The sequence below is a fragment of the Lycorma delicatula genome, chromosome 5, assembly GCF_047948215.1.
Source record: "Lycorma delicatula isolate Av1 chromosome 5, ASM4794821v1, whole genome shotgun sequence".
Classification (NCBI taxonomy): domain Eukaryota; kingdom Metazoa; phylum Arthropoda; class Insecta; order Hemiptera; family Fulgoridae; genus Lycorma; species Lycorma delicatula.
The window spans coordinates 72517205-72589293 of record NC_134459.1 but is presented as its reverse complement, the minus strand read 5'-3'; the positions used below and the strand labels follow the sequence as shown (position 1 = coordinate 72589293).

The 72089-nt window shown below is 28.5% G+C and overlaps 1 protein-coding gene across 2 annotated transcripts; it reads right to left on the bottom strand.

Annotated features, from left to right (window-relative positions):
- Positions 1–24212: 24212 nt before the first annotated feature.
- On the bottom strand, positions 24213–45669 carry LOC142324452 (uncharacterized). 2 transcript variants are annotated; one of them, XM_075365282.1, is made up of 5 exons: positions 45493–45669; positions 36470–36612; positions 33292–33441; positions 28107–28169; positions 24213–24560 (listed from the first exon to the last, which is right to left on the bottom strand). In XM_075365282.1, exons 2-5 carry the CDS (start codon positions 36581–36583, stop codon positions 24435–24437), a joined length of 453 nt encoding a protein of 150 aa, XP_075221397.1. In that variant the 5' UTR covers positions 36584–36612; positions 45493–45669; the 3' UTR covers positions 24213–24434. The 2 variants fall into 2 exon arrangements, with proteins under 2 accessions (XP_075221397.1, XP_075221398.1); XM_075365283.1 differs by lacking the exon at positions 36470–36612.
- Positions 45670–72089: the final 26420 nt, after the last annotated feature.

The window sequence follows — 72089 nt, the reverse complement described above, 5'->3', positions numbered from 1 at the left end:
GTAAGGGGTAATTATTAAAATAATTTCCTGTTATCTAGAACCTTTAAGTTTAATCTAATAACAATAATTTGTTTCAGCCGATTTCCTGTTGATTACAGTTTTCGGTCTTGTAACTTTCGTATTTACGACGAGTATGCTTTCCTAATACGAGAAAGTTAATCCATGAATTCTATCGAAGGTCTATTTTTGTATCGTATACTACATATGTAATGACCAACAGCAATTAACACATTAGTAATCATATAATTATCTAGGCATATATTAAATAAAGATTAACGTATCTTTTTTCGGGATTTCTCGTTTGAAAATAATAATCATAAAATTTCTATAAACTTATCTATTATATTAATAAAATTTATTATAAAATCATTGAAAAGCTAGTATATATATATATATATATATATATATATTAGTTTATGATGGTACAGATAAAAAATTGTTTGGAATATAAGCGACTGAGAATTAGAAAACTTGCATTTCAAATCATGTTCGTTAAGGATCTTTAAAAAAATTATACTTTTTGGAAAGTAATATTTGTAGTTTTTAATTACCACTAATTCATCCAGGTCACTAAAAATAATTTTTTTACTTGATCCGGAACAAACTATGGTCTTAACCGAACTAGGTCTTAACCTTTAATTTGATAAAAATATTTTTGGTTCTATTTTATTTTTGTTTGTTTTTTTTAACTTCAATTATATCATAAATCGTTTCATGCTAGCACCTTTACTTCATATATTTTCATACTTCGTTATAATCGATTTTACTTTAACTAATAATTATTGTATTGAACACTTTCTAATTATAACTTTCATGCAATAAGTAATAATGGTTCTTCTTCTAAGAGATGTTCAGAAATAATCACGATATAGTTGTATGCCGATTATAGTTAAAATCATTTTGTATTGATTATAAGGGCGCCACTTTGAAATATTTTCTGTTTGAAAAATTGAACCAGTTTAGGCAACCTTGGATTGTTATACTTTCGAATTGAACGCTAGGTAAAAAATTACTTAATCTTAAGTCTTTTACTTTTTTTCCTCCACTAAAACTTGTTCTAATTTTCTTTACGTAAGTCTTTAAAAAAAAAAAATTAACTGAATTAATATAATACTAATAAATAATATTATTACGTGATTATCCGACCTCCATGGCTGAGCAGGTAGCGCTCGGTATTTCGTGCGGAAGTCATGGGTTCGAATTCTGGTTAGGCATATCATCTTCATACGCTACCAATTTCCAAAAAAATAATGACTATAGCTGTTGCTGCTCGTTCTTTTATTATAAAACAAAAATAATCTAATAACCATACAAATACAGGGGATAAAAGCAAACTCTTCGTTTAAATAAAACGGTTAATAATTTTTTATTAACTCACAATGTTATTACTTCCGTGAAAAGTGGTGGGAGAATAAGAGAATTTTACCTCTTTTAAATGCAAAGTTAAAATGTGCATTTAAAAAATCTGACAACAGAGTTGTAGGACTTTCCCGTTACGCGGCTTTTTTCTGATGCACGGCTTACATACACAACATAATTTAAAATATTTATGATTTTATTTAAATATAACATTTTGTTTAATTCAATGATTCTAACTAAAGCGCGCGCGCGCACATACCGTATTTTATTCGCGCGGGTGTGGCGGTACTAGCTGCCATTTTAAACACTTATAACCTTTAAATATTATTCATTTGTGTAATTCTACCGCTCACCTGTAACTTCCAACATAGCAGATGACACAGCAGCTGTAGGTCAGTGCTACACTAGCGCTCCTTGTGGTGAGAAGTGGTATTATTGTTGCAATACACCCACTTAGGTAGTAGTTCATTTAAAATATTTTTGGGGTGGGAGTGTGATTTTGTAAAATTTGTTTTTTACAAAATTTTTTAATTGTTAACAAATATTCCTAAGAAAAATAAGGCCTTAATTAGGCGAAATCTCGAGATACTGAGGGTAACCTTGCTCTACAGCCTCACCCCCTTGACCTTTTAAGTTAAAAATTTAATGGCATCAATTCCCCGTATATAGAAGTAATCTGACCAAGTTGGTCATAATCGGTCCGGTAGTTCAATAATACGTACAAGTAGTTTGTACGGTACTTAGAATTATCCAACAAACACCACGAGGAGGTGACCGTACGTTTTTTTTTTATATTTTTTTACTTTCCTATTTTTTTACGTTATTTGTTTAGTGAAGCAACGCAGGCAAGTGCAACAGAATCGCATATTACAGGCATGTAAAATTTAATTTTCCCTTATACCAACGACCATTACGTTTTAGGAGAAAATAATTGTGTTATTATAAGGCAAATAAATACTTGAATTTTATAACTTGTTTTGTTATTGATAACTAATAGTTATGCACAGGCTGATTTTTTATCGTTTTTATTTATTTGATTTTACTATTTTCACCAGTGTCTCTATTCTAAACTTCAATCTTTTAGTTGTAACATGTCCCTCCTCCGTTTACTATTTTATACATTGCTTCGTTTTGTTTTACGACTTTTAACCTATTTTCAGCGGGGCTCCGTAGCGCGAGTGGTAGCGTCTTGGCCTTTCATCAGGAGGTCCCGTGTTTGAATCCCGGTCAGGCATGGCATTTTCACACACGCTACAAATCATTCATCTCATCCGCTGAAGCAATACCTAACGGTGGACTCGAAGGTTAAACAAAAAAAAACCTTTATACGAGTACTTCCGTCCGTAATCAGATTAACTAAACTTAATACCGATTTACTACAGTAGATTATAGTATTTAACTTTTCCCATTCTACAAAATTCTGCCCCTAACTTATCTTTTAATCAGATTCGCACTCCTGGAAATCACCTAATTTTCAACATTTTTTTCTGTAAAACACATTCCAAAAGCCCCTATTCTTTAATAGATTTTTTGTTTTTTTTTTTGTGTACGTATATATATATATATATATATATATATATATATATATATATACATTGTTCATTATTCACTAGCATAACGCGAAAAAACTCGAAAATATATTTTGAAGAATTTTTTCATATTTTGAAATTTATCTTGTTTAGCAGCAAAGTTTTTCCGGAGTAAAATCTGTATTGATTTATGGGGTCTGCTTTTGACGTCTTCCTTATGTCGTCTATCCTTTATAATTTTCCAACTAAGCACCTAAATACTGCAACAACTGGTGTGTGTGTTCTTCTATCTTTACTGATTTACATTTATCTCACTACTTTCATTTCTGTTGCATTTCATTATCTTGTTTGTAAATTTACTCGTATTTATTTTCAAATTGATTTTCTCCCCCAGAGATGAATCCGTATCACACTTCATTCTATCTTTCCTTACTCCTTGTAACTCATTTCTACTTTCAGGTACGAGTAAAATAACAATATTATCGTGGAATAAAAATTTTTTTTTTGTTCTTGAACCGTTCTTCGATATTTCTTATCTATTTTTTTACGATTCTAATTTTAAGAAATTAGAAATTAATTTATGTAAATTTAAAAAAAAATTGATTTAACTTGCAGTTAATTTGATAAAACAGCTGTATTTTCTGTTGTATTAACCAGTTTTTTATTACATAACAATGAACCGGAAATTCTAAATATAATTATCCTCTTTGAAATCAAATAAAAAAGGGATTATTTAAAAAAAAAATGGAAACATTGTATACATATTTTAATATTAAATTAATAATTTTTTTGTGAAGTAATATATTTTTGGAAGTTACCAATTAAAATTAAAATCCTTTATTCCATTATTCTCATATTTAAATGAATAAAACTCTTAATCCTTTAATATTTTGTAAGAAATTTTGATTAACTAAAAAAAAAACTTGAGGGAAGTATGGTTTTTTGTGTGGAACAATTTTATAATTTAAAAAAAAAATTATTTTTTTAATATTCTTATTATTTTTTTTATTTTTTGAATTCTTAAATAGCTAAACATTTTAAAATTCCGAATGAGTTCATTCGTCCATTCCTTACTTCTTAATCGGTAACTCATTTAAAAATCAGTTCTTGACATTATTTTTGTGTACAGAAATAATTATAGAAATTTAGTATACCGTACGCAGTTAAATAAATAGAGAGTCTTTTGTTTTAAAATGCTTTCACATACTGGTATTTAGGATGACATGCGAATTCATTAGCACTTAATCACTGCCATATCATCTTTTCTCTCCCTAAAACTTCAGTCGACCCTTTAGCGCGTGTTCGTACACACATACATATTTACACGTAAACAAGTCCACACAAAGTTCAATTTCTCCGTCTCGTTCTGTCTAGACTTTAGATTTTAGGGATGGGTTCTATTATATTAAAATAAGACATCCTTTCTCGTGAAGATAAGTGGTAGGCTATTCTCACTTTTAGCGAAATTAAGCTTTTAAATATTAAGGACATTTAATATGTTTCAATTTTGATGATAACGATTAATTTACATAATTACATTTGTGGTTCTTCATTAATCTTTCGGAAATCACAGAAAGGATTTTTTTTACGTTTGTTACGAGAAAATTTCACAAAGGCCTGTTTTATGCATTTAGTAATTTAGTTTAACTGGATTTTATCGTACAGACATAGTCATTGTGTCAACAGAATTGTGTCTCTTATACAGAACAATAATTTTCGTGTTACTTTACATAAAAACATAATGGTTTTATAAACTGTACGATTAATACCATTATATAACGAAGAAAAGATCTCATGTACAAAACTAACCTATCGTTTAAAAATTCTGAAGTAATATTTTTTTATTTTCCTAGCATCATATTTATAGATCTGCGATGCAAGAAGGAAAGTATGGTAATCAGCCAAAATTTAGGGTGTGGGCTTTTTTCATTTCTCTACATTTCATAACCCAGAAACCCGAAAAAAATAAAAAAAGTGGGTGAGGTAATGTTCGTACGTACCTATGTATTTTTGTTAGCAAGTTTGAAGCTTAATTTAACTGGATGAACCGATTTTGATGAAATTAACATAGAAACCGTATATGTGTTTATTTTTAAAAGTTTGATTTTCAATATCTCCAGGGCGTAGGGTAGATAGTTTATTTGGGGTCAACTTTTTTTTTTTTTTTTATTATTATTATCTTATCACGTTAAACATATTTTGCTCACAAATTCCTCCCATTTCCCAAAAATTGAAAAACTCTCTTTATATTAATTATATATTTTTAACCGATTTTTTTTGTGTATTCCTAATTTTCGTCAGTATTTTCCTTATTCCTTTCACACTAGGGTAAAATTACTGAGCAGTACTTTTATTTATTTTTTCTTTAGCTTTGTCGAGGAAACATTTTGCATTAAAATCATGTTATTTAGATCAAATAATCTGATGCGGACACACATGACTTCTTTTTTCACCTATTAAATTACATATACCGGTACACATTTTTTAAAAGTAAAATGTACATAAAATGTTATTGCATTAATAAATTTTTTTTTTCTTTTATTAATTTTTTTTATATTGTTATTGAATTATTTTTTATCGTAAATTTTATAACAGTTAGTGGTTAATATTTATAATGAATCAGTATATTTAAATTTTAAAAAAAGTTAAAAAAACATGATGTCTGATTCGAACCGATGTGCCTTCTTCGGGTAAGATCCAAATATTTCATTAATTAACATTTTATTTGTCTATAACTCTGGAACCAATAAAATTAAGTACCACTTATGATATATCGTTGAAAAGCTCTCAAGGAAGGTTTATTACTTCAGTTAAGAAAAAGTCCAAAATCCAATTTTTTTTTTTTGGATTTTGTTCTCTAGTTTTTAAATTTTCTCTCTAGAGCGGGATAATTTGATGACTAGAAAACGTGTACACAAATTAAGATCAGAAGAATTATATCAAACCAAAGAGCGATTAAATGATTGGCAATAAAAACAAATAACGAAACGATGATCAACTCCGACTTAAAGAAAATATTGTCCGACAATATCAGAGGAGTAATGAACTAAAAGATAAGAATTTTTTGCAATTTATTAAAGATCGTGCATGGATACCACAGTGTATATAGTGTTCATGTGAGGGTCTACTTTTCAGTCTCTCTACAGTTAACTTTAATGTAGATAAAATTGAAGAGGAATTACAGCAGAACATCCAAAAATAATACGATTCTAAATTATAATTTTCATTTTAATTATCATAATTAGATGTTTCACCAAATATATTACATATATTCATATGTAATAATATATATTAAAAAACCTACACACATTTTTAAAAGTGCATAAAATTTTATTTCACTAGTAACTTCTGATTTTTTTCATTTTTATTATTGTTATTATTGAATAATTATTTATTGCATTTTTTTTTTTACAATTACGTGTTAATAATTATTAACAAATTGAGATCAATTGCAATCAAAAGGGGTGGTGCACAACCAGATCTTATAACAGTCCTAAATTCAAAATTTCAACATCTTTTGACTAATCGTTTTTGAGTTATGCAAGTACGTACGTACGTACAATAAATACGTACAGACGTTACGCCGAAACTAGTCAAAATGGATTCAGGGATGGTCAAAATGGATGTTCTCGGAGAAATCTAAAAACCGAAGTTTTTCTTTACTTCGTAAAAGGAAGTAAAATGAAAGTAGAAAGAAATAATTGAAAAAATTAGATCGTTATTCGATGCAATTTATAAAGCTTCAAATTCACTGGCAAAGAGATAACTTTTCTTGTAAAAACATCCGAAATCGACACAGTTTAGTCAACCATATCAGTAATAATTTCTTTTCAAGGTAATTTTATTAATAAAAATGCTTTATAAGAAATAAATATATCATTAAAATTTAAGATAGAAAATGTAAAAAATAAAAACAATTGCCTGTTATATAGGCCTCATAATTTTTAATCTGACTGTTTAAATGTTTATATACTTAAATTTAAGTACCCTTGTGTTTCTGAAATTGTAAAAAGAAAATAAATATTACTTTTAGAACTTTCCATTCACTAAGAGGATCCTTTTTTCTCTCCATTACATTCTCCTTTAAGAGAAGAAATTAACTTTTATGTTACATTCCACGTCTTTTTCTTTCGATATAACAATTTGCATTTTAAATGGTTAAAATTGAATATATTCTTACAACACTTTATCTTGTATTGTTTTAAGTAAATGTCGTTTGTCTTTTTATCTTTATTAAAGAAAGAAATTCACTGTTCTTTATTTTTCTTCATGTCACAAGATATTATAATAATTTTTCATCAAATTAAGTGGATCATTTTACTTCACTGTATTTTTATGTATAAGTAAAAAAAACGTTACAAGAAATTTAGTTATTTAACAAATAAAGTACATCTAGTGAACTTAATCCCGTTGAAATCGTTCATATAATTTCATGTAGAGAGTAGTTTGCGGTAGAAACGTTTGCATTACTTAAAAAGTTCTTTGAGTTAGTTATGAGTATATCTTATTTATTTATTTGTTAGCTTAATCTATTACTGGAATCTGGATGATTATTTTGTGCTTTCGTTTATGCCCCTCTTGTTGCAGTAGGGTTCAAACAGATCTCTCATTGAATACTGTCTCAGTCGAGATAATAAGGGTTGTTATTCCTCTACTTAGGTTCATCATTTTCATCAATTTCCCCTTTCGATTCTTCTGTATTTGAATTGAGATCACTCAAATGTAAATGATAGCTCTTGTCATGAAATCTCGATTGACAAGCTGTTCGATTTAATCTTCAAATTGTTGTCATCTACATCCATCTTCTAACAGTTTTTTTGATATTCATCGGATAATAGATTTTCGTTGGTTTTCTTCTAAACTCGTGTATTCTCTGATTTGCCTCTTTCCCATTTCTATTCATTTTTAGCAATTACTTTCGATAATGATGACTTAAAAATTGTTAAAACTGACAGAAACATTACGTAGATGAAATATGATTTTTCTGTTTATAATTAATGAATATTAAGAAAACATTTAGCAAATTTTTTATTGTGTTTACAAATTTAGAAATTGTTTAAATGTTTAAGTACATTAATTAAATTGCACGCGTAGGCAAATCTACAATGATATATTGAAATAAATTTAGTTTGTAAGTAGCAAGCTTGAAGTCTAATAGATAAATTACTGCCCTTAATAAATATTTACCTACTTTTGATTAATCTTCCTTTCAATTTTATTATTTAAAACCGTCTTTGACCTATTCTACATTATATACGTATTGTCGAGTTTTCGCGGCTCGATCAGTATATTGAGAGATTGACGATTGAAAATGTTTATATAATTAAAATTTATTCGTTTAAAAACATAAGTAAAAGAAGACAAATAAATAATAATAATACTAATGATAATGACAATAGTAATAATAATAAAAGAAATAATAATTATAATAATAATAATAAACAGTGGTTATATACAAAACAGAATATAAAGTAATCGTCAGGATTTATTCACAAGTAAATAAAAAGCAGAATTCAGTCCCACTGACAAAAGACATTAGCATGACCGCTAGTCTTAACACTTTGAACCACTAGTCTTGTATTAACAACAATAGTACAATAAACAAGACTAGTATAAAGTTCTTAAACTGCAAATACCTTATATCTCTTTCACTTGTAGTCTAACAGTAACTCACCGAACCATTTCTCATTTTCATGCACTGTCCATAATGGAATTACCTGTGACGTCACCTTAATCGCACCGAAAATGTTCGCCTAGAAACTCGCTTCTTCACTGACCTCCTCGTAGAATACTCTCGTAGACTATCATCATAACATCTTGCTTAGACTGATTTCAACTGGTCTTATCCGGAGTATTTACACTCCTATCTTCTTTATATGCCAGACCAGACCTAACTCGAAGCGTGAGAATGATCGTCCGCCCTCACACATTCACATGAAATTCCTGCCCTGGTCCGGTAACTCTTCTCATTGAATAACATTTGTTTAGGTGTGTCAGTAGGCAGTATTACAAAATACCATTGTTAAACGGACCTGTTACCTTTACTAAAAGGTTCCTTTTAATCAAATCAAATTGTTAAAGTAATTAAATCTTAACCCATTAGACAGAAACTTTCTCTTAACTGTGTTGCTATAATTTCCCACTTATTAGAGCAAATGACTGATTATTTCACTAATATAAAAATCTAATGTGGATAACACATGACTTCCTTGAATGCCTATTAGATTATATTTACAATTTTTTTTAAAACGAAAAGTACATAAAATTTTATTTCATTAAAAACTTCTGATATTCTTTCTTTTTTTGTTATTATTGAATTATAATTCATGTAATTTTTTTTTACTATGAGAGGTTAATAATTAATTATTAATAAATCAATATATTTAAATTAAAAAAAAGAATAGTTAAAAAGAGAGATGAAGACTGATTGAACAGATATATTTTCCCCTTGTAAAATCCAAATATTTTATTAATTAAACTTTTATTTGGCTATAACTCTGGAACCAATGAAAATAAGTACCACTTATGATATTTCGTTGAAAATAACTCAAAGAGGGCTTATTATTGCAGTTAAGAAAAAGTCCAAAATCCAAATTCTTTGGGATTTCGGGCTTTTTTGAACACTTTTGGTTCAGTCGATTGCAATCAAAAGGGGAGGTACACAACTAGATGTTACAGCAGTCCTAAATCCAAAATTCCAACATCCTACGACTAATCATTTTTGAGTTATGCAAGATACATACGTAAGTACGTAAGTAAGTATGTATACACTTACGTGTATACATACGTAAGTACATATACACGAACGTAAATATGTCACGCCGAAACTAGTCAAAATGAAATCAGGGATGGTCAAAATAGATGTTTCCGTAAAAAAAGTAATTCTTCGAAGTAAATTTTCTTTACTTCGTACAAGGAAGTAAAATTAAAAAAAAAAAAAACATAATAGATTACGTTTTTAATGTAGGAACAACCATAAGCCTGATAGAAACGGGATATGAACCGAGTATTCTATTAGATTATATATTAAATCTATTAACCGATGTCAATGAATGAAAAGAATCATCAGTGAGATATTTTCTTCATCTAGCCATGATCTTCTTGTATAATTTTTAAGACCTGAGTAATTGTAATTGTGACAATTTATTACAGTTGAAAAACTTTATGAAGAAAAGATAAATTATTTAAAGTACATAAATAGATGTACGACATGCTGACAATTATAACAATCATTGAATTAATATTAATTAATCTATTAACCTTCTTTGAATATTTTAATTACTCTAATTAATAATTGATGAATAAAATAATAACTTTTACTTATAAATATTTACACATTAATAAATGAATAAATATGTAAAAAGTAACTGGCAACATCGAGATGTGACTTTTTACCTGTTTTAATATAAAATTATTTTTATTTCACTGTACAGGTACAAAATTATATCTTAAATAGTCTAAAAATTTAATTATTAACTAAAATTTGTATGAAATTTTTTTTTAATAAATTAACTTGATAATAAATAAAAAACTAAAATAAAAATTTTGAAACATATTTGTTCAGTGAGAAATGAAAACTTGATCAACGGAATACTAAAATTTGTTACCGCAATAAATAGAACAATAAATATTAAATTATTTTTGCTATATCAGAAAAATAAAAAACACACAGATCTACTGGAGATTTTTAATCTTAGAAGATATGTAAAAATCTTTAGGAGATTTAAAGTGCTAATAAAGTAATAAAAAAAATTGTTCTAAATAGTGTAGCCCAGTGGCTGATCTAGTGGTAAACACGTCGACGCGAATCACTTGTTTAACAGCTGATTTTCGAAGTCGAAGGTTGTGAGTTTCAAATCCTAGTAAAAGTTAGTTACGTTTAAACAAATTTGAATACTATACAGCGGGAACCTGTGTTCTTTGGTGGTTGTGGTTCAGTTAACCACATAGCTCACGAATGGTCGACCTGAGTCTGTACAAGACTACACCTAATTTACATGTCATACATTTCATTCAAATCTCATTTGGGTGTGGTGGAGGGTTGCTTATTGTTCACTAGTTGAACATATTGCAACTTACATATTAGAAGTATATATTATTAGAAATATATTTTTACATAATTTTCTAAGCATTTGGGACCGTTGATATTATTATATTTTTTATAAAATAAAATTTCCTCTTACCAATAATTTTTAATTTAAGTAACAGAGCGCTTTCGGAGTCACTTCTCCATCATTAGGAACTATTTAACGTTATTAATTTATTATTCATGAATATAAATTTTTATGTATAATTTTAATTAAATTGAAGTTAAAATTGTTACGTTCATAATAGTCGTAAACATCTTCCGAACGTGAAAAAAAAATTTTTTATTAGCGTATAAATTATTTTATTAATTTACAATTGATTATTATAAACGTAACAATTTTAACTTCAGTTTAATTATAATTGTACATAAATAATTGCATACATGTATTAAATTAATAACTTAAAATATCCCGGATGATGGAGAAGAGACTCCGAAAGCGCTCGGATACTTACATTAAAAATTCTCGTAAGTGGAAATATTATTTTATACAACATATATATATATATATATATATATATATGTAGTATGATTTTTTTTGTGATAATTTATCTATTATTTGTAACATTTTTAACTCAACTACAGTATATTGTAGAATTCTGGGTTATGATGTATAAAAACTAAGATTTTAAAAACTACTAGCAATGTTTTTTTTTAAGAATTCCTTAGATCCCAATCATGTAACTAAAATAGAACTGTCCACTAAACTATCGTATAAAATATTACAGAAAAGAAACAACATTACTTAGCAGCAAAAATATTTTAACAGGTCTAGGTGAATCTGTTAAAATGAAAACAAACATAAATATATGGTCCGGTTTACATAACATACATATGTGAACCGGTAGACGGGTTGACTATGATCATTCAAAGCGATTCAGTGCTTTCTCCAATAGCGCAGAAACTTATTCTATTAACTGATTATTTTCTAATTTTTTAAAAAAAATACTAATAGATTTAACCTACAGCAATCCTCTATGCTACTCAGCGGACTGTATTTTATAAACTTTAATTTTTGAATTAGTTATTATGTCAAAACCTTTATTAACAGTAGTAACTCTTCCTTTTATAAGATCTTTTTATATAAACCCCATATTAATCATTTAAAAAATATAAACGTATGAAATAATATTAAGATAAATACAAAAAAATAAGGCATATGATTATGAAAATAAAAAAATAAGTTGCAATCCAGAAGGCATTATTGTACATTTTTTGAGCACAATAAACGGTATGCAAATGGAGAAAAATAGTTCTGTTGTCTATTTTGGAGAGGTAGTGAATATTGTTAATTTAAAAAAAAAAAAAAGTCTATTCTTTATAACAAAGATAGCATATTCATAAATAAAACTCAAAGAAATGTTAACTTTAATTTTTAATTTTCTAATTATTGTTTACATGACTCGTACTTTTTGACTCCAAAAAAATCATCTGACATTCCAGTTTTGTACCTTCAATAATTTCTCTGACATCTTGCGGGAGTCTCAGACGATGTTATAATTCGGGCTCAATTATACGTATAAATTACTCGTATAATAAATATTTAATAATGATGATAAATTTAGCGTTTTTATTAAAGTCCTTTAAAGCAAAACGTTGGTTTGTTGGTTTGTTGCAACAAAAAAATAATAATTTAGGTTTTTCGAAGAGAATTTGTCATCTTCATAAAAACCCAAGGATTCGCTTTGTAGGCAACGAAATACTATCTTTTTCATTAATGGGAATTTCATCTACGTGATCAGTGATATTTCGTCTACCTGATAAGTTTATGCAACGGCTTTATCCATGTTTAAAGCTGGTAGCTTAATCCAGCATGAAATTTTTTTTAAGTTACAAATTGTTTCATTGCCGTACTGAATGATACAAAATAAATTTATAGGACTAGTGTTTCTAACTAACTCTTGTATAACTTTTAATTTATTATTGTTTTATTTTTTGAAATCGAGTTGTTCAAAAATTAAACCACTATTCGTACTGACAAAACCGGTTCTCAGCAATTACAATTAGCGGATCACTATTATGTCTTAATAAAAACAAGAAAAAAATGAAGAAAAATATAAGACTATTGCCCATAAGATTTATATAAGACTGCATAGTTTATATAAAACTATTTAGTCAGTACGCTGACTAAATACAAACTGACTAAAAATACAAAAAATACAGAACTTGATTATTTAGTTTGTAGTTTAAGAAATAGACAAATATAACCCAAAACAAATATTATTCATCGTTTTTATTTTTTATTTTTTTTTTAAGAATTGAATCGATACAAGTACATAAAATATTTTAGATTGGTTAATAATAGCTGCTAAAATCACAAAGAAGAATTGTAGTATTTTATTAAATTTGTTTCATTTTTTTGTTGAAGTAAAGAAAGTATTGTGATCGCGAAAAATTTCGGTTTTCAGATTTCAACGGAAATATCCATTTTGACTTCTGTACGTGACTTCTGCGTGACTTCTGTACGTACGTATGCACGTATAAATATAGTTTTATGTAATTTCCAGTATTTTATTTTTATATTTTATGTAAGTGTATTTTATTCCAGTATTTTATATTTTATGTAAGTGTCCACATCAGATTTTTACGAATACTTATAAAAAGATCTTCAATGAGAACCTTAGAGTATATTTTTATATTTAGAATATCTTAAGAACTTCTAAAAATACCTATTATAGTCGTGTATGTTATTCTCCAACAATGGAGGCGATTAATCACCAAATTCACGGGTAATTATGGATAATCGCCTGAATAATCAAATTTACCGTAACATATATAATAGCTGTATATGTAAAACATATGGGTGACGGTTAATACACATGTACCAAAACATATTTTAAGGTATTCATTATTATTTTTTAATAATAACCAACAAAATATTTTTAATAAATAACCAAGGAACTAGTTGGAATCGAATTGATTTCTACAACAAATCAATAGCGATAACATGAGAGCAATAATTTAATAAATAAAGTCAGGTTCAAATAAAACTAGTATAAAAACCTACTAAAATCTCATTGGTTGTAACATTACGTCTGTATCTTTAATAACGCGATTATATTATATTGTAGCCAATTTTCCAATAAATGGCGGATTGACTAGTAGTAACAGACCAATATGTCCAATATGATCAATTAGAAATACATTATAAATGACATTATCGAGTAATAAGTTTACAGGCAAATTAATTGATTGTCTTAATTGATTTGGAATTTGTTACAACTTGGAAGACATTATTGTTAGTATGGATAAGCATTTTTAACCAAGGAAATTCTTTTTTTTTTCATCCGGAGGTCTCGGGTTCGAATCCCGGTAAAGAATGGCAATTTCACAAACGCTACAAATCATTCATTTCATCCTCTGAAGCAATACCTTACGGTGGTCCCGGATGTTAAACAAAAAAACACCAAGGAAATTAAGATGATGCTATATGCTTAGAATAATTATTACCTCTGATGCTACTGGAATAATTGATAACTGTCATGTTTTTTTTTAAGTATATAAAAATATTATTATACTTTCTGAATAAATTACAAAATGTTACAACTGGTAGAATAAATTAATATTTTTATAATTTATCTTAAAACATATAAAGTTTATTTTCTTTAATTATAAATTTAATTTTTATTCGTGTGATATGTATTTATTTTTATTTAAAAAAATATATTTTTTTATAAATTAAAGCTTGCACTTCGAATTCTTAAAAAATTAAAAATTTTAAAATTAACAGATCATATAAAACCTTTTACAGAAAAGTAAGTTTTCAAAAAATTAATTTCATTCCCTTTTTTTATTTATTAAATTTTTTTATTGTAAGAGAACGGGCATCAACATTAGTGTCATTAGCCTGGTGGAAATTGGTAAAGTAAGAAAAGATGGCATACTTGACCGGGATTAGAACCAGGAATCTCCACACGAAATGCCGAGACACTGCCTATCAGCCATGGAAGTCGGAAAAATAGACTATTAAGACTAAAAATACTATATTTATTTAAAAGTCAGAAATGCGTAAATTTTTCAATAATAAAATAATAATAATAAAAATTAATAGAGACCTCTTTCTCCTGGTAAAACATGCTTATGTGTTTAAGGTGTTTGTTGTTATGTTGCTTTATGTTGGAAAGTGATGTGGTGTGTGCTGTGTACGTGTTTAAATTAAATGTAAAAGACGCACGAGTTCCGTGCGTCAACGAATACGTGTGTTAAGAGTTGGGGCGTAATAACAGGTTTAGAAGTTGAAGTACTCTCTCTACTTAAATTCGATTAATCCTTTATCATTTACATATCCGATATAGGAGCATAAAAAATAATAGTCTATTGCTTTAGGAATTTATTATAAATGAATATACTCGTATTTTATTAAGTGTCTGTAGTAACAGAACATTAAAAATTATCCTAATTGTTGTTTATTAATTATTATTTATTTAAAATTATTTTATTTACTATTTATTTTATGGATTAATTACAAATCAAATAGTATAAATTTAAAAATTTTACAATTATTTATACCCTTACAGCATATTAAGTGGAAATTGTGTAATAATCTATCTACTAGTCGAATGCTCATGCGCACTTATTCTTAAGTGCGCATGAGCATGAGCATGAGCGTATTGCATGTTGTCTGGACCGACAACTTGCAATACACTCATTATAATACTAAAAATATTTTACAAAATTATTTTGTACGTCTCACAAAACGGCGAAATTTAAAATTGTGATGATACAAACAACCAAAAAGATTACTTTTGAAGAAAAACTTCAATAATGAAACTTTCTGTAGGTTAGTAGAAAAGAGATTGGATGATCAAATAAAACCAATTTACTTTCATTACGAAGTTATTATAATTTATAATATGTAAAGTTATTACATATTAAAACATAACACAAGACATTTCAGCATTAGTTGACACATTTTAATTTTCAACAAGCAGTTATGGAAAGAGAGTTTACATTTGTAGTGTCTTATGCATTACATTGAGGTGAACGGATAGAACATGGTTGTAATATCCTCAAAGAAAACAATACAACAATTCAAAAGATGATTTTCTTTTGTTTTTAAATTAAAGTTCTTCTTATTACCATAAACATATGACATGATATAGTTAAATCTTGAATAAATACAAAACTTATTACATTGCTAATACACAGCTACATAAATCCGAACGCAGTAAACTAATCGGCAAAGATTAGCCACGAATAAATATAATTGGTCTTACATATTTAAATTTTTGTCTGTCTTTAATACTTATTAAATGATGGTAAATTATTTTTAAGTTATTTTTATTTTTTATTTTTAACTGTCAATGTTGTTGCGGTATTATATGATATGTATTCACTTCTAAAATTGTTTGTTTAAGCGATTTGTTTTTCGATTTTGGCCTACTAAAGGACCGTGTACAAACTTTCCTTTAGCTTCTTTTTCATTATTTTATTTTTTCTCCTTTTTTCACTCTTTCTGAATGGTTTTTCTCTTTTTCTTGTGTCCATTTTGATGCTAAATGTTGGGAGGGAATTGTTCTGGAAATTTGTATGTTTTTACTTCCCCGTACGAAATAAAGGAATTAGTGTGATTGCGAAAAACTTCAGTTTTCAGATTTCAACGGAAATATCCATTTTGACCATCCCTAAATCCATTTTGACTAGTTTCGGCGTGACGTCTGTACGTATGTACGTATGTATCTCGCATAACTCAAAAACGATTAGCCGTAGGTTTTTGAAATTTTGGATTTAGGACTGTCGTAACATCTATATGTGCACCTTCCATTTTGATTGCAATCGACTGGACCATAAGTGTCCAAAAAAAGCCTAAAATCCAAAATGTTTGGATTTTGGGCTTTTTCTAAACTGCAGTAATATGCCCTCATTGAGAGCTTTTCAACGATATTTCATTACTTATTTTCACTGGTTCCAGAGTTGTAGTCAAATAAAATTTTAATTAATTAAATATTTGAATTTTACAAGGCACATCGGTTCGAATCTGACTTCATGTCCTTTATTCTTTTTTAGCTTTTTTTTTAATTTAAGTATATTGATTTATTAATAATTATTAACCTCTGACTGAAAAAAAAACAAAAATAATATTCAATAACAGTAAAATATTTTTTTAAATATCAGAAGTTATTAATGAAATAAAATTTTATGTACTTTTCATTTAAAAAAAAAATGAGTAAATGTAATTTAATAGGCGTGCAAGGAAGCAATTTTTTTCATTTATTTCTATTTTTAATATCTTCTGCGAAAGATAATATTTATATAAAAATATAATTGCTTAATTTTTTTTAAAATAAATAATACAACACGAAAAAAATGTAAATAAAATACGTTATACATATCCAAAAATTATCATTTTGGAATATCAGTTTTTGAACTTTCATATGTTCTTTCAAAAAAATGTTGGTTTTTCCATTTCTTGAAAAAATAGCGACTGTAGTCCATCATTTAATTTTGTAAAACTTCATATTACCAGTATCATTCGACCAATTAAGATGATTTGTTTTATATTTCACTCTCCATAAAAAAAGGATGGTGCGTGGTTTTGTTATAGTATGCACTCATATTTATATTTTAGCTGTTATTAGCGCAGAGCGGAACATATGGTGCGCCGGGCGGCTGTGCGCAGCTCACGAACGATTTATCTAAAATTATATTTGTGTTTTGGGGATGAAAAAAGGAAAACATTGGGATTAAAGCTATGTTAAAAAACACAACTCAAGAAACAATAAAAGTCAATATATAAGTCGATAAAAGTCAAATGTTCAGGATTTTGAAGCTTTTCGTTGTAAAAGTTTTGGTAGTACGCTAAATCCATGAAAGTTATTTAATTACAGTTGGCAAAAATATTGAACAACATCATGTGTTATGAAACACGAACCGTGTAATATTTTCGCGACGGTCCATAGGTCCACCTTTTTTCTACTACTTCATAAATAGCAGTGCGATGTTTCTGGAGGTTGTTACAAAAGCACCTGAAGTTCAAACACAGGAAAAATTGGCATACCTACTATCCTTTCTCCACAATCGGACAATAGGAGAAGATATGAAAAAAAAGGATAAAAAAATTATATTAATTTTAAATATTGTAATACACATAATGCAGGGAAAAAATCAAATAATATGACATAAAAATAAAATGTTCTCTGATGATACAGTTTTTGGTAAAATTTAAAACATTTTAATTTGGTTTAGACTTAAGATTTTACTTGCGGTCGTTAGTATATCAAGAACAGAACCATGTAGAGTTATTCTAAATTACCTTCGATTACTAAGAAAAAAATTACAATAAAAAGTGAAAAATTTAGGAAAACAAAAGTTCATTAGCAAATCACCTTCCTAAGCATCTACAAGATATAAGTAAAACTTTTTAAAAATAAACTAAACTACAACAAATTAATTAAAATTAACCACTGAACATCTTTTTAATTATTAAAAACATCATCGTATTTAATTAATTACGTGTTGTTATAAACAAAACTAATTAATAAGCGTTCTTTTGATAAAAGTCAATAAAAAACTGACGTATGTACATGTGTGTGTCGCACTGCTTTTAGCCTTATATTTCAGGATTGACAAAAACAATTTTCTTCAAATTTGGCTCAAATATTTCTATTTGTGGGGCATTAATTATATTATTTTTTTTTTTTAAATCCGTTAAGGTGGCCTTAACAGGATATCGCGAAAAAACCAATTTCGATTTTCATCAAAGCATTTTAGAGAAAACTTTTTTAAAGCTAATTTGTACCTACGACGCATACAAATAATCAACAAAAAGCTTTTTCAAAAAATCAATTCCCACTTCTTAAAATTGAAGTGTAGGTTTTTTTGTTTTTTGCTTTATCTCATTTAGGTTTAAATATTTTTCAACCATTAAAAAGTTTATATTTCATACATAGAGCTGTCAAAATGTGTAGATTATTTTTTTTTAAATTATAGACCCCAGATGTAGAATGTAGGTTTTTGAAAATTTTAGTTTTCTTATTTTAGCCTTTATTGATGTGGGTGTTAGATTTAGAGAAAACTTTACTTAAGAAAATTTGTTAAGCTTAACCTTCATATGAATATTTGCTAACGCTTTTAATTTTTATTATTAATAACCGGGAGTTTTACAACACTACCAGCTTCTTATGGCACATTTTATATTGTCAAAATCAACCAAAATGGGAAATGAAGTAAAAAAGTGTTTTTTTATTTTTTTGTTTATCTTTCTACATTAATTTAAAGAAAAAGTTTCAAATGGAATAATATAGCTTTACTGAAAAGCTAAAATAGAATAAATAAATAAGTAATTTTCAATTATTTGCAGTTATTGTAAAGCATGTTATTTAAGCGTATACTTATTGCCAAAGACATAAGCTATTGGGTATAATATGAAGACGTAATTTAGTACAAATTTAAAACTAAATCATTTGAATTTTTTTTTTAAATAATAAAAGTAATGAAAAAATACCATAACATATTTGTACCGTGTATGTATATATATATAAAATGATTGAATGAATATTAATTTCCGAATCATTTAAAGTTTTTTAATTGTAAAAAATAATTACATTCTTCATCTGATACTTATAAGTGAGATCGTTAACATGTAAATTTCAATTTACCTGCAATCTAATATTTTTTGACATTGAAAAACTACTTGAGTGAGATATTTTCATTTTTTTTTAAATTTATTTATTAAAAAATATTTCATTTATTGTTGTTCTATTTACGTACGGGCTTAATTAATGGTGTGAAGATATGTAATAAATCTGCATGTAATTATATTTAATTGATATTTGTCGATAATTAACTTTTAATTTATGTGTCATTTTATATTATCCTACTTGCGTATCAGATTTCAATTAATATTTCTGTAATTTTGTGTGGCAAAGTGCATAACTTTGTTTGAAAGGTTAACAGTTTCCTATGGTTAACAGTTTCTGTATGGAATGTTATCAATTTAATATTATACTTGTAACTATTCTAGAGTTTTCAGACTGTTTCAAATATTATCCCAGTTATTTTCATATTTACTAGTTTTCTTGTATTTATTCATGTTAATTTAATACTTGTTGTTGATTATCATTAGATGATCCTATTTCTTGTGAGAGTCTATCATACGACTTACTTATACCTTCAATATGAACCCTGATTGTAAATAAAAAAATTCACCAAAAAAAAAACATATATATATATATATATATATATTGAAATAATAATGTAATGATAAATATTTATTATAATAATAAACGGTTTAATTAATTTAGTTATAATAAAAAAAGCTACTGTACAAGTAAATTTAATTAAATAAAAACGGGTTTTTAATATTCATGAAGCATTTCACTAGCCAAGGTTTTAATACGCACATAAAAGAAAAATAATTGTCTATGAACCTGTTGTTAGGTATACATTTACATGGCTTCCATTTCTTTCTGGCTCACAATACTGTATATATTATAGTAGTATCGTATGGTATATAAAGTATGCGGTACCAGGTCTGGAGGTGAAGGTGCTTTCACCACCGGAGGCAAGGTCTTGCCTTGACCCGACCACGGTCAGGAAATTCTTAAAGGAAGAAGACACACTCTCTCTTCATTAAGAACAAGCAACAGTACACTAGTTTTAGAACGGCTCCATTCAAGGACAATTTCGTTTTCTTATCTTTTATTCTTTTTCCTTTTAACTAGCTTAACATCCTACGATTTTTAATGAACTTTTTTTAAATTTGTACACTGCCTAATTGCTACTAATTACTGAAGTCATCGTGGGAACTGTATTGAATGTTTAATTTTTTTTAAACTACTACTTTTAACTTTGTATTAAACAAAATTATTATCTGTAAAAACCAACAATTATATAATTTAAATATTTTAAAAAAAATTAATTAGTTTTTATTTTTGAGTTATCTATTGTATAAATTGTATTATGTAACTTTGGACTTTTATAATTTGTGAGATTGTAATATTTTGCTGCAGTTTTAAGATTTTACCAATAATCAAATGATACAAATTAGTCATTTTTTATTTTAGATAAATATTTAACTTATTTGGTATGTGTATTAAACAAATCTTTAACACAAAACACATAAATTTTTTCCTTAATTTAAATTATATAACTGCCATTCTGTAAATTTAATAATGTTCATTTTGTCTTTCCACGCGCACCTAAACGCGTCAGTTTTCGAAATTAATAAAAAAACATTTTAAGCTTTTTTCTTGTCACTTGTCATGTTTAATATATTTTTTCACTGTCTGACTTTTAATTTCAATGAATTTTCTTTTATCCTTCCCTTCGATTATTTTTTATTTTAATTATTGCTCATTTATTCTAATTTTTATATTTTACTCCTCTTTGCAAAATTTAAATCATGGTTACCTTAGTACATATGACTTTACAGACAAATTTTTCTTTTATTAAGATTTTTTTTTCAGATATTTTGATGATTACATTATTTACTGTGCTTTAGGCAAATCACATTTTTTAGATAATGATTTACAAGTGTGAAATACCTTTTATAATGTTCATACGTTAAAGTAGAGAAAGTTAAAGAAAGTTTTAATTTTTTTTTTTAATTATATATATATTTTGTATGATGATCTCTTACTTGCACGCGTTTAATTTTCAAAATCCTTCAGTTAAAAGAACAGTAGCCTGCATGTCGTTTCTCCATAATCTAATTAATCTTTCTATCATGAATTAAATTTAATGTACTTGATTGTGTAACTAGTCGAGGATCTACTTTCCATCTTCTTGTCAGACGCATTAAAGGTTACCGATCAACTATTTATAATATTTTAGATAGGTATTTTAAATATGTTAATAAACTTATTTTTACGATTAGATGCCTTGATATAAGAAACGAATAGCCTCCTTTTGATTTCATGTTATAGTTGGCTCCATGAAATATTAATTCTATATCAATCAATTTTTTCTATGTATAAAAAATTGTGTTTCTTTACTCTGTTTATGAAAAAACTCTTTAGTTAATTTTATGGTAACTTACTAATTGAATTTAATGCATATACGTTTACTAACATTACATAAAAAGATATAATATCTACCCTTTGTGAAGTGGTAGCGTCTCGGCCATTCATCCGGGAGACCCTTTCGAATCCCGGTCAGACATGGAATTTTTCATACGCTACAAATTTCCTTTATCATATTCCCCCACGTACGAGCTTCAAAAGCATCTGTGGTGGATTAATGAATCAAGCAGAAAAAACAAAACAAAATTCCAAAGCCTATTCATTGCCTTTTTGGTTTTTCTACGTCCATGTTTCGTTGAAATAAATCCTTACAATTCATAAATATCTCTAATCTATACACACATTAAATATCTGCAGCCTTCTTTTCCTCATAAAAGATCTCCTCATTATATAATAACGATCTTTTTATATCTTCATTACACAATAAATATTTTTGTAATTTTTAATCCTAATAAATATACTTGCACGAAAACATTATTTAATATCATAATTAATAGAGGCTTAAAGCACACTATATATACATACAGTAGCCGGTCAGGGGTTGCATCGCTCGTCCTACCGTCTAGCCAGGGGGTTACGCCACCTGAACCCCCGCTGTGTTCATTATCACGGTTGTAAGAATAATACTTATAAATAATAATTAAAGTCTAAAAACCTCTCTTTACAAATACCTGAAAAGAAACTAAATTTCAAAAGATAGAATACTAGTAACTAATATACACAGACTTTTGACGAGGAAAAATTCACAACTTCACCCCTGAGGAGGTTAGGGCCTCGATCTGTGGCTTCAAACTTTCTCGGGATAACACAGATTTATCCTAAATATTTGAAAACAGTCTGTAGGCTGGTTCTCTCGTGGTGCTGTTATCAAAACGGACAAACAGAACCCGCCACAAACTTTTGCATTTATATATTAGATCTGATAATGTTCTACCCTCTAACACAAGATAAATTTTTTTTAATATAAAAATATCTGAAAATTGAGTAGCTTACTAAAGCCTGGATAGGTCTTTCAATTAAACGTTTCAGTAACAATAAAAATTGAATGATGTTCTAACAGAGAGATCAAAAATATTTTTTTTGTATAATAATTTTTTAAAAGGCTCAAATTTTATTTGAAAAATATTAAAAACTTAGGAAAATAAAATAAAAATTAAAGACTGAAAGATTTAGGGGCTAAAACTGAATATTTAATTTAATAATTGAGTCAGTAACTTTTCAAAACTCTTAACTTAATGTACTACTCAAATTAAAAAAAAACACTACATTTTATGTATTGCTATAGTATAATTAATTTATTAATAAATTTATTTCTATATAATCTTAACAGAAAACGAAATTGTTTTCTATTCTGATAATTTAACTGGATTATTGGCTTGAGTGGATTATTTGATTGTGTTTTTTAAGAATAATTCAAAAAATTAGCTGGAAGATTGTGTGGGAATATTAAACGAAAATGTTTAACTGTATGAAAAAGTTTATACTGGCCCGGATTCAAATCCAGGACCTCCGGGTGAAAGGCTGAGACTCTACCACTTTGCCACAGAGATCGGATATTTCCATCTAAATTACAATAATTTTACGGATTCGTTTGGCCATCTATAGTTGGTTTTAGTTTTTATTTTAACCTTAAATATTAACGATTTAAACGTAAAATACAAAGTGCAATTGGATGTGTAAAATATTTACCTAATAGTTTTTTACTTTCTGAAATACTTTCTCGCAACGCTGACAAACAACTTAGTAAAAAAAAAAAGAAATAAAGATAAACAGTATCCTTTTAGAACATTTACTTATAATAGTAACTTGAGGAATTTAGAATTAATTTAAGGAATTAACAAATATTTGTAGTCGAAGAATAATTAACTTTGAAATAAATAATTCAAGTAGAATTTCTTATAAGGTGACAAAAATATTTGGAATTCTTTTTTTGGTTCTGATATATGTAGTCTTACCTGTTATTTTGCAAGAAGAAATTTATTTATTTCATTTAAATAAACCATTTGCTTATAAATGAAGTATTTATTTGGTTTACGTTGTTTTCCTGTTTAGTTTTATTGTAAGATATTTCAAATCCATTTGAATAACGGGTTTTAAAATTTTAATGATTTCTATGATACATTGATAAGTTTTTGATCTTTTTTTCAGTTGTGGTTTTGTATGAATAAAAATTTTATTGATCAAATATAATATTTATTGTAAAAAAGAAAACCAGAAGGAATGATCAAATTAAAAATACTTGTCTTAAAAAATAAATCTCATTGTACACGAAAAAAATTTGTTTTTCAGATCTTTAATAAAGTATTTTTTTGTAATAATAATAATATCAAAATAACAATGAATTATATGTCAGTAGGCCTATAACGACATATTGAATGAACACAATAAAAATAATAATTAAATGACTACCGTAAAGCAGCACACATAAATATTATAACAGTCTAACAATATTTCAGGTAATGTAGCATTACGTATTTATTTTTCCCGTTAATGTCTTTTTTAAAATAAATCACTCCGATAAATATCTATATCAGCAAAATCATAAACTGGTGAAGGATTGAATGTATCGATATCTGATGATGAGTGGGAATTTGAAGTAATATCGACTGCAATCGACATATTTTCCTGTTAACAAAAAAAAAATTATTATTATTATTATTTTTCATTTTATATCTTTAATCTTAAAATAATATTTTTCCCACAGACTAGTGTTTTCGGGTTTTTTGTTAGTTAACGTGACGGAAACTTTAGATAACTGAGGTAAACTTGTGACCTCAAATAATTGGATTTAATATATTCATAACAGTTGTTAGTTAGTATAATGCATTTAATAACAGATTATGTAGGTTAAATATTAAATTTAATTATTGAATGTATATTTTAATTTAAATTATTCATCTTTCTGTACTTATAAAATTTGAAAAGATGTAAAAATTTATATAATGTAAAAATTAAAAATTTAAAGATATAAAAATTTAATTGCAGTTTCTCTTTGCTTAAAATTTTATATAGCATAACAATATTATATGCTACGTCATAAAAAAGATTTACCATATTATGTTAATTTGTACCACTGGGTCTTCCTTAAAAAATTAATTTTTTTAAAAATACAAGGAACATTTTCGTTAAAATTTTATCCCACAATTTTTTTTTAAATTAAATTACGCGATTAAGTTGAAAACTTTAGAGATTTCATTATCTCTTTCTTAATACTGTGTGGGTTGAGACACAAATAAGGAAATATGGATAAGCAAAATAAATTTAATTATCTCTTAACATTCAATAACCTTTCGAAAGAACTTGAGCAGAAATAATCATTCCTGCTAAAGGCTTCTTACACATGCAAGACACATTGCATGTGCATCAGTGGTTATACATTTAAAGTAGGTAAATAATCGGTCCAAATATTTTACATTAAATTGTAGAAAAGTTTTAAATATCATAAACAAACTTTTGTAAATGTTCTTCTACTTTTGTTAAATACTCTTTTGTTTTTGTAATATTCTTTAGTCTTTTGTAGATGGAGATGAATTAAGGAATTTTTTTTTTTTTTGAAAAGTTGTTTATCCATACTCTACTTCATATTTATCTTCTGACGATTATGATAGATTTTATTTAAATTTATTAAGAATTGTTCAGGTTGTTGTTGTTATACAAACCTGATGTTTGTATAAGCAGGTAGAAATACATTTTTTCATTAATTTAGTCTAAGCTTGATTAAAATTTAAGATATAGTCTTGCCTCAGTCCATTTAATTATTTTAATAATAAAAAAAACACCAAGATATAAAATTTATTTAATTAAATTTCAAGTAATTTTGCTAGTGGTTGATTTAATTTTTAACATTCATTCTTTTGTTTCACAAGGATTAGTGATAGTTTATAAATAATTATTAAAATAACAACTGTGAACAAACCATTGTAATTATTTTTGCAAAAAATGTATTATGTTTAAAAATTATAAATTATGATAATTATTAATACTACCTCTATACACATAAACTAGCCATTAAAATAATATAGTTTTTTATAATCAAAATGATAAAATGCAAGCGTAAGATTTCTCTGTATTAATATTTATTTCAACAACTTAAAGATGTTGACGTTGGTCGGCTGGTATGAGCTCTGACTACATTAACGTGTTGTAAAATTTTTGTTTCTTTTGTTAAATTAAAATAATCATAAATATAATATAGAGGCTACATAAATTTTGCAGTTGTTATCCAAATCTGAAATGCTATTCATTCAGTCATATTTTTTTTTGTATCTCAAATTAAATTTACTATCGGTTTCGTACATTAGAAACCATAACTAAGTTTTATGACAGTAATCAAGTTATAAAGTAGTTTCCCTTGAAACACCATAATTATATTCAAGATATTAACAGTAAGTTAAAGGAAAAATAAGCATTGAAAAGTCCAGCCTGTACTAAACTAGAAATCATAGTAATGACTTGTACTGTGAATAAATCTGCAACAAAAAAGCATAATAGAATATAGAAACATAAATGATCATAAACATAGTATAAACACGTTGATAACGCACAACTTAAGAAGAGAGGCCTCATCGGAATATTACTATTAGGTTCCAAGATCCAATACACGAACCCGCTTTAACCAGCTAACATCTTCTCATTGTCAAAGAGGTTAACAGCTGTATAGTTTAACTGGTTGTTAAGTCTCATTTTGTATTTAGTTGCAGATCGATCGACTTTTTCTCGAACACACGCTAACCCTCGTGAATTTCGTTGTTCCGTACGAACCATGGCGCCTAATGCATCTCGCAGATTTACTCTGGAATCGTTGAATACTCTCTATATTGATGGTGCTCGCCGTATCCCAGCGTTGAATTCCTTATGTCAAAACCGGTTTTTGAATAGCTTTGAACAGAAATAGCTTGTTAGATAGAGATAGTAGCGATTTCCTGCCTAATAACCAGTAAAATTCCTTATATTTGATGTCTAGTTGTTTCCTTTTTTCCTTGTGAACCTTACATGTTAAACGACGATCCTGATGAGTACCTAAATACTGTAGACTTTTAGCTCGCTGTAACCTCGAAATCACCTCTTCTCATTGTAATGTTATATTGCGTCGGTTTCCCTTGATTAATCTTTATTTTTCATTCTCCAACCACTCAACTATAAAGTCTAATCCAGATTGCCACTTAGTCGAGGCTTGAGTCATGTATACATTCAGTCATAGATACAAAGAAATTCAATGAAACCGTATAGATGAATACTGCTGCTTTCCAATTATCTGTTGAAAGTCTTCATATAAAATTATGAGATTACTTCTTTCTTTACAAAGTAACAATTTATAGATAACTTTTAGGTCAAAAGACCCGTTGAAATAATCCTACACATTATTCTTACAGAATAATCGATAGTATTATTCAGGAATTGCATCTTGTTGAAAGTAGAAATTCAGAATTTCTTTACATGGATTTGTAAGTACAATATATTGAGTCAACTATCTTTAAATTATCAAAAGAAAATTTGGCTAATTAAAATTTCTGCCTAAACACGTAATATTCCCACTATTCTGGAACTTTAATGAATTGAATTTATGTGTATGTAATTTAGATGTGGGATTATATGACAATATATATGGATGAGGGAAAAAACTTGCACGGTTATATTTACATTTTTTTCAAAAATATTTTATCTGCCCAGTTATGCCGTATATTTTTTGTTCTAAATAACTAACATTAGATTCACGATATATTTTTATTTTCTTGATCTGGTTAACGATCAGAAGCTTATTCTTAGAGAAAAAACAGTAATTCCAAAAAAAAATATTAAACCAGAATTCCATAATTTGGCTAATTTGGCGTCTTTTAGCGCTGCAATGAAAACAATCGATTTCGAAATCTCAGCCAGAAATTTTCCTTAATGGTAAATTTTTTTTCAATTATTTATTCGTCTATGTTGATAGTATAATGAAAACAGTTTAAATGACACGTCTAATTGAAAAATAAATTTAAAAAATAGCTAGGTAAACAAGCCGTACGTTAACCAGCCGGATTACCCATTGAATCTTGTACAGCCAACAAATATTGAAAAAGTTTTCGATTGTAAAGTTTATTTAATAAATATCAATATGTTTCGATTAATGTGTTTTAATAATTACAATATTTCAAGTGTTATTTAAAATAATATGTTAATTGTACTTACTTTTTTCCTGAAGGCTTTTAAAAGAATCATCATTCGTATTCTGTTTTTGTTCTCTTTATTTTCCTATAAGAAAATACTAATAGATAATATACAGTAAATGAATTTAATAAAGTAATTTTATTTACAATAGCTAAAAACCACTTTTTTATATCACATTATGACAATCTAAATAATATTACTATATTATATATTACTATATTATAAATAATAAATCTACTATTACAAACAATGTTAACTTCGCTTTAATGTTTTATATAAAAGCGTTTCATAAATCTATTAATGACTGAATATAATTATATTACAAATGTAGGAGCCTAAAAACATGAATACTACTGCAGTTGCCATTTGCTGTCCCTATGATAGTAGCATTATGTCTGTACCTATGAGTGAAGTTTTTTCCTCTATCCCCCGAATCGCACTCCACAGTGAAGCATAACACAATTCTGGGGAATGTCCTTTTATAAGCCGGCTGGATCTTATCTGCTAATGCCTGTCCCTAACTTCCAGAGTTGCCAGGCCCGACTATGTCGTTTCTGTTCCCCCACCCTAGGAGCCGGGACTCGGTCTTTATGCCTTTTTGCCTCAAACGAGAACACCCAATGGAGCATTTTCGCCGGGACTGCGGTCTTTTCTACAAGAGGACGAGAGAGTCCCCGTGCCTCATCACTGCTACCCACCCGTGCATGCACAAACGTATAGCAGCTCAGCAGGGAGCTGTACCTCATCACCTCGTTGCCTAACAGCTGTTTTCTTCTTTTGAATGAGTGAAGTTTAAATACTTATTTCATAACGACATAAAATCGAGTCATTTCATTATACTTCTCCACAAGTTTTCTCTTAATTTATATAATTTAATTTTTTGCTAAAATTTTAATTAAAAGAAAAACGGAAGAAAAAAACATCCGTTATTACCTACTCGAATTTACACCCGTTTGAAGCACACAAAAAACTCGCAATTATTCTCTATTAACTGATTGTTAACAAATATTTTTGAATGTCTTAAGAAAGGTTGATATTTCTAAAGATTTACCAGTTGTCAGTAATTTTCAAGTTATATACAACTGATATGTTTCTAATCAAGAAGTTCAGTAAAAGATATTTATATATTGTGTACAGAAAGTCCCTTTAACCCTGTTTATTTTTAAAATAGCTTAATTTTTGGATTTCTGTTTCAAATAAGATTTTTTCTTTAAATAGGTTTTAAAAAGCATAATTCCACATTTACCGACTTTACATTTAAATGAGTATATGGACTCAATTCAAAATCAAGAAAGTTGGATGTCGGGTAAAAAAAAGGATTATTTTAGTATTACAAAAATTAAAATTTTAGATTCTCAACCGTTAAAAATATAAGGAGATTTTAAAGAGCCTTTTTGTACAATAGTAATAATAATAATAATAATATTATTATAATATTATTATTATTATATTAATTATAATAATATTATTATTATTATTACGTTGTGGATGAATGAATATTGTAGATAAATATGTAGTATTGTAGATTAAATATTCTGCACCAGGACCTAACATTCATTTAAAAAAAAAATTATTAGGCAGACCTTTATCTTATGAACAATACACCCAGAAAAGACTTTATCCTCTCCTTTCTGGTTCGCCCTGTTTATAAGCCCTATTGTAACGATTACATTTAATTATTAAATACATTTTCTTATGCAGCTTATAAAAACGAATGTGAGCGTGAGAAAATTATTAGGCTGTAAATAGTGCATATTTATTTCATGTTTCAAGTAAAGTTGAAAAGTAGTAAAACAAAGCTCCTTTTTTTAGAAAAAAGATAAAAATTAATTTTATGAAATCTTAATAATGAAATTGTATTCAAACTATAGTTAAAATGAAATCTGATTGGTAAGTAAAATAGTATCATCATAATTTTCCCTCTTTTCTATGAATTCAGTAGTTATTAAGCTTCTAATTTATCGGCCAAGATAAATCACGACTAGTATAAAACTTAACTCTAACTTTTTGTCTGACGGAATTACGTAAACAAAGAGGTGGATTATTTTACCTACAGTATAAAATTCATTCGCAAATATTTGTAAATATTACAAGGCTAGTTACTCTATTATAATTTCCTTACCCAATTTTCATCCTCTCCAGTCAATTTGTCTCTTACTTTCTATTTTGTCTCATCTATCAAAGATTCTTCATGATCTCAACGACCTATTCCTACATTAAACCTCTGTTTTTAAGGAGTTTGCCTCAGTTTAACTTTATACTAGCTTATCTCCTGTTACTCTTCCAGAAAATATTTGTGTTTTTCTTTCTTCATATTATTGTGAATCATTTAAAAATTTAAGAACTATCAATCTCTGTTTTTTTTTTTGTTTTTTTTTTTTTTTTAATATGTTACAGGAATAATTCGATGGATATAATCTCGTTACAGGTTTAAATCTCATCAGGAAACTGAAAATCAAGTTTAATAAGCGGTGTAAAGATTTACCTATAGACTAATAATTATTAAATTTGGAATAGTTGAACGACGCAATTAATCATTATTGTTTTTAACTGTACTCTAATGCCTAGAACACTGTAGCTACTTGTTTCAATTAACGATTTGAGTTCACGGGAGTAACTGTTAATCATGGATTATTACACTGTTTGAGTAAATGCTAATTATGAATGAAGCTGAAACTGATGATGAACAATTGATGCACTGTAGCTGGGATTATAGTCGGTTGTTAGGCATTGTGATTTAACAAAAAAAGAAATTAATTATTTTTCATGAAAAATTATGCATTTTTTAAAAACATGTCATTGGTGATACAGACATATGCGCAGTGAAGATTATCCAACAAGAGAACACCAGCGCCACGAAAATGTTACATGGTTTATGTTTCATTACACATGATTTTTTTAAAGTGTTTCTGCCAATTGAAATAACGTTCATTAGCGTACTAAAAACAACAAAAACTTTTACTACGAAAAGCTTAAAAATTCTGAATATTTTTAGCTGTTTCTTGAATTGTGTTTTTTTAATACAGCTGTAACCCCAATGTTTTTTTTTTTTTTGTTTTTTATCCCTAAAACAAAAATATAATTTTAGCTAGATTGTTCGTATCAAGAAGTTCAAATCGTTGGAACGAATGAATCGTCCGAGCGCTGCGCACAGCCACCCGGCGCACCACTATTGGCCCGCTCTGCGCCAATAGCAGCTAAAATTAAAAAGTGAGCACATACAACAAACAAATAAACAAACCCACGCACCATTCTTTTTTGTGGGAAAAATATATATACATATTTATATAGCCTATGAAACTCCCGGTAACGTAAGGATTCCAACGCGGGGTCAAAAATCTAAATCGGTTCAGCAGTTGGGGTGCTACGGTGAAGAAACATACATATACCCTAAATACAATACACTTCTTTTTAGGCAGTTGTTAAAAAGAAATTAAATATATCACTGAATGGTGAAAAAAAAATGTATTAGAAGTATATCAGTATCTTGACCGTTTGCATATATCATTTCTTATGCTAGGAGTATTAGAAAAATTGCATGTTAAGTAGAAGTGGTATAAATGGATGGCACTTATCGAATACAGTAATCATAATTCAGCTATATTAATAATGAAATTGGGGTTATCACTGATAAATAGATAAATAAATAAAACATTATACTGTAAAGTTTTAATTGATTAGAAATCTAGTAGTTTATTAATATAACATTTTTTAATAATAATTGAAAACGCTCAACTCAACACATTCTATGTTGCATAACAGTCTTGCTGAAAAACTGATGGAATTATTCAAATAGTAATACAGCTCCTAATTTTGATGTTTATTACATTAAAAGCCGCATCTATATTAAAGATAATATTAAATTTTATCTCATATCGCATCTTTACTAAATATTTATTAAATCTAAATTATCACAGGATGCGCTCAAATATACAACATTAACTTCAAATGTACCCTCCTTCATTGGAAGTATTTAATGAGTTCTTGGCATAGTTTAAATACCTGTACTTGTTTTTTTTTAGTTTTTTTTAATATTGGATAACTGTATTAGATTACATATATAAAAAATACAAGTAATTATAAAAAATTTTGTTATGATCTAGAAGCGATTTTTTTTTATATTTTTATATCTATAAATTTAAGGCGAGTTATGTTTGGCTTAAATGTAAGCTTCCTTTTTACTTCCTTGTACGAAGTAAAGAAAGAAATTTTTCACCACCACAATGATCGCGAAAAAAGTTCTGTTTTCAGATTTCAACGGAAATATCCAATTTTACCATCCCTGAATCCATTTTGACTAGTTTTGGTGAGGCGTATGTACGTACGGTATGCATCTTGCATAACTCAAAAACGATTAGCTGTAGGATATTGAAATTTTGGATTTAGGACCGTTGTGCACCTCCCCTGTTGATTGCCATCGACTGAACCAAAAGTGTCCAAAATTGAAAAATAATTTGGATTTTGGACTTTTTCTTAACTGCAGTAAGCCCTCGTTGAGAGCTTTTCAACGATATATCATAAGTGGTACTTATTAGAGTTATAGCCAAATAAAATTTTAATTAATGAAATATTTGGTCTTACAAGGGGAAAGCGCATCTGTTCCATCAGACTTCATCTCCTTTTTTTAGTTTAAATATATTGATTTATTAATAATTATTAACCTCTGATTGTAAAAAATATTTTACGATAAATAATAAAATAATAACAATCAAAAATGAAAAAATATCAGAAGTTTTTAATGAAATAAAATTTTATGTACTTTTGATTTAAAGAAAAAATATGTATATGTAATTTAATAGGCGTACGAGGAAGTCATGTGGTGTACACATCAGATTTCTTTTATCGGGTATTCTCGTAGTCCATTTTTCCCTTGAGATTGATTGTGGGTGATTTTGTTTAATGTCTAATTAACGTTTCTACCCTTACCAGAGCTTAACTGTGTTTGTCGACATACACTGACGAAGTCGGAATAAGCAAAAATTTCAGTCTGGTCACCGACGACGTATTTGATAAGTATCAAATTATATATTAGATCGGAGATCATCGGCATTTGCCAGATATCGGTCTTCCACGGTAATGTATATACATCATAAGTAACGTCTAAAAAGCGAACAATGTGAAAAAGAATTTAACATAATGTATTTCTATTATTATTATTTTTTTTTTTTTTAATTTACGTATTGCTAGTTTTAAGAACTTTACTTACCTCATGTACTGCCATCCAGACCTTTTTTATCGAAGGTTTAGCTTCTTCAGGCAACACGTCTTCTGCAATAAAAGTTTCTGAAAATTTTCTCATCTTTTCAATTATATGAGTATTATTAAAATATCTTCTGGGTTTCCTTGTTGTCGTGGGCTAAATAAAGAAGACGCGAAATATATTATTTAAAAATAAAAAATACAAAATATAAAATCTTTAATAATATTTAATAGTATGTTAGTTTAATTAATTATATTAAATAATGCAGTGAACGTAATTAAACCAAATTAAATATTATGTAATTTTATTAATATAATAAATTATGAATACTTAGAAATATGTTGATACAGTTAATTAATTATTCGTACATTTAAACCAATTAAACTAAAACTTCCTTGCGGCATAATCAATTAACATATTGATATGCATTAGTTTATTATGGATTTCTGGACATGTTAGATACAAAGACTTGTTTCGTTAATGAAGTATTACCATCCATCTCAATGTTCCTGATTATCCTTCTCAAAGCAACAGTTGAGCACAATCTAAGATTACTGTGTATTTCTACTAGAGAATTTCAAACATTTCATTATATTGACAACGTCAGTCGGTCTCGAAACGATACGCTTGATAAAGGATATTTGAGTCGGAATGTTATATGTTCAACAAACATCACAGGCTTTGTTTAACATGTTATAAATGTAATTCACTAATGTATTACTATTAAACTCTCAAAGTATGTTAACAATTAATTGTTATGGTTAAATGATAGAAATAGTAACGGGTAAAATACATTTATTTCAAATCAAGAAAGTGAATAAAACTGAATGCTGACAAGATTAAAAATATATTTGTAATGTTCTAACGGTAAATTGCTATATAAAAAGTATAATTTTATTGATAATAAAAGATTTCGGTGTGCATTTTTTAAATTAAAAATGGAATGACTATAAACCAGAGGAATAATAAAAACAGGTCATAGGAATTCTTAACAGTTACCTTAAAAGGCCTTTTTTTTTTGTTTTTTTTAGTTACTAAAATCTGTTATGTTATGATTTGTACATTTTACTTCTACTATCACATATTGGGGCAACAGACCATTTTTGAAAATAATAGATTATTACATTATAATAAAAAAGGAAAATTCCCCAGAATTTGCGTGAAAGGATCTTAAGAAACCGTTTGGACATGACCGTAGCATAATAAAAATAAAGAAGCAGTTTCTTTATATAGATCTTTCTCTCTCCCTTTTTAGACATTTCTTATCATCCTTAACTCTAGCGACAGAAAGGTTACCCGATCAAGTAGGGAATAGGAATTCAATAAAATAATTCTCATAAAACACTTACTTTACTGTACGCTTTGAACTATGAAAGATTTGATTAATAAAATTAAAAAATATAAAACATAAAGTTGCTGCTACAAGTTACAGGAAAGTCTAAACGAATAAGATTAGAAGCAAAACTTAACGAATCTAGTGTTGTTGTTCCCCAAATGAGGGGATTACTAGTAGGCTATTCTACCCATGAAATGTCCCTACCCCGTAAAACAAAGTCAGCGACTAAGATAACGCCGGGACGGTCCAACGGCCCACCAAAATTTACAGAACAATACTTAAGTTAAAACAAAAAAAAGTTGGTGTTCTGTGTAAAATTAATTCAAATTAAGAACCAAAATAAAATCAAAATTTAAATAAAAATCTAGACTTAATTGCCGATCTCTGTAACGGAGCGGTAGCGTCTCGGCATTTATCCGGTGGTCCCCGGTTCAAATCCGAGTCAGAGACAGCAATTTTCATATGCTACTAATTTCCAACTTGATATTCTTACGTACATCCTTCTTTGTAAGCTTCTGTGGTGAATTAATTCGTCAGTCAAAAAAAAGAGGTTGAGGTAAAAAAAAAAGAATAAAATCCATAAAAACGTTAAACTTTATGTCAAAAATAAATACATAAATAGATATAACAAATATATAAAATATTAATAGACGAGTGAAGTTAATAAATGATTTAAAAGAATATAAAATTAAATAATAGGCTGGTGTTGATTGAAATGAATATATTATTATTTTTACACGATACGAAAATGCAGAGTATTCTGATGTTCTTTGTAAAATTGGTATTCATAAAAAAAGCTGGAACAGAATTCCGACTTTCCCGGCTATTATTAATACGATTTAAAAGAGGTAGAGCCAGAAAAGGAAATCAGAATATATAGTTTGTAGATTTGAGGAATAAATTTTACGAAAAACTTTTCTAAAAATATTAATTTATAGATTAAATTTAACAAATTTGCTTAAGCAAAATTTTCTCTAAATCTAACACACCTGTCTCAATAAAGATTAAAATATTTAATAAACCTTTTCTGCAGTTTAGGTCTAGGATCTATATTTTTAAAAAAATGTTAGGCCTTTTTTAACAGCAAAAAAACTTTTGAAAAATATTTAAACCGGAGTGAAAAGATGTAATCTCAATTTTAAAAGATGTGGAGTTTATTTTTTGAGAAATAATTTGATATTCCTCACTTCCTGAACAAAGTTTGAAAAAAAAATTAATATATGATCAATTCCCCATATACAGAAACATTTGAGGAAAATCGATTTGGTCAATTCTGAGTTATAAGAGCAAAAGGAGTGCTTAATTTGAAATGAAATGATTTTTAATTTTTTACTAATTTGACCCTTAATCTTACTTAGAAATTCTGAGGAACCATCCTTCCCTAGGATAGTAAAAACTACTCTTTCATACTTCAGATAGGTTGGGCAATTTTTTCATTAGATTCTACACAAGTGATATATTGTTAAGACATTTTACATCAAATCTACGACTACTCCTTTTTGTTACAAATTCTAGACGGGTTGTGTCACTTTTGAAAGATAAAAACAATGAATACGATTATATTATCCACAGTTTGTTATTTATTTATAATATCATTCCCTTCTGTGCCTGTGTGTGTGTGTGTGTGTGTGTGTGTGTGTGTGTGTTTGTGTGTGTGTTTTCCTCTTCATATTCCAATAAAAAATCATACTAAGAAAACAAAATTATAGTTATTTGATAGATTGATGTTTTTTTTAATTCTTTTAACTTAATATTTTTATTAGTAAAATCTGATTTTGTATTTTAGCCAAATAATTATTTAATACGGAATGGAATATAATTCTATAAATATAAATATATCTTTGTTACCTTTCTCAATTTAAATTGTCTTCCTGTATAAAATTTGGGTTTAGCTTCACTTGATAACATATTTTCAAATGAAATAATAATTAATAAAAATAATATTGACTGGTTAAGTGACATTACACATCACACAGCAAACTATCTATTACCTGCAACAATAGTAATAAAAACCAGTAGTTAAATGTTATAATAGTTTATTTTATTACTTCATAACAATTAATTGCTTTAGAAAAACTGTTCTGAAAATAATAATTTATAGGTTAAACTTAACAAATTTGCTTAAGTAAAATTTTCTCTAAATTTAGCATACCTGTCTTCAATAAAGATTAAAATATTTAAAAAACCTTTTCTGCAGTTTAGGTCTAAGATATAGATTTTTTTTAAATTGTAGGCCTTTTTTAACAGCAAAAATTTTCTATTAAAAAAGCAAAAAAGAAACCGGTATATTTTAAATTATTGGTTTACAAGCTAAATATTTTTAATTGTATTGTCCATGGCTTCTTGTATTTAAAAATTGTAGAATAATTTTTTGATTTCTTTTAGAAAGAGTTTTATTGCAATTAGATTTTTTGAAAATATTTGTCTTTGACCATGTGTCTGATAATATATTTTATTTAAAATACGTTCTTTTTTGTCTTTTTGTATGTTCGAAGAGTTCCAGTTGCTAAAGTGTACAGAGTTTTAATTCTTTATTATTAAGTTTAAAATTATCATGCTGGAAAATCTTACACATAAATAATAATAAGTATCTAAGAAAGCTTAATTTGAGCTAAAAGAAAAGCTTACTTAAAATCGGATAAAGTTTTTAAATTTTCACCTTAAATTATATTATACCGTAGATAATTTAAAACATATCTTATTAACGAAATATTTAACTTAAATAATAATTTTCGTATTAAATTTAAAGTTATTGCAAAATTCTCAAACTCATATGTGTTTGGTAAATCTCGAAATAAACTAGTTTTAAAATAAATCGGATAAGTGCCACGTTTTAACAGAATCTGTTAAAAATTTGAACAAGTTGGGTATGTAATAAGAAGATGCTGTCCTCCAGTGGGAATCTAGCTTAACGGTTTTTTTCAGCTCTTTACTGCCACCTACCATAATATTCAGGAGGTAATAGAGGGTTTTTCTTTACTAAATTACAAAAACGAAACATAAAATTATGAGATAAAGCAAACCGCTACTCAGAATAGAAAATTTACATACATTTTTATTTATATTGTAATCTAAAACTTCCTGAAAACATTATGATTCCACAAAAAGTGACAGAATGCTTTATTTTGAAAATAGTTCTGAAAATTATTTTCAGTAATTCAACAAAAGATAAATATTATTTTTGATGTTAAGTTCTACTTTGCATACAGTTGTGTAGTAAACTACCCGCATAATAAAAACATTAAATTAACAGTTTAACAGCTATAATACATTTATTTTAACTGACCAATTCGATATTTAAAAGATATATTTTGCCGTTCTACGTGGCGGAGTGATAGCGTCTCGGCCTTTCATCCGGAGGTCCCGGGTTCGAATCCCGTTCAAACATGGAATTTGCCGCGCTACAAATTCAATTTCCATATTCCCACTTATAATAGGTGAGCTGAAAATTTTCCCCTCTCCAACTGCTGAGCCTAGAGTTCTAGTCCTTTCACTGTACTACTTGTTGTGTTAGCATTTTATACACAAATGTATCATGTAATCGGATGATGTCATCTAGTTAAATAGTACAACAAACCTCGCTCACCCGTTCCGTCTAAACTAGCCGAAAGTTCGGTTGACAAAGACAGGGCAAAACCTTCAGCTGACTTAGTGTATAAGCTTCTTTGGTGAATTAATAGAATAATTAAACATTAAAAAACAAAAAAGAATTCACAAATGTGTCATAGATTTAGATAATTTTAATTAAAGTAAAAAGGAAACTTATAACTACTTAAATAGACGTTTAAATAGTCAATGTTTATAATTTAGAGTTATGTTAATGTTTATAGTTCATGTTTATAATAGTCAGTGTTTTTTTTTTAGTTTGGTAAGAGATTTACTAACCACCCAAACGGTCATCAGAATATTCTATTTATCTGGGTTTTTAATGATTTCTTAATTTTTTTATTTCAGCATTGAAACACTGAAATAAAAATGTTATTTTGTTATGGAAAGTGGCAGAAAGCCAAAAAAAGAAAAAAAAAATCACGATAAAGAACATTATGTCTCGGGCTAATATGTACTTGAGATTGTGTTGTAATCCATTTGGGGAAAAAAAATATAAATATATATATATACACACACTAATACCACAACACAACAGAAAAAGGTAGGCTGTCATTAAATCCAGTTGATCAATAGATTTGTAAACTTAAACATAATTAAGACGAAGTACTGAAAAATGCGAACCAATCAATAAACAACAAATGTATCTAAGCGTTAGATATCTCGTTTAAAATTTCAGTATTAAATCTGGATGAATAAATTATTTTTTATGAAAAATAGAATGAAACAATTAATATAGCTTTTTTGAAGGTGGTTTAATCTACGGATTTTAACATGCTCTCTCTCCAGATTGTGACTACAAAATTCCCAGTCTGAGACTAGGGTTTTTATCATAAAGCCAACCATTACATACATCATAAGTTTAAAAAAATCAAAATGATAAAGGTAATGTAAGTTACATTTAGTTGGCAGCCAATTTGTTTAGGAATAGAAACAATATTAAAGGGCTAATCTGAGGTGAGGAAAGTCAAAAATTTTATTTTTACGAAACAAAAATCTTATTAAATATATTAAGGTAAAAGATAAGCGCAAACACCAAGTAATAAAACAGATCAAATCAAACGACCTAACCAGGTACCTAAAAAAGTGCCACCTCCTACCTGTCTGTCAGTAATTACATTGAATTCAATAAATAATTCTTTATTTTTAGATGTTATGAATAATTGAAGTCAATTATTCATCTGCCTATTATTGTTATAGTTTATTTGCTTTAAATATAGTCTGAACCATTTATTGCAAGCCATTTATTTTATGCATAACTCTGGTCGACCCGTTGGTTAAGCGGTTAACATTGTGTATTCTCGATTAGCTGGTCCCAGGTTTTATTCCCGGTTAGATACCGATACTTTTTTCTTATATCATCTGGTTTTGTTTGTTAAAGTAAAAATATTGACGAGTAGTAATAATAAAAATAAATTAATTTACTTTTTTCATGTTATTTAGGAGTTTATTTCCTACCAAAACACACGTACATATTATTGATTGATGCAAAAACTGGATAAAGCTGTGTTATGTTAGTTATTATACATTAATAAAATTTTATAATATACTGACCAATAAAATCAGTGTTGGTCAGGAGTGTGGTTCAAGCTTAAACAAATCTATAATTTTTTCGATTTTCAAGTAAGTTATTTGATCTAATTAATGACTTTCTTTTTAATTTAATACAACAAATGATTTGATAATTGAGTATAAAAAGTTTCCAAAAAGTAGGAATGGCATTTGCAATTATACGGTTTTTAGAAATTTTAAAAACATATATGTTTACAGACTATATTTAAAAATGTACTTTTAAAATTAATTATAAAACTAATTATAAACTGATAAATAAACATAAATACATATATATATATATATATACAATAGTATATATGTATTTACAGTATATAATGTATATATATATTTATATGTATATAATTTTTAAAAAAGTTAAGTTTATTTTTACTTGGCAATACGTGTAAGACCCTCTTACATTTTCTCTCTCTCTCTCTTCTCTTTTTCTTTCAATGTATTTATATATATATATATATATATATATATATATATATAACCCTCTATTTATCGCTTACATTCTCTCTCTCGCACTCTCTCCTTCTCACCATTTCCATCATCTTTTCCTCTTCTTCTTCTTCTATGTTCGAGTGTGTGTGTGTGTGAGTGTGTGTGTGTGTGTATGTGTGTGTGTGTGCATGCGTGTGTGTTTAGTAGTTAAACTATATTTATTTCTTAGTGCCCAAGTCACGTTTAACAAAAAGTAGTATTATCTAACACAAGAACGACTAATATCAAGTTCCCCCGACCAATCCCCATCAATTCTATAGGTCCGGATTTAGTGAAGTATCTTTGAAAAAGTTTTTAAGTTTACAAGGCACATCATGAATGAATAACTGTAACAACTTTTTAAACTTCTAACATCAGGTGTAGCCGTTTGCACCTCTTTTCTAGAAACCCCTAAATTCTAAACTCTGTTAGTTGATGTCTTGTTGTTTTCAGTTTACATATTTCTTTATATACAATGGGTACTTAGGGAAATATCTAAAAAGCTAGGACAAACTGATAACGTAAATAAAACAGCTAGTAACGGAATGAAAATTAACTAACTTTTATGGCTTGACAAAATAATATTCCAGGCAAATGTAGCATAGCTATATTAAAGGGAAAAGTATGATGATTATGTCAAAAACGGGGTATCGGGTTTTTTGCTAATCTTTACATCCAACTAGTTCATATAGACTGAAAAAATATACGTATATATATATGTGCACACGTATGCACGAGGTGTGTCGTACTGCTTTTGGCCTTATATCTCAAGATTAAGCAATCTATTTTTTTTAAAGTTAGATTAAATATTTCTGTATATACGAATATATTATTATTATGCTTTTACGGCCAACATGGGACCACTTAAGTCAATTTTAGTTGGATCTTTTCTGAGAAAAGCGTGTTATTTTACTCTTTCGAGCTGCCCAGTATTTCTTCATCCGTTCAGATCTTGCTTTCTTTTCTTCATCCGTAAACACCCTCTCGTTGTATTTTGTCGTTTGTCTGTCTTTTGTTTAAATGTAATGCTTTTATCTTTTAGCTTTGTAATTTTTCCAGTTTTATTCTGTAGGTCAGTCAGGGAAATTCCCAATTCTTTTATATCTTCTCTAATTTCTTTGATCCATCCTACTTCTAGCTTTTGGAACCAGAGCTTTTCAATGATATTTCTTGACAGTCTTGTTTGCGGTGTCCTTATGAGATGACCGAAGAAAGAGATTCTTTTTTTCCGCATAGTATCAGTAACAGGCTCTATTTCTCGATACACCACCTCATTTGGCACAATCCACCATTGGCCTTCTTTTTGGTGTTTTTTATTGATACACGTTCTGACAATTCTCCTCTCTATTTTCAGAATTTTTTCAATTCGGTTTTTCTGAGTGATTTTGAAAAGGGTCTCGCTTCCGTAGGTGACTTCTGGCTGTACTACAGTTTTATAATGTTTAAGTTTTGTTTTAGCAGAAAGGCATTTTTTGTTATATGTTGACCAAGTTAATTTTTGGGATTTAATCATTTTATTTGTCCTGTTTTGCCCTGTCACTTTTTCATTTAAATTATAAGTTATTATTTCCCCTAGATATTTAAATTGTTTTACTATTTTAATTTTCTGATTGTTTACCGTAATGTGCTCTATTACCAGAGGATCTATGGCCATTAGTTCAGTTTTTTCGAAAGAGATATGAAGCCCTATCTTTTGTGCTAGGTTTTGAAGGCTCATGATTTGTGTTTTGACTTCTTGAATATTATTTGCTAAAAGAGCGAGGTCATCTGCAAATCCTAGGCAATTTAGTGTGATGGAGTTTTTCTTAGTACCCATTTTTATATTTTTGGGATATATTTCATACCATTTTCTCATGACAAATTCGAGGGCGCAGTTAAAAAGGAGTGGTGAGAGGCCGTCTCCTTGCCTCAATCCAGTTTTTATGTAGAAGGGTTGAGAGAGTTCACCTCTGAATTTCACTCTGGACTGGGTATTGGTTAAAGTTAATTTTATCATGTTTACGAGTTTAGGGTGAAGGCCCAGGTTTCTCAGAATATTCAGCATGGATGGTTGGTGTATACAATCATAGGCCCTTTTAAAGTCGACGAAGGTGATTATTAGTTGTTTTTTCCGTCTTTTATATAAGTCCATCATAAGTTTTAGGGATATTATTTGCTCCGGGCAACCTCTCCATGGCCTAAATCCCCCTTGGTATTCCCCAAGTTCCAGTTCAAGTTGGTCTTTGCGTATATACGAATAATTATATTAATTTTCTTTCTAAAAATTCGTTCGGTGGGTATGTAGCGAAAAAAACAATTTCGATTTTCTTTGGAGGCATTTAAGGGAAAACTTTATTACAGCAAATTTGTTACGTACAATAAAAAAATAATTTTTTTTTTTTTTTTTATAAATACCAACGCTCTTAAAACTGAAATATGTTTTGTTCCTCCGGTTAAAATATTTTCTAAGATTTTTGTAAAACTTTGTACTTTATATATATAGAGCTATCAAGAAATTTCAACATTTAAAACAAAAAATTATAGACCCCGGACATAAAATGCAGAAAAATGTTTTTGAAATATTTTTTTTCTTATTTTAGCCTTTATTTAAGGGGTTGATAGATTTAAAGAAAACTTTACTTAACCAAATTTGTTAAGCTAAAGATATTGTTGAATATTTTTAGAAAACTTTTTTTATTATTTTATTTCTCTCCTCTAAAGAATACGTATACTGTTTTTGGTTTTTTTATATTATATTTTTTGTTATATATTATATTTTTTTGTTTTTTTTTTTATATTTTTTTGCTCTAGCTCATTTAATTTTTATTAATTATAGCCGGGAATGTCTTGCAATGATTAGCCAGCTTTTTTTTTTTAATTTAATTAAAAATTTCAGTGTATTTTAAGATAACATAATTTATTTCTCAAACGGTAAGTTTTATTACTTATCTTAGCCTCGTCAAGTTAATGACCAGATTCTAGTAATGTTTAGAGCCGTTTAATAATAAATTATGAAACTGACATTTGCATATCCATAATTTATTTCATCTTCTTCCGATTATTTTATACTGATATAAAACTTAAGTGAAATAAAGTTGAATATTAATACTTTATTTCTTTACGTATTTTTATTACTAATAGTTATATAGATTTAAGTAAGAAATAATCAATAGTACAATCTCAATAAATTTTAACAAACTAGCAACTTGAAATATTTTTAAAATCTGCCTGTATAATTTTTTAAATAATTATACACAATACGGTGATTTTTAAATGTCAGTGAACTTACTGATATAATTGAAGATTATTGAGATAATAAAACCGAGTTATACAAATAAATAACCGCAAGGTTGCGCGCTCCTGCACGCGCATACATACATACATACATACATACATATATATGAAAACTTGAAAAGGCTTTAAGTTTCAAATATTTGGTTTGAAACGTAAGGTACAGGTTACATTGAGTCCATCCAACGGGTTGGTCTAGAGGTGAGCGCGTCTTTGCAAATCAGCTGATTTGGAAGAAGAGTTCCAGCATTCAAGTCCTAGTAACGACAGTTATTTTCATACTGATTTGAATGTTATTAGATCATGAGCACCGGTGTTCTTTCGTGGTTGGGTTTCAATTATCCACACATCTCAGAAATGGTCGGCCTGAGACTGTACAAGATTACACTTCATTTACACTCATACATATCATCCTCTGAAGCAATGTCTGACGGTAATTGCCGGACACAAAACAGGAAAAAAGGAAGGAGGTTACACTGAGTCGTATAATAATATGGTGTTATCATTACTATTTCTTTAAAGATATCAGTCCGACCTATTATGAAAAAAGGAAGTAAATAATTATCTTAAAAAATATACGGAACCGACATCATGTAATGTGATGCACGTATATAGAATTATAAGATTCCCACTTTTCCTATCGATGCTGTATATTATACATAATGCATATTGAGTCTGAACGGTTTAAAACGATATATCTCGATTTTTTATGATTTTTATTAACGGTGCTAGATAACTTGTGCAGAATCTCACCTTACCTTCCCTACAGACGACAATACAACATCATCTAACGTGACGCATAGAAAATCAAGATTCCCACTGACCCTATCTACCCTACAGACGGCAAAAAAAATTGTTTTTTTTTTAATTTTCAGACCGGTATTTTGTGTCTAAAAAATTGCTACCCCTGCGAAAAGCAGCTGCGTCGATTGCAATAATAATCATTTCAATCGGATTAATAGGCAAAAGGTTATGAGCGAACAAACATAAAAAATATAGGGGCGAATAAATAACCTCTTTTTATGAAGTCGGTTAAAAATCAACAATTTTTGATGGTAGAATTCCGTAAACTGATAATTACTATAACTCAGTAACTGAAGGAATGGTTTGACAAGTTTTAAGCAATAAGACGAAATATGATTTAAAAAAATATCGTATGAAAATTGTTTTTTTTTTCATATTCTTTTCTAAATCAACAGGGATACTTTCTTCCCATACTTTCTTGATCTTCTATTTTTAATTTTTTAATTTTTTTTTTTCCAAGTAGAAATTATCATTTTTCTTTTTCGAATACAGTATTTTTATTCAGTTAAATTTTTAAACTACTAGTTCATATAAATTTATATGATAAATAATTTATTCAATATAATGAATTTCCCTGTGGACAGCATCTTCCTACCAAGTTTGAAGAAAATTGGTATACGGAGTCCGGAGTTGTAAGCTTCAAACACCCAACATATATGCGTACATAGGTATGTACGTACACAAAAATTCATTTATTAAAAGATTTATTTGTGCTTAGGGATAAGGTTAATTTTTTTTCACTATTCTAATATAAAATTTTTTATTGGTTAAAAATCTTTTTCCCTAAAATGTCCCCTTAGGACACAATTCTAAAAAAAATTGATTTTATTATCATTTTTTTTGAAATCCGTAACTGTACTTTTTCTTTAGTAAATTACTGAAAATACTTAAATTGAATATATTTATACTAAATTATTAAATAATCGTAACTTATTTTAATTACTTTTATTTCGAACAAAATTATTAATTTATTTGGACTATATATATATATAAACATATATACACCTACATATTTATACTTAATAATTCTATGTTCATAATGATTTCATAATATTAAAAATTAAATTAGTCAAATTGAATGAAACAGTAAAAAAATAATTAACTGAGAAAAAAACGTTAAAGATAATTAAATTAAAAATTAATTTACTTACTTTGAATTTATAACAGAAAAGGATGTAATTAGTTGTTAATTTTTAAAAAATATATAATCATTTTCACTTTTTAATACTTAATGAAATTTTAGCTTAATACATTTCAATTAATTTTACAGTGATGATAATAGATTTTTAACTATTGATAAGTAAAACTCTATCACCTTGTCCCTCTTATCTAGTTTCATATCTTAGTACCATTGAAAATATACATAATATTTATACAAGCTAATATTTATACAAGTTAATCGTTGATAATAAGTAATTAGTAACGTCATTTAAATAATATTATTAGGCCTTCTATTTTTTTAACACAATTTTTTTTAATACTTTTATTTATAGTCGCATCAACAATTAAAGTCATTTGCGACTTATCAGTGTAATTTAACTGTACCACTAAATTTATATTCTTGAACAAACTTAGATCGACTACTTCTGAGACTTGTGGTTAATTGAAACCCAACCACCAAAAAACACCGGTACCTACAATCTAAGTAGGTATTCGGATTCGGATATTTAAGTATCTAAGTATTTAAGTATTTATTCGGATTCAAATCCGAATAAAAGTAATTACATTTATTAGGATTTGAACCTGTGAACTTTGACTTCGAAATCAGCTGATTTACGACAACGAGTTTACTATTAGATCAACCCGGTGGGTTAATACAAATTAAATTGGCTTGTGTAACATCAAAAAACTATTTAAATAGGCTACTGTAACTAGTTTTTATAATACCTTGTAAAAGTTACGATTCAGACGTGAACAGTAGTAATGAATATATTAGTCATATAATGTAGTGTTTAAACAATAAGAAAAAATTTTAATCAGTGCGTTTATATACTAATAAAAAAAAAAAGTTATTTTGAATATTACTTTCCCGGCTAATACAACTAACGTAACTAGGGATTTCAAAAACTTATAACACTAAAAAATGCAACATTTCCAAGCCTGCTATACTTACAAGTATTTTACGATACTTTTTTTGTGTAAACATACCAGTTAAACACCAGTACTGCCATTTTTTTTTTCTATTTCAATAAATATTTTGTTACCCTATTACTAATATTTGATACCATTTTCACTTTGCAACTTTATTTTTTGGAATATCCAAAAAAAAAGTTGAGACATCAATTTGTATCTCATAGCAGCCGTGGATAACGAGACACCAATTGATGTTTCAGAATGTTTAACATATTTTAATTGAATTATAATATCTTTTACTTACTAACAACTGATTGTATTTATTTTTAATTCCACAACTCCAGAAATGTTTGAATACTATTTTTTTTAATTGCTATACTTTTTTAACATAAATTACTAAAAGTCACACTCTCTTCTGTAATAAAATCATATTTTATTGATAATTATACTTTGAATTGAGATTTTTAAAGAAAAATTTGAATATAATCTTTTTAAGAGTACTTGATATTAAAATTTAACTAAACTTTGTCAGTAAACAACAAAAATGAATTTACATTTTGTTACAACGCTTTTTAATTATGTTTATTTTGCTTTTATTTGGCGATTTTCAAAAAAACATTCTTTAATTTCAAATTTAATGAAAAGTGTCTGTGCTGCATATAACACAAAAATATACAGAATTTTATCTTTAAAATAAATAATATCTTTTGATACAAATATAAATTAAAAATAAACAATAATATTGCAGCTTAAGTGTGACATTACACTGAGACATCATTTGTTGTCACTTTAGTCTCATAGCAATATGAAAACCGGCTGAGACATCATTAAAATTGTTCCTCAAGGGAACATTTAAGAAAAAAAATGTTTCACTAAAAAAGAGATCCTAAATCTTTGTATTAGAATTGCAGGAAAAAATTCACCATAATTCCTAAGCCCAAAATAACCGGTGAAGGAGGGAATTTTTACGTATGTACGTTGACCTGTTAGAAGCTTACTAACTCCGGACTCCGTAAACCAGTTATTATTTCAACTTAATAGGAATAAGTCGTCCTCAGGGGAATTTATTATATAAATTTTTTGGAGCAACGGGAAGAAGGGATGAGGATGTATTAGCCAAAATAACATTTAAAAATTTTGGTCAAGCATTTTATCAAAAAAAAACTTTTTTACATAAGTTGAAGTCGTTTTTATCAGGATAACAAATTGCACAATTTTTTTTAGCATTCATTCCCTCACCCCCAAAAATGTTTTTTGAATTTTTTTAGCTATTTCTTGCTTCAGAAAATGATTTAATGGGGGATTTTTACGTGAATATTTTCTACATCAGTTAGCCTTTAAATGATTATAAAAAATGTTATCTCGTTCCATTCCTATGGTCTGTAGTATCGAAAAATCATTTTTTGAATTTTTTAAAATCTTAAAGCTTATGTATAATACCCTTAAAGCTTAATGTTTAATGTGTGAAAATATTGATATTCCATTATCCTCAAATACATAGTAATTTTACAAAATTAATAAGTTAGCCAAAATTGTTCACCCTGATTAAAAAAGTCATGTTTGAATTTATTTAAAATTGTGACTGATATTTTTTTTAAATTTTTTTAACAGTTAAAAATTTAATTTTGCCATTTTGGGGCTACTTTTAACTTTAATTTTAGCCAAATACTACCCCTGGAATAAGGGAGCTCTCAAAATCAAAAATGTTTTTTTTTGCAATTCCGAATTATCAATGCCGTTCAAGTCCTAGTAAAGCCAGATATTTTTACATGGATTTGAATACTAGATCGTGGATACCGGTGTTCTTTGGTGGTTGGGTTCCAATTAACCACACATCTCAGGAATGGTCGAACTGAGAATGTACAAGACTAACACTTCATTTACACTCATATCATCCTCATTCATCCTCTGAAGAATTATCTAAACGGTAGTTACCGGAGGCTAAACAGGAAAAAGAAGAGAGGAATTATCAATGCCGAAAACTTATTTTTGCAAGCATAAAAGACACAAGAAAACTTTAATGTTGGAGCCCCCAATATTTAAAGAATCAAAACAATTTTTTTTTTTTGGAATTTAGTTTTTAATTGATGCATGACCTTGACCGGACTAGCCGGGAAAGTCATGCAATATTTTGTCATTTTTTTTACGTTATGTTAATATGAAAAAAAATAATAAATAAATAAACATAATTATTAATTAATCAGATAAAAACGAAAATAGATATACATGTATAGGATTTATACTAGACGTACTATATCTATATGATAAGTTTTAAGATTATAATTACGTATTAATGTCCTTAATAAAAGAAAATTATTTAAAATATTTATTACGAAACGATAGGAAGCTATTAAGAAGGAAGAGAAAGCTTAGGCTGAGATTTCATGAGGATTTAATATTTTTTTCAAATATATTTTCCATGCTCCTGTTGTTCGTTTGCAGGCATAAGACCAAGGGATCTCAAACTTCATGAAACCTTAATGCAAATGTATACAAATAGAGTGTGTTTAACAGATGTTTTTATACAGTTTATTTGTAACCAAATAAACATCCGTCGGATGTTTGTTTGCAACAGATTTTTTCTGATAATTATTTGTAAATTTCTCGCCTTTTGGGTCTCCCAAGACCGGTTTAATAATTACGAGGATATGAGATTAATTAATGAAACTACGTATTCAGTATGTTTTCAATTAAAGTCTTATTTTATACTAAAATAGTATAAAGATTCTTGGTTTAACTAATCAAACAAACAATACAAATGTTTCAGGGATAAGAGCTTTACGATATTTGCTGCTAACTTTTTTGCCTACCTTAAATCTTCACAAAACTTTAGTTATTTTCAAAATATTTCATAATGTAGGTTTCTATCTTTACTTCATATTTTATAAGAAGTCAACATTTGACTTAATTTCTTTCATGAATCTTCATCCAACAAATAATTTTTATGAATCACATGAAATTATATGAATTATATGTTTAACGACATCAGTTACATTAGTTTGTCCTTACTTTCAAATAAAATTAAGCAGACTATTAATTTCTATATCCAGTTTAGTTTTTTTGTTTATTTATTAATTTTTTTATAAAAATTTATAATCAGTAAAACTACAAGCAGTAAAAGACGACTTTGGAATTTAGTTTATGCTTTTAAAATTTTTTCTTCTACGCTTTTGTCCCCCTCTCTTATATTAAGACCTACACAAATCCCAACTTACATAATATAAATTCAGATTAGTGCTTGTGAGTAAGTTAGTGAACTTTAAAAGTTTCAAAAATAAAACCGTTGGGGTTACTTTTCCTTATTTCTTTCATATAAACCAAAAGACTTTTACATTAGTATTTATTTGTATATTTAAAAATAGATTAAGACGCTTTAAGTTCAGGGTGTGTAGTAAAGATTCCTTATGAAATGGAACCCCATCTAATCTACTTACTCATTGAGAAATTAGTTATTACGTAGAATTTTAACTAGCCATTTAATTGTGTTTGTGTGTTTCACTCTTTTTTTCTATATTTGCTAGTCTCGGGATCGATTCCCGGCATTTATTTTGCATTTTATCACTTCTTATTTCATTCACTTCATGTTTTTTTGTTAAAATAGTATCTCATATTCGTAATAACAAAATAAAAATATAGGCCTACTCAAGAATTTATTCCCATAGTAGATATTTTTTAAGTATTTATTTCATAACAAAAATATTATAACAGCGCTGTATTGAGGATAAGTGACTGTTATTTATAAGTTATGATTTCCACAGATAAGCACAATGATATGTAAAATGCCGATACATTTCGTTGTAGTACTCCTCAGGGCCCACATATATCATTTCTTCAATGTTTATCATAAATTTTGATAAGGGCAGATGAATAGAAACTAAAAAAAAAAAAAAATACCATAAACATCCTCATTCTGTAATACAAAATAAAGGGAAATTTGACATTCTTTTAACTTAAAAATACAAGCATATACATACGGTCTGCACGTACACTTTTTCAAAATATAGGAACCAAAAAAAAAAATAAAGTAACAGATAAAATAAATACAAGTGACGGTATGAAGTAATAAACAGACAATTTGACAGACATACTGGTTTTGTTTACATTATATTATAAAAATCTATCTCTCTTATGTTCTTCTATCAAGAGAACAGTTAGAAATATTAAAATAAAATAAAAATAAAAAATAAAAAAATATCAGATTGATGTGGCTCGACAGAAAAAGGCTGACTATCACCCCGGGTTGCTATCTACCTGGTCCTGATTTTATACAAATGCAGCCTTTTATTTAAGTTGTCATTTTAAACTATCCACATTAGAAGAGAATTTTAACATCTCTTATAAAGTATATACCATCTACTCTGTTAGAAAATAATTATATCTTAGTATCTACAAATAATAATGAAATAGAGAATGTAATATTTAAAAAAACTAATTAATCATAATTAATGTACTATTAAGAAATTTATTACCTCATATAGTTCAGTTATGAAATTTTTTCTGTTGTAATTTTTTGTACAGTATTTTATTTAAACAATAAAAAAACCCCGTTGACGTGTTACATATTTGAAAGGCGAGTACATTTCTATACAAATAAATGGTACGAGTAATAAAATTATGACCACTGCATGACTTGTGAAATATATTTAAAAAATTAATTAATAAATCTTGTAAACTTAGTACATAATTGACAGTTATTAACATTTTATTTTGCAAAAAAAAAAGGTAATAGTAACAGAACTAACTTTCTCTCCTTAATATTTGTTGATGAGATTACCATCATTAATAATTCTCGGCATTTTGTCATCGTAATAAATCAATAAAATAAAAATTTACAGTACACTGAACTATTCACTAATACATTTTTATGCTGTCAATTACTTATTGTAGTTGTGTACAATTGATGTAAGTACATGGGAACAAAATAAAATGTCAAATATCTTTACCAGCTTGATATTGATTGGTGCATTGGCTTTCACTAACAATTGATTTTTTATATTAATGTATGAACATCGTCTAAAAAGGGTTTTTAGGAAGTTTTCCCTTAAAGCATGAAGTTTATAAGATTTCCCTAAAAATGGTTTCAGTCATGAAAAATACTAAGCTATGAGTTTCTGATCGTATTTTCACTGTATCCTTACTGAATTTTATTTATTTCGATTCATTAATTCCAGATAATCTTAGATTTTTGAAACCCTACCGTTTCCCAAGGATCTTCTAATTACACTTTTAAACACTACATTTAAGGTTTAACCGTGTAAGAGATAATCGTGAGGAAATTTAATAATTAATTTCATATTCTTTTGAAATTTTTTTTTTTTTTTTTTTAATTTTCACGTCAGTAAAACTTTTTATCGGTCATAATTATTTTAAGAAGAGACTAAAAATAAATTAAAGTTACAGCATTATTTACTTTTCCTTGATCTTAAAAACTCTGTTTTTAATAATTATATACTCATTATCCATACGTTCTTACTAAAGAAAAGCATTTTTTTTTCTTAATGATATCTTGAAGCTTGTGCATGGAATATGGAAATGGAAATTTGTAGCGTATTAAAAATGCTATGCCTGACCGGGATATATTCTTTAATGTAAAGAAAAGTCGTACTTCAGGCTATGATTTACTAAAACATTTATTATAACAACAAAAAAACTCATTAGTTTCTATGATTTTATACCATTTTTTGGAGATTTGTTACTTCACATTTTTATGGAGAAACGGAGGCTTTTTCAAAAATTTATTTAAAATTCTGATTTTAAATAATAATGTTTTAACGTTATACTGTGTTGTGGGTAGAAAAAAATAGTATAATGTTATGCCAAATTAATTTTTTTTTATTAATTTGATGAATTTAAAAATAAGCTTTAGTAAACATGACGTTTTTCTATTTAGACTTCTGTTTAGCTTTTTCAACTAAATAAAAAATAATAATTAAAACCAAACAATGATGTACCATGAATTTTCTCATCTAATTAGGTAGCTTGATATCATTATAAATCAATCTGAAAACCGTAGTACTACAGAATATTTATTAGGATCTTTAATGTTCTCTAATAATGTAATACAAGTTTATCTCAAGTGCAATACTTTTTACACGCATCTCCCTATTAAAACATTAAAAACAATACTTTTTTTTATATTCTTTCAACATACATCGTAATGTTCATTGAGAAATTATTCTCAATCATTAGTTCTTTGACTTATTTGTTTCAAGAAATAAATATTAATATCTTTTAAATAACAAAATAATCATTTTATATAATAATACTAAATAAATGTAAGATAAAGTTATTTGTAAAATAATATTTCGTAAATGGAAAAAATTAATTCTTTCTCAATTCCTCTTTAAATTTTGACCATTTCTTTTTACCAAAAGAAATACTTACTTAATTTCGCACTTATTTTTTTAAAAAAATGTCAAAATTAAAAGAATATTGTGAAGCATTGTATTTTTCAATTTTTAATGTTTCTTTTTGAAGTCGGCTTTATTTTAAACATTTTTTTTTCTTTTTTGGTTTAGATTTACTTTCATTTAAAAATGAGTAATTATGTAAAAAAAAGTTATCCGAACTAAAAAAAAACCCGCGTGCATAAATTACAAAGCAGACAAACGAACGTATTGATAAAATTAAGAATATGAATGTACAGAAACGAGAAAAAGTATTACTCCCAAACTTGAGCTATACTAATATTGGAAATATCGATTCCCAATATATCGATTGTATAATATCGATTCACCAATATAATTCCGAAGTATTGGAATGACATTGGGCTACCCCTGATAACATTTTAACAATGTAAAACTATGAAACAATGACGACTATAATATATGAAAATAACAACAAATTCTCTTTCTAGATCACGTAGGTTTTCGTTCAAAAAATTCAATTTATTTGCACGGAAGAAACTTACTGCTGTACTGCAATAGGAATTACCTCTATATAATTAAAAACATCATCTCAAAAATAGCAAATTTGCAAAAAATTTAGATTTCTACATATTTAAAAACAATACATCGAATCCAAAATCTGTTTGTTTTGTTTTAGTTAGATTAAAAATTAATCGCTCATTTAATATATTTCGTTTATTATTATAATTTTTTTAATTTATAAAACTACGTTCACACGGAAGAATATGATTTATCACCCAATGATTAATTATCACAACAAAGTTATTTAGTACTGAATGATAATATCAAATAATTCGTAGTCATTTTTTGCACAATTGCAATTAAAATATAAATTATCTTTACTTCCGTTAAATGAATACTCTTATGAACAAAGTTGTTGACAGTTAATAAATTTTAAAGGAAAAGTGATTGCAATGAAATTAATTTTATTATACTTATTATATTATTTATGCAACTTACAAAAACGAAACCGTAAGATTATATTAACGGATAATATAATAGATTGTGCATACTTACATTAATAATAACAATAACGATACGATAAGCATTGCAACCATTTATTTTATGTAGTGAAAGTCAGTTATTATTGTTTTCTTTCACTAATATTACTTTGTGCTATTACAGTGTCACCAAGGTGTCTATAATTACTACCTAATTTCTAGATTATCCTTACCTTAGTTATTTTCTCTTGACTGTACCAGTCAACTATTTTATAGGCTTAATTTAAAATGAGATTAGGCATTAAAACAGTATTTAATAGTATCAATTTACATTTGAAGATAGAAATTGAGCCCAGTATTATATAATAACTAAACCCGTTATATTTAATTATCGATTATAATAAAAATGAATTACTTATTGCAATTTATTGTTTATTTTCATGTACACTTTCATTATTCTAATACATTGATTCTCAAACTTTTTTGCCCACCACCCACATTGAGAATCAAAAGTTTTCTAGCGCCCCCAAAATTTTAAATTTAACATCTGTTAAAAATAATATTTTCAATTGCTGTTATTAAGATAAGCTCTTAAAACCAACAATTGCAATTATTGTTTTTCAACGTGGCATATCCTATTTTTGAGATGAAACTTACATTTTAAATGAGAACAATTAAAACGCATATTTAAGCATATTTGGAAATATTTTTATTAAAATGGCTTTCAAAAAAATTACAATTTATCTATATAGTTATATAAAAATTCAATATAAGAATACAATAATTACAACAAAGCTTTCAATTGAAAAATTACACTTACTTTAATGTGAAGGATGAATCTGATGTGCTTTAACGAGTTTGTTAATATCATGCTCGAATTTACTTAAAAACAGCCGTAACTCGCCGCGTTCGGTAACATGCAATCGATTTGAATTGTTTGTTAGCTACATTGCGATAGCACTAAACCAACGTTCAGACAAATATGTCGATGGGAATACTATCAGAAATCGTTGAACGGTCGACCATAATCCAGAGTACAGTTGCGAGTTTGGCTTTTGCAGCCAAACTTCATGGTAGCCATTGTTGAATTTTATTTCTATTTCTTTGTTTGTTGTCAGTTCTGTAAGTTGTTCTTCTAACTGGGATGATCCTGCTGTGTTGGCATTTGAAAAAGAATCCACTACCCGGTCTGGTATGTTCATATTTAAAATGTCCTGAAATCGTTTTTTGAAATCACCGTGTAGGTTCTCCAAGTGTTGGCAGTAAACAAGCAAGTAGTCGTTATTGAAGGATACTGCTGATAAATTAGGGTAGTTATTATATTCACGTCTGCCAATATTTCTCTTGTGCAGTAGCAATTTGGCTACCAAAGCAGCAACAACAATTTTTGTTTTAATCAAGTTCAAGTCGTCGCCTTGAAGCTGGAGATTAACATCATTAAACGATTTATAAGGTCTTTCAAATACACAATATCATTCTTTGATGTAATGAGATTGTCGCGCAATTATTGTTATTATTGTAATTATTGATATTGTTTTCCAGGAACAATATCATCGGTCAAATAGATTGTAAAATCGGGTCAGAAAGGACCTTTTGCCAGCGCAATTCTATGTGAAGCAGCAAGCCATTGAAATCTTCATCATTGACAACGCAAAGCTGACTGAATAATCTGCCATTTAGTGAGTTGCTTTTGATTTTATTAACTGCTCTGATAACATATTGCAGTGATGTATGCAGGCTCGATCGAACACGAAGAAAAACTTTCAAATTTTTAAACCTTTCTTCTCACTGATTTTTTTTTTTATTTGATAATTTTTGAAATCTGAAATATACTGTCAAGAAGTAGAGTATTGAAGCTCTTTAGTCTTTTTTTATTTGGCTGTCTAAGCCTCTTGGTTGCAAAGTTAAAGTAGTTGGAATACAACCATCTTTTATCATAAAATGTAGATGGGATCTGCTTTGGAATTTTTGATGCGCTACACAGAAAAAGGTGATGAGTTCCTTAATTCAATTGTTACCTTGATAAAACATGGACTTCGATTATATGCCAGAGAGAAAACGGCAGTCGAGTGAATGGCCCCCTCGATCACCAACCAGACCGACAAAGGTCAAGCCACAGCCATTTGAACGCAAACTGATTGCCACAGTCTTTTGGGATCGATTTGGCATACTGCTGATTGATTTCGTGCCACATGGAACGGCTATAAATGCAGAAGACTACTGCCAAACTCTACGTAAGTTACGGTACGCCATTAAAAATCGGCGACGTGGGCGGCTGACCGACGGCGTCGCCCTACTGCACGATAATTCACGTCCAAATGTTGCGGGTCCGACACATGATTTACTGAAAACATCTGGATGGGACACTTACTATCACCCACCATACAGTCCGGAGTTAGTCCTTCTGATCGCCATTTTTTTTTGGTGAGGGGGGAAATTGAAAGAATATTTGAGTGGTTAGCAATTCGTGGGTGACGATGAACTTAAAAATGCTTTAGTCGGTGGCTAAATGGACTGGCGGTAAAAGAATACGACTACGGTTTATTGAAGCTGATGTATCGAATATCTTAATTTATGTGGCGATTTTTTAGAGAAGAAGTGTAAGGTTGAAGTTTAAGAGAAATAAAAAAACATTTATAAAGTTTTCAGAATAATTTTTTTTACATTGAAACGGTCTTTACTTTATATATACCTCTCGTGCATATAGCTTATCCGCTGTTACAATTCTCACATACCATACACAATTTAATCCATTTAATTATTTAATTACTCACTTTACCGTTGACATTACTTCAATGCCTTATTGATCCAATATTATTTATAATATCATTAAATTGTCGGCCTCCATGGCGCGAGTTTCGGCCTGTCATCCGTAGGTCTCGGGATCGAATCCCGGTTAGGTATGGCATTTTTCATACACTACAAAATTCCATTTCCATATCCCACGCACAAGCTTCAAGCTTATTTGGCGATATCATCAAGAAAAAAAATTAAGTTTCCTTATTTCCGATATTTAAAATATGTATTTAATTCGTCAAAGAAATTGATCGTAATTTCTATAATATTAAATCTTGCATAATTTATAGTAAAATAACTAAAACTCCACTCGTGACTCCCAAGGAAGAAACTTTGGGACGGATCTAGGATTTTCAAGAAGAGGCACTCGGACCAGCTCAGCTCAAAACTTTCTGATGATGAAATATGGTACAAAACAAAATCATTCAGGTTTTATTTTTACTTTTTTTATACGTTTATAACAGATTTATTTATTATAAAACTGAAGTTATAAAAGTATCATTTTCCTACTTAATTACCCAATTTTCCTAGATTTTTTTTTAAAGTAAATAACTGCAGTTAAGATAAAGTACTAATGTTACTATATTTATGCAGGCAGAAATACCCTAAAATATTTTTCTGGAAGTATACTTTGGAGGCAGGTAGCTACTTCGTATTTCTTATACATAATTCAATATCGTTAAAATAAACACCATTGTTTATATTATTGGTTTTATCAGACAAATAATACAATATATATATATATATATATATATATTTGGAAACAATTTTTGAAAATAATTATAATTATAATACTTCGTAATCTATAAGAAAAACACATACTTTAAAGAAAAACTACCCTCTGACAGAATCCAATTATAGTTTTACGATTAATTCAGTGATTTTTAAGATAGTAAAATATATATTTTAATTGTCATAAAAACAATAAATAATTAAATATCCTTTTAGCGTTAAACATAAAAATGCTTGTATAAAGTTAAATTGTATTAATAAATAAATTATTAACTTTTGTAAAATAAGTATATTTTTATGAATAGATTATTTTGAATAAACACCTTTCAGTTCAATATTCTGACGATCGTAGGTGGCTGCACAGGGCTCGAGTTTCATTGAGATGGAAAGAGAACTGACTGAAGCCCTTCAAAAACTCTCTCAATATTACGATACCGACCACTTGAAACTTAACCCGAACAAAATACTAGTCTCTCTGCCTTCCACAAAAAAAAAATCAGATTGCCAGAAAAAATGTAAAAATACAATATGATGAGGATATAAACTTCAAAATAATCATTGCTCATCATCAAAATGTCTCTATGTCACACTGCATCGTTCGATTGGTTTTGTAATAACATTGTCCTTAAACAAAACGAAACCTTTTTCTCGTAATAACCTATTTATAAAGTTAACTAGCGAAGTACGGGCAACCCAAACTAGAACTCTAAACGTCAACCTAATATAGTACTCGGCCATTTAATTCGCTGTAGATGTGGTGTTACCTGTATACCGACAAAACAAACTGATAATATGATAAACATAGCAGATTGTCATAAAAAAAAAAATAAATAAATAAATAAAATTTAGATTCAAAAAGTCTACTTTGATGAAGAAAATTTCAAATAGACTATTCAGTTTTCTCTCATATCTATATATACACACACACCTGAACTTGGTACTGAAAATTATACAAATATTCCTTTTAAACAGTACGGACTCATATGATAAAAACTTTTTAAAAATTCTCTAAAATGTGATATATTCTAAAATTAAAAAATGATTTAAATACAGCTTATTTTACTGTCCAAATTTTATATTATCCTACCTACTAAAGGACATTTGTATGTGTGTTGTGTGTGTATGCGCGACCTCCTTAGCTGAGAACATGCTTACATGATCGAACATACTCCCCGTAAAAAAAAAATCATATATGATTCTTTTTTCTTAATGTTTATAAACAATAAGTAAGAAGAAGCAACACCAACAAGTAAGAGCAAAAAGAAAGAACATGATTACATTATTGAACATTCTGCCCGTCAAAAATTCATAAGATTTTTTCTTAAATGCTTATAAACAATAAATAACAACAGTAATAATAATTATAAAATAAATTAATAAATTTTACTACCGTAATTCATTCATTCAGTATTGTAGCAGATATTAAAACCCAACCATTTTCGATGAAAATAAATCTATACTGAAAATACTATCGATTATCCATTTAGAATCCACTGATATTTTGTCGGAAGGTTAGTTTCGTATTACGATGATTTGTTTCGTAAATTGAATGTAATACATAAATAATAAATTAATTAATTTAATTTATATTTAAGCTTCCAGCCCTCGTAATGAGTGAATTTGCATTTGGATGTTATGGATCTTGATGAAAATGTTGAGTGAGCAATCTTTAAAAGATATTATTAGAGATGTGCTGGAAGTGACTCTTTTCAAGCAGTTATTTTGTTTTGAAATTATTTCGATTTTAGAAAGCGTGATGATGGTAACCCACCCTAAAACTTATTTCCTAATGAGGAAGGGTGCATAACTGAACGAGTTGAACTAAACGAGGCCAGGGCAACCCGGCCCTCCGAGCTTTAATGTGGGTTTTAATGTGCTCGCTACACAAAGATACTACCACCTACGGTTCTCCATTTCACAAATTTACAGGTTGTAATTAGAGACTTATGGAATAACATACCAATCATTTAATTCACAATAAAAATGATAATTTCCCACCATATAATTACACAGTTAAGAAGAAAGAAAATAATTTGCAACTAAGATAAAAGTAGATGAATTAGAATGTATTGTTTTATGTTTAATGTTAAAATGAAATCAGTTTTTCTTCATCAACCTTAGATTTTTAGTTATGACCCTTTAAAATATTGAGAATCTTCTTAAATAATAGAATACAAAAATAATAATAATAATAAACACAATTAAAATTCCTACCTTTATTTTGCAGACATTTATGTTTGTATTAATTTTTTTTTTCTTATTTTCCTTTTGTGTTCAATGAAGTCTTCTCTTTTTATCAACCAGTAGAAGTCACTCATCATAGATTCATTACATCTGCCTTGATGACGTTGTTCCATCTGCAATATATCTTGGTGATACCTTTCTCCTTGTTTTTCGTTGATGTCACCCAAGTTAAAAGGGAAAATTCCAAATGAGAATGAAAAAAAATTTCAATGAAATTCTGCAGCCTAAATCTTTGTAGTTAACTAAGAGTTTGTTAATAAACTGATCATGGTTATCAGCTTTTCTTTGTTTCCAAGAAACTAGTACCATTTAAAAAACAATAATTAGAATTTACAAAAAATGTAATAGTCATGGTTCAGTATTTGAGAGTAAGCGCGAACGGCCTGCCAGTGTTCGTTCTCCACAAAATGTCGAAGCTGTCAGAGCAGGGTTGCTGAGGAACCCGGGTAAATCAACAAGAAAAGCAGCAGCATAACTTGGGATTTCTAGGCGATCTGTGCAGCGAATTTTAAAAACCAATTTGCATTTCTATCCGTACAAATAACAGTGTTGCCTAAATTAATAGTCGACAACAAACATCAAAGAATGGCATTCGCTGAATGGGTTGTGAACCTAGACATATTGATGAACAATATTTGGTTTTCAGATGAGGCACATTTTCACCTAGACGGGGTTGTTAATAAACAAAATTTGCACTTTTGGGTTTCCAAAAATCCACACGTGCTTCATGAAAAGGTGCATCATGCTCCAAGAATTACGGTACGGGCCGCTATCTTGTCATGCGGTAATAGGGACATTCAGTACAACAGTTAATATTTAGTACTATATAGTACAGCGAACAGTCAACGTTATTTAAACATGCTGCATAATAATTTTGTTTCTCAGCTTCTTGCAAAAGGGTTTCAGTTAGAAAACGAGTTGTTAACGCAGGATGGAGCCAGACCACACACAACTAATGTTGTTTTAAACTTCCTGCATGAGACTATTAACGAAAATATCATTTCAAACCGATTTCCTAATCGTTTTCCGTGTGGACAGAGCTGGCCACCGTACAGTGCTGATTTGAATCCGTGTAATTATTTTCTTTGAAGATTTCTAAAGGAAAAGGTTTCCTCTAAACACCCTCGTATAGTAATGAAACTGCGAGTGCTAATCGTAGAGGGGTGCAACGAGATAACTAAGGATATTTGTCGTCGAGTTATTAACAACATAGAAGTACGTGTTGAAGTTGCTAGACGTGATGATCGTCATATTGAACACGTAATAAACAGAACATAATCTCCAGGTATGTACTAGACTCGTATTTTAGTTTTCTGTATTGAAATTCAAATAAATATTTTTTAACAAAACCAAATGCTGGATTATTTCGTGCGCCATATGAAAGGCTACGATGTAACTTTTATTTGCACAGTTAAAATAGAAAGTGTAATTAAACGTTCGTAAATTATATATTGAGCAAATTTCTAAGAACTGTTAACACAAAATAATTTTTAAATTTGCATCAAACTATGTAGTACACTAACTAATTGTAATAATAAAAATAATAACATTGTTACATTTAAGAAATATTTTCAGTAATTTATCAGTATATTTTCATAAAATTTAATAAAATAATGTTTGTAAAACGTTTGGTGTGCATTCGTACACTCCAGGAAAAGGACTCCTTTTTATGGGTTCATTTATTTCCATTTAAACCATATAAATTTGAAATACTAGGAACTACATTGTTGCTAAGAAAAGGATACGGAAGTTAAAAAAAAAACTTGAGAATTGCTTTCTTATACAATAGAAATAAACTTATTTTTTAGATCAGGGTAACCGCTGGACCGTAATACTAAAATGCGAATTTCTACCAAGATCTTAACTACAAGTCGTTATTATCCACCTCTTTCTTTATCCAAACGTTTTCTCCTCCTTTTATTACTTTTTTAATCGTCAAACAATTGTTTTTCTTGTGTGGTGTAAATTTCGTTATGCTATCCACACGAGCAGCAATTCCTGATTAATGTGTATGTATTATCAATGATCTTTGGTACAGTATTCGTGACGAATTACTCTTTAGACTCGTAACCGTTTTATTAATTAAATAGGCCTTGTTTTATTTGGAGTAAATGTGAAGGTTTTATTTAATAAACCAATTTATGGATAAAATAAGCAAGGTACGAGAAAAATGCGGAATGAGAATAAACGTTGATAAACCCAAAGTAATGAGGATATGTAAAGAATACGGTGCAACAAAGATTACTATTGACGAGAAAAATTAGAACAGGTTGATATGTTAAATACCTTGGAAACACAATAAAGTTTGATGGATGTTGCACTGAGGAAATTAGAAGCAGAATTGCGGGTGGTAAAATGGATTTTATTAAGGTTAGAAATCTCCTTACAACAAAAAGTATTCCTATTGACCTGAGAAAGAGTTTTCTAAGATGTTTTGTTTGGAGCATGGAATTACATGATGCAGAAACACGGACAATAAAGAAAAGAAAAACTCGAAATCTGGAAATTTTTGAAATGTGGCTATGGAGAAAAATTCTAGGTATCGAGAAAAACCTATTTAAAAAACCACCTACTCTAGGTGGCGAGAGACAGTAACTAATAATCAGGTTTTGACAAATATAATCAGAGTTGGAATACGATTAAGACAAAAAAGAAAAGCTAATTGGATAGGCCACATAATAAGATATGACTGTATTCAAAAAGTAATAATTGGAAAGAAAAATTGCGGGTGTGAGGGGAAGTTGAAGAAGGAAGATAGAAGTTGGATGATTTGAAAGGGAGACAAGGATACTATAATTTAAAAGAAAAAGCTCAGGACAGACCATCATGAAGAATGCTGTTTCTTCATACCTGTCTATAGACAGTTCCACTAAAGAAGAAGAAGAAGCGTCTTCAAAGGACAAGTAGTAATAGTATTGCTAAAGATTACGTGATAGAAACGAGATAATAGCTGGATGACTTTTATACGCTCATTTGTTCCCTTAAGGATTCTAGATAGAAGGATAGAATATTGTGCCAACATCGCGTTTGAAATAGCGTTCATTAATAAAGCAAACCTACGTCACAAGACTATTCTTATATTAAAAATATGTGTATATAAAAGAATATTTAATGCTGAATATTTCATAAAATGTAAAATACAGATTTTTTTTTTAAGGATTTATTTGTTTTGCAAATTTTCTATACCCAGAGTAAATCATGAATTTTAGTATAGTCATTCCTAACATAGCTTGTTTTTATTGTTTTAATTTCATTATTACGTTTTATTGTATAAAACCAACATAGTTACATATAAGATATGAATAATGAAAAAAAATGCAAGAAAAGTGTCAGAAATAATTACTGTTAAGCTACTCGGAAGTAGGATGTTATCAGTGTCAGAAATTGCAGGAAATATATGGAGTGTGGAATAATATAGTGTTAGAGTCGTTCCTTTTTTTCCACATTCTTCAACAATATTCAACTCTAGTAATATGACGGAAAAGAATATATTCTGGATGTTATGGGAATGATAAGAAGCGTTGTAACATATTCTGTTGAAACTATACATTGGGCGATGAATGGTTCAAGCTTCCGGCATCATTCTAAGAAAAGATATACTAACCATCAACCTACTTATTATTATATTCTCTCTTGACAAAAGCCACATATCATATTTCTTATTCATTGTTCTTGAAATTTTGTTTGTTTATCCACCACAATTTTCAAAATTATTGTTATTGTTATGTTGAAAATAAAGTTCTACATTTAAATAAATAAATTTCCATACCTGTTCTTTAAATTTTTTTTTATTTATTAAACAACTTTTACCATTATAAAATCAACTGCTGGAGAAATGTTGATTTGAAAGATTTTGAAAATCCGTCATTTTAATCTCCCGTAATTTATTTTTAAATAGGTTTTTTTATTTATAAATTTGGTAAGAAAATTAATCCTTTACTAATTACTATAACTCTTAATCACTAATAAGCAACTCTAATTTTGAAAATTACAATATTTTGCATAACTTTTTATTTGAAGAAAATTGAAATAAAGATGAATTTAAAATAATTTTGGGAAATTTTTGTAATAACTACCTGGAATATGAAGTTAGCTAAATTTGTATTATTTAAATTACTTACCTTTTCCGGGATAGAAAATGTAATTTTGAAACCTCGTTATATTAATGGAAATTTCTGATGAGCCCAATATTGTACGGAATAATTTTTGTTGTTTTTTTTGTGCAAAAAATGAAAATAATTCATTCTTAAACAAAAAAAAGGATTCATCTTATTAAAATGTACAAAATTTATCACAAATATAAATCTTGATTAAATAGTAGGTTACATAATGAACAAATAAATTATCTAATTCTAAATGAAATTCCAAAATTTTAAGCATTTTAGGATTTGATAACCATTTTTTTAGCTAGTTTTCCTTAAAAAGAACGTTAATTGAATGTCTAAAAATAAATCGGCTGCGTACAAGAATTTAAGTATAAAATTCTAAATAAATGTTTTTTTTTAAGGTGTTTAGATTTTGGAAACCTTTTTTCCAAATTTTGATGATTAATTTTTATGTGCGACTTATTTATTTAAATGAATAATATTTATTTACAAACTACAGGTTGAGATTATCCAATTATAATCACTTTTTGTGACAAAGATTAGAAAATCATTTTTTAGCATGTGAAAAATGTCCACCTGAATCTGGAAGGGCCTTCGAGATGAAAGGCGACCCACGCTACCTCTTCACCAAGGAGGTCGGAATTAGAGACCTTAATAAAATAAATTCATATCCACTCAAATTTTCAACGTCTTTAAAAATAAAAATATTATCCACTTAATTATCACATTTTTGTAGATTTTCATTTTTTCAGATGTAATATCACTTAAAAATAAAATAAAAAAAATAAAAAAATACTTCCACGATTTGATTTTAAATTCAACTAATGAAAGTCTAAGAAATTAAGGATTTTAGAATTTTAAAACACTGTGTTTGAATCTTCTATAAATTCTAAATTTTCCTCTATGTAACATATTTTAACCAACATTTATTTCTATGGTTAAGTTTGTTTTTTTCGTGAGAGGAATTTCTTCTTTAAAGAGAGGATCCTTTTTATTTTCGGCACGAAATATCCAAAATATCAGTGTTTTGTTAAAAATATCGGTTATAAAAATTAAAAAATATTTACTGAAAAAATTGAAAACATAATGAAGATAATTATGGTAAATCCCTTTACTTTAAAAATTACAATACTTTTCGTTCTTAAACCAAGGAAATTGGGAAAACTTTTCGCCAAACGTGAATTTTCCTTCTTATTATTTGTAACAGTTGGATCTAACAGATCAAAAAATTTTGCTTAATGATTAGTTGCACTCTGTTATTCGAAGAATTCAATACTGTATACAACTATTTCATATCTGGATCTATCTTTTTTAAAAATAAGACGTTTATGTTTTAAATTCATTGAGTAATGGAGAAACTTGAAAATAGAATATATTTTTCGTATTCAGATCGAAAATTTACTAGTTAATTTCCTACATGCTATTTGTCTGTACATAAAACTATTGAAAAATTATTATTCACATGAAAAATTTTCGTAGTATAGGACTTTTTAGTTATTTGTACTGGACTCATAATTTGATTATTTGCTAATTTTATTAATGCAGATTTTTTATCGTACATTAAAAATCATAAAGCCAGATAGACGTCAATACCAAATGTTGTAGATAATCTTATCTGAGTTGTAGATGAATTTGATCCAAATTGCTTTTCATACTTTATCGTTTTATGCACCCTATTTTTTTTTGCATTTTTTCACGTAAAAATTACTTAATATTTCATGTTTTATAATAATTGAAGAATAAAACATTAGAGAAAACACACTAACATACTGTTTTATACAAGTCATTTTAAACATATTAACACAATAGTCAAGGTTAGCAAGCAAAGTGAGCATAGGTTAATGTCAAGTGAAACAATAACAGATTGGAAAGTGAACCTGAGAGGTGTGTGTGTGTGTGTGTGTGTGCGTGCGTGCGTGCGTGCGTGTGTGTGTGTGTGTGTGTGTGTGTGTGTGTGTGTGTGTGTGTGTGTGTGTGTGTGTGTGTGTGTGTGTGTGTGTGTGTGTGTGTGCTGATCATATATTAAAAAACCCAAATAAGTTAGGTGATCCAGGAATGACAGTAGAAATAGACAGACAAGTCCTCATTTTCAAAAAGAAGGTACAATAGAGGCTGAATTCTTCTAGATCAGTGGGTATTTGGAGGTATTTGCAGAGGAATTATAAATATAATCTAACCAAACTTAACCTACACTCATTTTGCTCGCTAACCTTGACCAGTTAACGGTAATATTTTGATTATTTAAATATAAATTCAGTAATTACGGCAATTATTTATAATTTAAATAACCAAACCATTACTGAGGTTAAGTTTGATAAGATTATATTTATAATTATAAGCAATAATGCTTATATTTTTAATATGTAAGATATGTTAATAAGGAGAATGTTTAAAATTACTGATATAAAACAGCATGTTAGTGTGTTTTCTCTAATGTATTATTGGATAATTTTTATTGAGTTAAAGGTTTACCTCCAATACTTACTTCTCTTGGGTTATTTCTCTAATGTTTTTATTCATCAATTATTATAAAACATGCTATAGTATGTAATTTTTGTGTGAAAAAATGAAAAAAAAATTTGGGGGGCATAAAACGAAAAAGTACCTGAAATTGTTTTGGGATGCCTCATATATCATGATTTAATTTACAAACAATTTATTTAGATCATTTTATTTGTTAAATATGAAATATAGATTCATTTTGGCAACTTGTCATCACAAGATTTACCTCAAGTTTGTATGTATTTAAAATTGTTGCAAATGTAAAATTATTAACATTAAAAAAAATTAATGTAAACATGAGATTATAACAAAGATAAAAGCTAGAAATATGAATATACACATTGAACAACATAGTTTAAAGCTATTTGTAAAGGCTACATTAGTAGGGCCAAAATTAAAAAAAAAAATAATAACTTTCAAATACAGTAAAAGATTAACCAGGTGGAAAATCATTAAAAGATTCTTTTTACGTATACTTTTAATTTAGGATTGCTTTTATTCAACTGATGAATTCATCTCCTTATAAAAGTAGATTAGCTATATTTAATTATTAAAATTTTACATTTTATGTCTGTATATATATATATATTTGTTTGTTTTAATTAAGAATATATTTTTGCTGTAATTTTTTTAATTCTTTTTTGACATCCCACAAATTCTCTTTAAAAAGCAAAAGAACATGCTAAGCTTACTAAAATTCTGTACATTTACTGTACATTTTAATCTCATCAGACTATACAGTGAACTTCATTACTTTAAGAGAAAGCTACTCTAATATTTTTGCAGTTCAGGAATTTTGTGAGCATTGCACTCTCAATAAATATCCAAACATATTGGTAAAGCAAAAATTTAATATGAAATATTTTATTATAGATGTTACTTCTACTCTGTATCTAATGTACTTATCAAGATTTTGATTCAACCTCATTGTTTAACAACAATAAGAAACCAAAATCTATTAACCAATTTAAATTATAAATAAAGTAATTAAAATTTTTTTGTGAAAGTTTTATCAATCATCATTAAATAATTATAAGCTTCTTTAAATATTGTTCATCGAAGAGGTATCTCTAAATGGGTTAAGGTCTGTATTGTACACCTCCATCTTTTTTGAGGTTAATTTTTATCAATCCATCTTATGTAAGAGGTGTGCAGTAGTCATAGTGAGCAATCTGTGTTAGGTTTCAAATATTTAGATTTTCTTAAGTAAAATTTACAATTTCTGTTTGTTTTGCGTAAAATGAAAACAGTGTGCTTTGTATTTTTTACTCTTATTCTAAACACATTGTAAAAATACTTGTTTTGTAGTGTTTCATAAGTATTGTGTAGTATGTATATTGTTTTAATATTGTTTAATAAGTATTGCCAATTAATAGATTTTATTAGTAATATTTATTCTTTTCTCTTGTACTACTTTATTTTCTTAATACACTTTTTCCTTAGCGTCTATGGATGATAATTGTTTAATGACTTATTTAGTTTATATTTAAATCAAAATTTTTGTAAAAAATCTTTTTAATGCAATTCCTGCTTTCCAATTTATCCCAGTAACTATTTAGAACATCTTTTTATCTTAGAAAAATATTATTCATTAAACATTTTTAATATTTTGTAATAAATTACACTACTCAGTAACAACAATTACTTGTTTTCATGTTTTGTTTTTTCTTTTACACCAAACACAGATGTGGAATGTTATATATTCAAACAATTTATTATGTTAAAATTCTGTGACTAATTTCTTATTTCCTCATGTATATCAAATGTTAGAGTGTATAGCTGTTTAATTACAATTTGTGTGAGAGTGTTGGCTAGCCAAGGAGTTTGCAAATGATCTTGCGGTGGACCTTCGTAATATCTGGGACCAATTCTCAACTTGACAAATTATTAAAGTTTGTCTTCAGTGTAGATGTAGTGGCTTCATAGCCTTATAGTTTCGTAGAACCCAAGACATGTTACTGAGTACTCTCCAGTTAATTATTAACCCCAACAGTAACTAGAAACTAACAACAGTGATATTGTTACTGCATAGTCATCCAATAATATGTTTCCTAGCATGTTACTTTGTTGTCTACAGTACTGTTATTATAGTAAGTGTTAAGTGTAAACAATTCACTTTAAATGTACATTTAACATAATTAGAATTAAATTGTATTCCTGTTATTTGTTTGCACACACATGTATATATTTATATATGTTATATAAAATGTTGCAAGATTAATGGTATTGTATTTCATTTTAATTTAGTTTTTGTAATAATTAGTTTGTTGTCAGTAAGATTTTATTTTTAATGATAATGCATAAACTAAATTTATCTTGTCAGAAAAATTGTATCGATAGTTTATAGATTTTTTTTACAGATTTCTAAAATATTTTTGTTGTTCTAATTTAAAAATCTTTTGGATCAGATTTATAATGTTGATAAATAATACATTCAACAACACTAGGGTATATTAAACTTCTAAAATAAAAAAAAATAACCAAAGTTTTAGATAAAATTATAGGTTTTCCAGAAGAGTTAATCTTGCTCTCAAAATTTTATAAAAGGATTTTTTTTCAAAAGCTAATACAATAATTGAGATTTTCATCATCTACTTGAACACCATTTTATTTTATTAAAGCCAAATATGCTAATAGAATATTCAAAAGCAAACTGATGTCAGAGGTGTTGTCCATAGTGTAGTGGTCGCATGGTGTAAAAGTTTTGGCTTAATCCTATTTATAAAAAGAAGTGATCTAATAAGTCATACATTAAAGCAACTGTTGAGGGTTAATTTGATACTATAATAGAAAAAGAAAAATATAAGGAAAGAATTACTTAATCATAATCCATTTTTAAATCGAAGCACAGAATGTAATAAGTAGGCCTATATATGTTAATATGTTAGCACTAATCAGAAAGCAGAGATGTTAACAGGGGCTTTTATGGATGCCTTTGAGTACACGATTCCCCGCAGTTCTGTTCAAAAGTAGATGGCTCCTTGGTGGAATATGGAGTTATCTAATATAAAGAAAGCAGTCTGTTGTTTACGTAGGGTCTCTCAACAAGAGGCTGATTCTGAGAGGCGGGCAGTTCTTATTGGCGAATACAATGATCGAACACCCAACTATTTTCGTAAAGTCCGGACGGCCAAGAGGGATTTGTGGTGTTCCTTTGTGGAGAACCAGAGAAACAAGGATCCCTGGGGAGTCGTGTACAGGATTCTAGGACATAAACGTAGAAAGGACATTCTTCTAGCCATTCTCTCAACCCAGCAGGGCGTGGTTTCAGATGTCTCTGGAATTTTACGCAGACTACTTGATGATCTTCTCCCTGGTGATAGCGAAGCTGGAGAGACTGCACACCATCTTTGGGTATGGCGTAACGTCACTCTGTTTTGCAGGGATGCATTATCTGTGGAGATTGCTGAGGCTGAGGTGTGTCGAACTATCTGTAGTCTTGGCAGAGGTAAGGCTCCTGGCTTTGATGGACTGACGGCTCAGCTCCTCGTTCTTTTGTTGGAGTTAACGTGAGAATTATCACATGAGTATTTAATAAATTATTGTTTCGCGGGTTCTTTCCAGTGTGCTGGAAAAAATGGATTGTAAAATTGTGGTTTAAGGAGAGCGACAAGGATCTGGCTGTTGTTCATCATATTGTTGGTATCAGTTATCGGCAAGGTCTTTGAAACGGTGTTGTATCTTCGTATAAATAAGTGGTTGGCCACGCATGGGTTGCTGATGGAAAACCAGTATGGGTTTTGCCCCGGCAAAGGTACCGTGAATGCCATACTGATGAATGTGGTCTTGGCCAGTGAGGTGTAATATGTCTTGTGGATCTTCCTAGACATTTCCGAAGCGTTTAACAGTCTGTGGTGGCTCTCTGTCATTTTCCAATCACAGAGGCGAGGATGCACTGCAAATGAACTGCAAGTGCTGAAAACTTATTTCAGTCATTGGGATGTGTTGCTCAGCGAGGGCAGCCTTGAAGTAGGGAAGACGCTGTCTAAGGGTTGTCCCCAATGCAGTGTGTTCGGTCCTCTCGTGTGTGGTAGAGTTTCTCTCTTTTGCGTCTGACGTTGCCTATATAGACGGCGGGCTCCTGCTGATCGAAGGATGCTCGCGGAGGGAGCTTGTGCATGCAGGGTGTTTGAGCTGTGGGCTCTTCAATATAAGATGACTTTTAGCCTGGAGAAGACCACGATGATGCTCCTCAAAGGTCGTTTGGCAGAGAGTCGGCAAGTTCGAGTATCGATGTCGGGCCATTTAATAAACTACACTCAGGTTCAGAAGTACCTCAGGGTATATCTTGATGAGAAATTTCAATTCGAGGCATCTTCAATACGTCGCAGAAAAGCCTTGTAGTGCTTTTTTTTGGGATCCGACGTGTGATAAATCCGGATTGGGGTTTCAATTTTTAGACCCTAATCATCCTGTACAAGGACGTGTGTGAAGCAATTATGTTATATGCTGCACCAGTTTGGGCGGATAGAATGAAATTTCGTAGTTATAGAGATATACTATAGAGGGCCCAACGACTATGACTGTTGACGGTAACGGGTAGTTACAGGACGGTTTCACGGCAAGCGGTCTTAATGATTGCAAGAATGGAACCGGTTGATATTTTAGCTCTTGAGAGACAGGAGTGGTATGTTGCTAGGAAGTTGGCTGAGTTGACTTCCGGAAAGATTCGGGATATCGAGCAACATGGTTACGTTATACGGCAGGCTAGATGGGATGAGACTATTGATGGGCGATATACGCACGATCTCCTCCCAGACTTAAGAAGTTGCGGGCCACCTCATGGGTTTCCCCTAACAAGTACATAATTCAGTTTCTTACCGATCACGGGACCTTCACGGATTAGTCTGGCTGGCTGGTATGTAGGTGATTCAGTTCCTTCAATGACTATAGTTTTCAATCTTGCTTGAGACTATAGATGTTTTGTTATTTTTAGTAATAGTTTCACTGATGGGAATTTTGCTTGTTGCTTTCGCATCAATGGCATCCTGGGCCAAGGTGACAGAGATGTCATATACCGAGGTTTAAAAGACTTCTGGTAAAGCCCATCAGGGCTAGGTAAGGACGGGGTGGTTGGAGGGTGTCTTCACCCTCCAACCAATCACCAAGATGGTCAAGATGTTTGGCTTGTCAAATGTAAGTGATGTGGTTTAAAGTAATAACCCGCGATGCTCAAGTACACACGCACGCAAGTCATCATCACCCTCTGTATATGGTGCTGCACTGGCCACACAGTGCATCACCTGGTGCCATAAACTTCACAATAACAACCAGAATTTATTATTTTTGCATAGAATATTGTGCCATCTATTCTCCTGGATATTAGAACTCATACCCCAATCTTCCAGTCATATAGAAGAATTCCATGTACAGCATGTGGGTTATTGGCAGAATATAAATGTGAATTCTGTGCATACACATACCCCTTACAAATGGAGCAATGGGTTCATTGGTATAGAACACATACACCAAAATATCATCACAATTGTCCACCAGAAACTGTTGAAACCACTCACATTATTGAATTCACTTTCAACAGTTAATGGCCAATAACTTTTGAGTTGCTTTAACTTTATATGGGATGAGACTGAGCTTCCTATGAACTGCCTTGCATGCAGTTGCAAAACACTGATATTTTTCTGTTGGGCCAACTTTCACATGGATTGATTGGGACTATGTTGCTCAACATCTGATATATCTTGCAGTTTTTTTCATTAAGCACTGATGGTCTACTTCACTCTTAATTCTTCTCAGAGTCCATCTTCCTAAATTTTCTAAATTTCTCGATTAGCACTCTTACTCAAAGTATGTTGATTAGGAACCAGTGTACCTAATCATTACTGAAGTGATTTCTAATGGAAAATTAATCTTTCACTATCATTGTGTACTCATCACGCTCATAGAATATGTATCATCAAGAAATATTCACTGTTCTAAAGTTAACACT

What these genes read in the sequence shown, in the direction of transcription:
- LOC142324452 (XM_075365282.1), bottom strand. Translation starts at nt 36,583, where the DNA reads ATGTCACTTAACCAGTCAATATTATTTTTATTAATTATTATTTCATTT. An exon ending in GACAATTTAAATTGAGAAAG is followed by an intron (nt 33,442 to 36,469) that starts GTAACAAAGATA and finishes TTCTTTATTTAG; the next exon opens with CCCACGACAACAAGGAAACC. An exon ending in TAAAAGCCTTCAGGAAAAAA is followed by an intron (nt 24,561 to 28,106) that starts GTAAGTACAATT and finishes TTTTGTTAACAG; the next exon opens with GAAAATATGTCGATTGCAGT.